General features: G+C 42.0%; 1 protein-coding gene across 1 annotated transcript; it reads left to right on the top strand.

Moving 5' to 3' along the window:
• The first annotated feature begins 11,534 nt into the window (after positions 1-11,534).
• Positions 11,535-62,402, top strand: LOC139410217 (BMP/retinoic acid-inducible neural-specific protein 3-like). Its single transcript, XM_071155684.1, has 9 exons — positions 11,535-11,772; positions 28,076-28,604; positions 34,452-34,642; positions 36,141-36,337; positions 40,362-40,467; positions 42,857-43,093; positions 52,408-52,630; positions 60,424-60,766; positions 60,911-62,402. The coding sequence occupies exons 2-9, from the start codon at positions 28,393-28,395 to the stop codon at positions 61,697-61,699; spliced, it is 2,298 nt and encodes a 765-aa protein (XP_071011785.1). The 5' UTR covers positions 11,535-11,772; positions 28,076-28,392; the 3' UTR covers positions 61,700-62,402.
• The last annotated feature ends 9,687 nt before the right edge of the window (positions 62,403-72,089 follow it).

Raw genomic sequence — 72,089 nt, 5'->3', positions numbered from 1 at the left:
AGAGAGAGAGAGAGAGAGAGCGAGAGAGCGAGAGAGAGAGAGAGAGAGAGAGAGAGCGGGAGAGAGAGCGAGAGAGAGAGAGAGAGAGAGAGAGAGAGAGAGCAGGAGAGAGAGAGAGAAAGAGAGAGAGAGAGAGAGAGAGAGCGGGAGAGAGAGAGAGAGCGCGGGAGAGAGCGAGAGAGAGAGAGAGAGAGAGAGAGCGGGGGAGAGAGAGAGAGAGAGAGAGAGAGAGCGAGAGAGAGAGAGAGAGAGCGGGAGAGAGAGAGAGAGAGAGAGAGAGAGAGAGCGAGAGAGAGAGAGAGAGAGAGAGAGAGAGAGACAGAGAGAGAGAGAGAGAACAAGAGAGAGAGAGAGAGAGAGAGAGAGAGCAGGAGAGAAAGAGAAACAGACAGAGAGGGACAGACAAATATGTCATAACAATAAAACATTTTTAATTTAATTGAAATTGAGAGTGGGGGGGAAGAGAGAGAGAGAAAAGACCACAGATGTCTGTCCCTTCCTCTGTTTCTCCTCCTCTCCTACCACTGCCCGTAGGCTGAACAATGGCTCTCAATAAGATATGTGATGCTAGAGCTACCACAGTAATTGATAGTGCCCCTGAGGAATCAATAGCAATGCATACCTCAGAGAAGAGAATGCCTTCATATCTCAGTGTCATTAACTGTCCACAGTCACTGACGTCCAACGAGACATTTTGGGTGATGCTTCTCAATCTGCACTGCCTCTTCAGATCAATAGAGTCATATGAAAAACTAAGCAGTCATTACTCAAAGGGCTTGAAATACAGTATTTGGACGAATGTAAAGTATTGGAGAATCATGGAAAGGTGGTACAGGTTGTCTGCTACACAGAATCCATCTGAGAGATAGGAGATCAGGGAGCCACTCCATGTCACTCTGTTTTAATAGAGGTTGAATGAGATTTGTTAACACTGGCTGGATGCAAGATCTTCACTATCGTTTGAATTATTCACATACTGTTAGTGTTTACAGGTCTGGTTGAATGATGGATGACCTTGGCTGCCCACCATAGTCCCTGCCTGCGTGCATCTCTTTCTACTCTGTAATTGGTGAGATATGGTATGCAAAGCAAAGTTAATTAAATGATTGGGTGACAGGGTGGGTTATCAGCCAGCCAGCGACTTCACAACCAGCCCACTACCTTGGTTACTCATTTGACCTTTAATTATCAGGTAAAAAAAAACATGGCGCTATCTTTCCTTTCAATATCCAAATAATTTGATGAAGGAAAGAGAAAGCATCAGTTTCTCTGGAGAAAGAAATGGTTGGCAACTCACTGTTTGGTTCAAGGATATGTGTTGGATTAAAGGGATTCTGTTGACAAAAGGCAGCACGATGCAGGTTCTCATCATGCTAACTGAGGATGACTAATGCCTTCTGGATTAAATCATTTGTCTGATCTTACTCTTCCAGCTCCCTGCCATCTGCCATTGTGTTTATTTTACCTATTTATAACCCTGGGACTGAATATCACAGTGGTTCTGTAGTCTGTGAATTTCCATGTGATGAGAAAGGAAGGGTACAACGACTGTTAGTATAGCCCTCAAGGGGGAAACTTGTAATATCCTGAGAGAGCTAGCCCAAGGTTACTTTAATGATAGTAGTCCTTTCAATGGTAGCTGTCCTTTCACCATTCCATAGCACAGTCCATTGTATAATTTTGTCCAAGAGCTGATAACATTTGATGTGTTTGGGACCAATCCATTTGAGTGTCTCCAAAGTTAAATGTAGCTGGTATTCAATGTCTCACAGAATGTTTAGAAAAATAGAGAAGCACCTCATAAAATATGAAATAAAGTAACTCATTCAACATGTGGTTGGAGAGTTTATGAGCAAAATTACAGCTTTTCTTATATGTAAAGCTAACTAATTGGATTTCGCCAGACAAAGGAATTTTTTGCTCATTATGCTTCTAAAAATCATGCACCTGCTAACCGCCACAGCCTTTCATAAAGAGCCAACTGCAAACAGTGGCGGCGTCAAAAGCCATGATGCCCAAATTAATCACACCATTTTTGGAGAGAGAAGGCTGCGTAAACAGAATTAACCAAGCAGCTGAGAAGGGCTAGCAAAGGCCTGTCCCACTGACACCGAGGCATTAGTGTCAAAATGAACAGATATAGAGCACAATATTCCCTCTCTGGCACTCTGAGCTGAGCATCTGGGTCTGTGTTAATTAACTTGGCATTAGCAGCGTTTGGGTTTTGTTCAGCGCGGAGCTCACGGGGTGTTTTAGAACCGTTAAATCAGGGCTGAGGAACATGGGAACGCCCGTGCCGGATTCAGGAAGAATTAGAGCCTGTGGAACCTCAGGAGAACTAGCTCTCCTGGAACCTTTCTGTAATTTAGCATGGCTGCCAATCAGAGTTTCTAAAGGGCTCCTGAATCCCTCACCTCGCCTCGCATCTAACAGAGAGAGAAAAACAATGCCGGGGGTTAAGAGTACCTCTGGTGCAGAGTGTTTTTGCTTGCTCTTTAAATCTTTAAGAAAACTGGTTTTAAACTCATACCAGCTCCAAATTCTGATAATTTGGTGATAAAACTGGGAAAAGTGGAGAGAATGTTATTCAAATATTAACATTTCAGGCTACCAGTAAATGCTAATTTCATATATTCACAAAATAACCATTCCTTCCTTTGACTAAGACCGCTCAGCCAAATTGCAAGCTGTTGGTTAAATTTAACCCAAGAGACAATAGCGGATGAAAATACCAAGAAGCATGATTGCAATTACGGTCTAATTATTTTTTGTCCTCTTCACACATTATCCACTTAAGATAACTGTGTTTTATTCAAATATCTCAATAGGGCATGTCTGTTATTCATAGATTGAAAGCACAGTGGTTAAAGAACAAAGAATAAATTGTTGGCCACGAATAACTGAGGACAAATAAATTGCAGTAATCATACAGAAGTGTACATTAAGTGCAGCAGGTAACCTAGCGGTTAAAGCGTTGGCATTGCACTTAAAGGAAAACTTAACACCCCAAGATAGCTAGTCACTTTGTCAACCGAGGCAGACTCTAGCCTTGCCTACACTTCTTCAGTTTCGTTCTTTGTCCTTAGACAAATTAGCTGTGGAAGACCCAGCGCCAAACCCATCATTGCTGAGACAGCTTAAGTAGTGGTAGGTCTAATAAATGGCTCAACATTGCAGAGGAGCTGTGTCAGTTTGTTACGTCCTCTACATGGCCAATCACTGAGGCCTACAGTCACAGCTTACCGAGCTAAAGATGTGTCTGAAGCCAGCAGTAAATTTAATTTTAATGGGGCAATACCTTTTGCTGAGTCATAATGTTTTATCTCCAGTCTGCTCCTCCCAACCCAGTCACAAAGCTGTCCTTTTCTCCTGTCTGAATTATCCCTGTCAGCTGGGGGCACATAGAACTACCATGAAATACACACAGGGATAATGTGAGTTGGTCACTTCACATTCCTTCATATTACCTTCTCTTCCCACTGGGCAGAGACATAATTCCAATGTCTAGTTTGTCAACTAATGTGAATTCAACGTGAAATCAATAAAACAATGTCACCATGTCATTGGATTTAAGTTAAATGTTGGGTGAGAAAAAAAGGAATTCCTTTACATTGATGACTTTTTGTAAATTCAATCAATTTTCCACATTGATTTAACGTCATCAAATTGAATCATTTTGTTGAAATTAAGTGGAAACAATGTTGATTCAACCAGTTTCTTCCCAGTTGGTTACTTTTTCAAGCCAGAGCTAACTGTTGGTGGAGGATGTGTCCTTCAAAGACATGGTCCATCCATGACTCATAGCTTGTCTGCTTCTTCAAACCAATATGCAGTGGAAGTGGTTCAGTGTAATACCCTAACATGGCGTAACCTTGCTGAAACATGAAGACTCATGCTAACTTCCAGCCTAACCTTTACCTCCCAGCTAGCCTTGACCTAACACAGTGTTGAGGTGTGTAGACTACCCCGGATTGAACCCAGATCAGTCACACATGCTTTCTGTTTGTATGGAAGATATTCTTCAGATACAAAGACTGTCCATTACTCAAAGCTAGCTTATTGAGGCGTGAAGTCCTTTACTGCCTTTCACAATGCCATTAGTCTCCCTTGTGGGAAAATACTACAATTACATATGTTTGTTAGGTTGTTGGGAACTCCCAGAGTTCCAACAATTGATTGTGTGTACAGTGCCTTGCGAAAGTATTCGGCCCCCTTGAACTTTGCAACCTTTTGCCACATTTCAGGCTTCAAACATAAAGATATAAAACTGTATTTTTTTGTGAAGAATCAACAACAAGTGGGACACAATCATGAAGTGGAACGACATTTATTGGATATTTCAAACTTTTTTAACAAATCAAAAACTGAAAAATTGGGCGTGCAAAATTATTCAGCCCCTTTACTTTCAGTGCAGCAAACTATCTCCAGAAGTTCAGTGAGGATCTCTGAGTGATCCAATGTTGACCTAAATGACTAATGATGATAAATACAATCCACCTGTGTGTAATCAAGTCTCCGTATAAATGCACCTGCACTGTGATAGTCTCAGAGGTCCGTCAAAAGCGCAGAGAGCATCATGAAGAACAAGGAACACACCAGGCAGGTCCGAGATACTGTTGTGAAGAAGTTTAAAGCCGGATTTGGATACAAAAAGATTTCCCAAGCTTTAAACATCCCAAGGAGCACTGTGCAAGCGACAATATTGAAATGGAAGGAGTATCAGACCACTGCAAATCTACCAAGACCTGGCCGTCCCTCTAAACTTTCAGCTCATACAAGGAGAAGACTAATCAGAGATGCAGCCAAGAGGCCCATGATCACTCTGGATGAACTGCAGAGATCTACAGCTGAGGTGGGAGACTCTGTCCATAGGACAACAATCAGTCGTATATTGCACAAATCTGGCCTTTATGGAAGAGTGGCAAGAAGAAAGCCATTTCTTAAAGATATCCATAAAAAGTGTTGTTTAAAGTTTGCCACAAGCCACCTGGGAGACACACCAAACATGTGGAAGAAGGTGCTCTGGTCAGATGAAACCAAAATTGAACTTTTTGGCAACAATGCAAAACGTTATGTTTGGCGTAAAAGCAACACAGCTGAACACACCATCCCCACTGTCAAACATGGTGGTGGCAGCATCATGGTTTGGGCCTGCTTTTCTTCAGCAGGGACAGGGAAGATGGTTAAAATTGATGGGAAGATGTATGGAGCCAAATACAGAACCATTCTGGAAGAAAACCTGATGGAGTCTGCAAAAGACCTGAGACTGGGACGGAGATTTGTCTTCCAACAAGACAATGATTCAAAACATAAAGCAAAATCTACAATGGAATGGTTCAAAAATAAACATATCCAGGTGTTAGAATGGCCAAGTCAAAGTCCAGACCTGAATCCAATCAAGAATCTGTGGAAAGAACTGAAAACTGCTGTTCACAAATGCTCTCCATCCAACCTCACTGAGCTCGAGCTGTTTTGCAAGGAGGAATGGGAAAAAAATTCAGTCTCTCGATGTGCAAAACTGATAGAGACATACCCCAAGCGACTTACAGCTGTAATCGCAGCAAAAGGTGGCGCTACAAAGTATTAACTTAAGGGGGCTGAATAATTTTGCACGCCCAATTTTTCAGTTTTTGATTTATTAAAAAAGTTTGAAATATCCAATAAATGTCGTTCCACTTCATGATTGTGTCCCACTTGTTGTTGATTCTTCACAAAAAAATACAGTTTTATATCTTTATGTTTGAAGCCTGAAATGTGGCAAAAGGTCGCAAAGTTCAAGGGGGCCGAATACTTTTGCAAGGCACTGTATGTGTGAGCTTGTAAAGAGAGAAGCTGTATCTGTACTGTATGAGTGGGTTGTGTTATTGAGCTGGACACAAGTGTGGTCCGTCATCCAGCCTTCCAGCCTCCTAGTGCTGTAGCAGCTTGTGGCTGTCTTCAACTGTATCCCCCCATCATCATTGATGATGGATTTGTTATGGAGGAGCTGGGCCTCTCTCGCTCACAGCACTATATCACTGCTGACAAATATCCTGCCTATCTGCTTCTCCCGTATCAATGATGGCCCACCTCCCGAGCGGCAACAAAAGGTACAAAACCATACAAGGCTCTGTTCCCACCTGGCTCTGTCCTTCAGCAGTGTGCTACACAGTGTTGACAGAGGGGCAGAGCCTGATACTATCTGGGAGTTACATCCATTCATCTTCTAGGCTTTTGGCACAAATCCTCTGCACAAAACATAATAAAACATGAAATATTAGAGAGCAAATGCATTGTATATCCTTACAAATGTGCCTGAAAAGATAACCAAAGAATTGTTCTTATTTGTTTGTGTTTCTTAAAGTAATTTAATTCTCAATACATAAAAACTTCAATAAGCTTTGATAAGCCTCACAGAGGCGTGCTTAAGAAATGCTAAAATAAAATGGAGGACAATGGTGTTGAAAAGAAAAGGAGATTATCGCTGAGATTCTGAATGTGATCTGTGCCTACTCAGAAAAAAGGAGCTATCTAGAACCTAAAAGTGTTCCTTGGCTGTCCCCATAGGATAACCCTTTGAAGAACCCTTTTTGGTTCCAGGTAGAACCCTTTTGGGTTCCATATAGGACCCTTTCTACAGATGGTTCTACAGGGAATCCAAAAGGGTTCTACGTGGAACCATATGGGTTTTCCTGGAACCAAAAAGTGTTCTCCTATGGCGACAGCCGAAGAACCCTTTAGGAACCCTTTTTTCTAAAAGTGTAGACAAAGCAGCATACCTTTTCTAATCCTCTCCAGTGGCTTATCATTCCTACAATCCCCCTGGAATAGCAGACATTCTGCTAAGCACTGAGTCTCCTGTACCATGAATATTCCCTCAAGCGAAGACCTTGATTAGTATCACCACCGTTGTTGTTTCAAATCAAACAGACAGTTATTACGCCAGCGAGAAACCGTTTCTGGATATAAAGTTGATTTCTCTTCCCTTGTGTGTCCGTGATCAGGTTTGATAGATGTCATAATAGGGAACCAGTTAGATTGTTATGGTCTAATGCCAGTTTTGATGGGGACATTGGGGAACACAACTGCAATTTTACGATGGAAAATTGTGATCAAATTGAAGAAAGGTTGAAAAGTATTTTAACACTATCCTCTATGTTCAAAATAGCAGAATGTCTTTGGTCTTGTTAAGCAACTACACCTCCAAAATAAATTAGAATATTGCACGATACCACAAATCCATAATGGTGTACTTATTAAGCATAATATGATTTGATGATTAATCAATATGCCTTAATCTATATAGCAAAATCAGTTTCCGTGTTCATACAGAAACAACCTTCAGTATTCCTTAAAATAAACTGCCCATTGAAAAAAAATCTTTGCTTTTTGAATGAATTCAAAATAGAAAATGTAAAGGAGCTGCATTTATCCCAGTATCTCAATAGTTCAGAGGTTTCAAAATAGTTCTGAACTTTTTCCTTTTCCCAACAGTATGCATGAATTGATAAGCACCATAATCCAAAAATTATATGTACCGCCTCTGACTGCTTACATTTTGAATGCATAATCTGTACCCCACTACTAGATAGGAAGAGAACATGGTTGGCGACAGAGATAATTAATCTGTATGAGGTATGGTGTGTTCCTCCTCCGCACCAAGGGAAGGAATGAATATAATCCCACCTGTTTTAAATATAGCAGAGATAACCGCCGGCCTGATACCATTCTGCAAAGTGATAACCAGAGAAACGGAGCTCAAAAGAATGAGCTCTTAGTGGAAGCGCCCTGGATTCATTTTCCACCAGGCCCCATGGAATGGAGTTATCTGAATCAACTGTCCTCTGCTGTTCATGGAGGGATATAGAAGGAGGCTGCGGTCAAATTACATGGGGATTCAGGTGGCATTAGTCTTCAGATTGGGAGAGAGTTTCCAGACTCTGGAGAGATGATCCTCAGGGCCTTTGGTGCTTAGAAAGAGGTTGCAGAGAATGACGGCTACAGCGATCTGATGAGGCGGTGGGAAGAATGAGAAAAAATATATAACAAATCATATGATACATTATAGTTTGCTGCAGTCAAAAAAGAGCAATAAATATAACTTTTTCCCTGTCCCTTAAACATCACTCTGCTTAAAGTTTTCTACAGCAAACATTAAGACAGAACAGGGACAGGAACAGCTGTTCATGCACCTATGACAACAGTAAACCAATAGGACAGCGAAGCTAGGTTAGCACGACTCCCGAATCTCTTCTGTTCTGACTATTCTGGTCTGTGATTGAGACTGTGGTTAAGGTGTGAATTAGTCACCCACCCCCAGCCTGTCTTACGACTCCAGACCCACACTATGCAACAGGACACCCACTGAGCTGCTCCTACTTCCTGCCTCAGCCACTGCCACTATGGTCCCTCAGAGGAGATCCATTTCAGGAACACCACTCATTAATATGCTAATGAGGCTAATTTCAGCTTGATGCTGAAATTAAAGGAATTAAAGTATTTAATGGGTCAGGACTGAAGGAGGAGATGGTGTCAGATTTCAAATGGAGAGCACTTTACTTGAATTTTTGGTTATTGTGATAAGTTATTTTTACTGAAATATATGACTAAGTGATTTTTATCTCTATAATAACAACACTGTGCAAAGGTAGACTCTTTTTAATTTTCTTTAAATGTATTTTGGTCTTCCAGATCTATAATATGACAGGTAATACAGTCAGTAACAACATTACACTGGGCTACTCAATCATTAGTGACCCGATACAAATCAATAACTAAGATAATAACTAAGATAATAACCAATAACTAAGAAACACCCATGGGCCACAGTGCATTTCTGAGTGGCGTGTCAGCGTGGATCTACATTGTGAAAATGTAAATGATAGTATACCATATTAATATTCTAAACATTATAATCATCATCTCTGTGTTAGAGACTCTATGTGGTTACTTCTACAATACCCATGCTTATGTGTGTATTATTGTTTTCTGTGTTTTCTGTGGGCTCAGGAAGAGAAGCTGTTGCCAAAGTAACACATAATGGAGCAAACAGATGAGTGCCAATTATCCAAGAACAGAGTGTGTCAGAGTAGTCTTGATATGCACTTATACCCCCGATGAAGACTCTACCACACATATCCCTAGGGAAATGATGCCATGCTGAAGGGTTATTCACTGAGGTTTTTAGCTAAAGTTTTCAGCACCAAGGACAGCTCAAATGCTCCCACACTTGGGAAACTACAGAAAGATATCATCATGGAAATGATGGCAAGTTGAAAGGTTATTCATTGAGGTTGATATGTGTTCAGCACTGTGGACAGCTCACATAAAGTACCATACCACAGTCTTGGAGCCTCTGGAAGCCACCGATGGAGTCTGCAAGCCACTGAAGTTAGTGGAGTTATTCGTTGAGGCTTATTTACAGGAAGTTCAGCCCCATGGACAGCTCCCATACCATATCACTGACAAAACTCTGGCCATGTACGAATAGCCGTACTTGCGCTCTAAATAGGCATTTTGGGTATGCGAAAATGTACCGTTTTATGGTATGTGGAATTGCTTTAATTGAATTTGCTGTAAATGGCAGGATGTCATAGTCATTTGGCTTTTCATCTAGTGGAATTCACTACTTGCTTTAGATGCATTTCCAGGCTGCCTCATGAACGTCTGACTTCAGATGCAGATCATGCAAGTTAGCAAACAAGTATGCTATTCAGATGGTTATCTTCTACAACATCCCAGATGTTATCGGATGATTGATTATCAGTCAGGCAAGGTAGAATATCACAAATAGAGCTAGATAAAGCCAGAATAATAATATACTTGTTGAGCATAGCTACAGCCATTAGTCTTTTTGTGTGTTTTTATGATCATCACTCACTCACTCACTGCTAAGTTGTTCAAGGTCCGGACAGTGTATAGCTAGCGATCTGCTACAGGTTTTTTTTTTTGCGAGCATGCACGCGCATCAGTCGAACGTGACACTTCATTGTAAACAAAAAAAATGCATATATTGAGAAAGTATTGTCTTTTCTGACCCATGTGTGTTTGACAACAGCTGATAATCAGATCAGGTGAAGGGCTGTAGAAAAATGAACGAATGGCAGGAAACAACGCAGTTGCGAATTAGATTAAGCATTATTAAAGTGAGTCTAGCGAGTTGATGTGTTGCTTACTTCATTTTTACGGAACGGTACTTTCTAAATAGTATGTCGTATTAGTGCACAGTATGTCGTTTTAGTAGTAGGCAAAACGAACTTTGAACATGGCCACTCACTTTGGCTTCTTTCTTTCTTTCTCACACCACAACCACAGAGCTGACCATATTGGATTGATGGGAGCAGTAAGATGGAATCCTCTGCATCACTTTTCCAGTCACGCATAGATCCGTGAATAGGCCTACTTCAGGGAAGCAGGAAGGGTTATTCACTGAGGCTTTGGAGTTTTGGTCCCTTAGCTTAGGTTAGAAACTAAACACATGATCACTGATATCATAAATTATGATTATTGTGTCTCAATGTACGCCTTCATATTCACTGTTAGATGCCAGCATTAATTCATTTTATGGAGTCTCAGCTGGTGACTCTGTTACCTGCCTTTGCAGTGCTGTGACACATTCTTATGCACATATATATGGGGGCTGAAGACAGGGGAGAAGAGATTCAGGCACTGAACCATCCTACACACTCCCCTCCCGTCCCCTACTCAGACAGACAGAGCTAAGTATGACAGTCAGACAGGTATGAAGACTAAACTAATGGCGCAGAGACTGCATTAGCCTACAGGTATTTATTTTGGCGAGATATATTAGCCTCCTCAAATGTATTAATCTGCCCTCCAGAGAGACATCAAATTAATTATAGATCCAAAAAGTCACGAACAAATAAAACATCAAATATCTCCAGACATAAATCCAGGAATCCATAATCTGTAAGCAATTTCCCATATCCTGGCCATTGCAAATCAGTGGTGCCTGCGTCAAAGCTGTCTCCAAAGCACTTGTTATCATTCCTGACACGTCAGCGGTCTTAAGTATAGGCTATCCTCCTTTTGCAGCTATTACAGAGGGCTTCTTGTGTTTTAAACATGTGACTGAGTGGGAGAGGGGGCAAATGGATAGAGAGCTAAAGAAGCCCGTGTCTGGTGCTTGCCAGCGCCCACCTATTGAAATGTGTGTCCCCCACTCTGTCGCCGCTGCGGAGTAGGCGGGTCAAGCAGAGCGCGGTGATGGCGCGGACTTTATAAAGGAATATTTAACCACCGGCCAGAGGCACTTAAACATCCCGTGAAGCATTACCGAACTGCATTCCGCCGCATCTACCCTCCTGTCAGTCGCCCGCTGGTGTTTCTGTAACGGGAGGCTCGCACGCGTTCCCACATCAAGAAGCACATTTGCGAGTTCTCTCTCTCTACTCCTCTTTCTTTACCCCGCACTCTCGGTCGATGCTTTCATTTTTTAAAAGTAATTATCCCTTGAAAGGCCAAAGCCTTTGCTTAACATTGTCCCTTTGCACCATAATGAAAAGCGTTTTGCTTCGAACTTCCTCAGTGGGCTGGAGCGATAGGAAGGATTGCTGAGGCGCAGAGCAGCCCCGACTCTCGCCGAATCGTTTCCCCTCTATCTTTCTTTGGATGTTGTGGAGTTTGTTGGTCTTGTCCAAGTGTGAACTAATTCACTCCGATCAACGTGAAATTAGGTTTTCAACAATGTTGGCAGTTCTAGGGACATATTCGCTGATTCAGCAACATATTTGAAGATGCTGAATTGAACTTTGTCCAATGTTCTGATTTGCGGTGAGTCGAGATATCTATCTTTTATAATACCTTTTGTTTGTAAGCCTCAATGGAGCATGTTTTTTGTTGTGTAGTGGTTTGTATTCTCCTGAAGTTGCATGGACACTGTCACACAATGCAGGGACATATTGGGTATAACTGAATGCCAGAGGTAGCCTATATAAAACAGCTGTGTAAACCCAGGTGAAACCTACATATGACATACTCTCATACCTGTCTCTCACTTTCTGAAACTCTCTCTCTCACGCACGCACACACACACACACACACACACACACACACACACACACACACACACACACACACACACACACACACACACACACACACACACACACACACACACACACACACACACACACACACACACACACAAACAATATAAACATATATCTTTCTCTCCCCATTTCCCCCTTCCTCCCTCCCCTTTTTTCCCATTGTCACCGTGACACCCAGTCTGTATTCCTGAGGGTGGTATGGGCTTGCCAACAGAGCAGAGCAGAGCTGGGGTTCAGATCTGTAATGCTGATGTGCTGTGAGCAGATCTGCCAAGCCAAGTGCCAGCCAGTCAGTCAAGTAGAACCAGCAGCTTCCAGCCATCCACAAACAATTTTCCCTCTGATTTCATAATTATACATTTCACCCTCGAGCCTCTTAAAGGCTTGGGAAATGGGAATCAAGGCAGGTTTTGAAAGCAGGAAAGGATGTCATGAAAAGCCTGTATGCCCAAACCAGACTGTACAAAGTTGCTCCTAAGTCAAAATGGAATATCTTGGGTTTGTTAAATTGAATGAACTCAGTAACCCACAATGACATAACGTCAGCCGTTTGTACTACATTTGAATAGAGGCTACATTTGAATAGAGGCTTTTGTGTTTTTTATGGAGTTAGAGTATTTTAATTTAATGAAATGGTTTATAGAGTCCTTTTGATCCCTTACAGAAAATTATACTAAATCTAAATACTGTATACTTCATGCTGTTGCATATCTAGCATCTCCTACTCCTGACTTGATGTAACATAAATCCATGTTCGGTAAACATACCAAAATAATAGACAGTCACTCTATCTAGCAATGGTCTGCAAGTGTTGTTTCAATGGACTTTGAATTATTTAGTTTATCTATGCCTTTGGAGAGGCTAGGACAAAATCTGGACTTGGTGGACTTTGATGAGTCATCTCTTGAGATATTGTAGAGATATATCTATAATAGAGATGTATGGATGTATCTGGTTAAGGCACCATTGGGTAAGCTTATGAAGGCTGTGGTTTACCACTATAATAGGAGTGAGTGAGTACTGCCATAGTCTGTGAGTCTCTCACGTAAGCCGTTAGCTCAGGAAGCCCGAGAGCCAAAACCCTGGAGGAGTGTGTGTGTGCGTGCTTGAAAGAGTGTACGTGTGAGTATAAGTGTTCATATAACGTCTCCAAAAGACGCATGCCCAGCTCCCTAAAATGAAATGAGCAAAGGTTTCAATCTCTTGATCCTTTGTGTAGGCCTTGGAGAAATGTATCTCCAGAGACTGCATGCATAGTGAGTCCATTGCCACGGGCAGACTGAAGAGCTGAATGCTGCATTCATGTCCTGTGGTATATTGTGAGAGTGTTTGGTGGCCCAGCTGTACCCCATCAACATGAAATACTGGCTCTGTCTGACTATGTCCTCACTGCTGTATAGAGGTATTGGCTGCAGCAGAATAGAAACAACACAGACTGGAGACTGAGAGCATACCAAAGCACACACCAATACATACACACATTCACAAACACCTTATCACACAAAGACAATGATAAGTGCAGACATGCATGCACAGTCACATGCTGGCTCACATGCACACACACACACAATGATACATGCACACACATATGCTCGCTCACGTGCACACACATGCACACATTCACTTTCACACAAAGCAACGTGCACTTACACAAGGACACATGCACACACACTCATTCAATCACCCAAACACTCACTCACACACACACACACACACACACACACACACACACACACACACACACACACACTATCTGTCTTCTGGTCTTCTTTGCTCACACACAGACATGTACACAATTGGTGTGCACCTTTATGTACTGTACACTGACAGCAACCAATAGCTCTCACTCCCTATCGCTCTCTCTCTCTCTACCCTTCTCCCTATATCCCCTCTCTCTCCCTATATCTCCCTCTCCATTCTTAACCTGTCTCCCACACACGCACACGCAGGCACACACACACGCATACACACGCATACACACGTATACACACACACACACACACACACACACACACACACACACACACACACACACACACACACACACAACACAAACACAAACACAAACCATCAATAACTGCTGCGGCTTTCTCAATGGCCTATTTATCTGCTCCTACTGTGAGATGTGGACATAGATCAGATGAGACAGGAGTCAGTGAGATGCCCTCGTGTTCAAACGACTGTGACGCTTCAATGGGGCCTCTTCCTTAAAGGATCAACATAGTCTTTAAGATAGAGGAAGGGCCTGCTGCTATCAAGCACCCACATTAATGAATGAGTCACACATGGAACACTGCTGCAGCAATTTTATCCCATCAAATATTAATAGGGGAGACAGAAGAAAAGAGAGAAATATTGACAAGAAAAAAGAGAGAGAATTGAAGAGACTTAAAGAAAGAGATATAAGGGAAGAGAGAGAGAGAGTGGACAAACAGGCAGCAGTCAGGCACGTCTTGGGGCTTTGTGGTGAATACCCACCGCCCATTATTTTATGATAATGAGCAAACTGGTGAATCGCTGGTGCAGCGACCCTGATTCGGAACTGAGTCTGACGGATAGAAAGAGAGGAGAGAGAATGAAAGAAAGGAGAACATATAAGAAAAGATGAGGAAGAGAAAGAAAGAGAGGAAAAGAAAAAGAAGGACAATAAAGAAGACGTGAAGGAAGGAGACAAAGGGAGGGAAGAGGAAAAGGGGAGAGAAGAGAGTTAAAGAGAGCTGAGCAGGTCACAGAGAGATAGGCTGACTGATTAGGGCATTAAAAAAATATACTTCCAGGAACGCTTGATAATTGAAAAAATGTGTAGCAAGGCAGTGGTGGAACATATCCTGTGGACTCATACACAGTCACAAACCTCCCCTCAATAACACAAACACAATCATATTAGAAGTGAGTGAGAAAGACAAGCTGCATGTGTTCTTGAAAACGATGTCATTATTGGTATATAAAAAAATGTCATGACGTCTCTCTGTCTATCTCTTGCCCTTCTTCTTCCTCTCCTCTCCTCTCCTCTCCTCTCCTCTCCTCTCCTCTCCTCTCCTCTCCTCTCCTCTCCTCTCCTCTCCTCTCCTCTCTTATTGATACCATAACAGATAATGCAGCGGTGAAGATATTTATGTCTTAAAGAGATAGAGATACTATAAAGGAGTGTACAGTCGTAGATAGACAATGTTATTACTCTCTCCTCACACACACACACACTAGCTCAGGTACCATAAAGGGAATACCTGTTAGCCAGTTTTCTCTTTACTATTTACAGCTATTAACTCAGCAGAAATAATGCTCTTTATTCAGGAGGCACCTTTTGGGCATGCTTGTACCTGGACACTCGTTTTCAGAAGAGGCCTATGTGTGCTTTACTCAGATTTATAACAGCTTTTGCTCACTCCGCCTCCCAGTGATATGTAGCCAAATAAAAATGTACAAGTGAGAACTTTACGAGCTGGATAGCCATAATTAAGACTCGTTTTTTACCATTGCTTTCCCAGAACTGACTAGCGAAGTGGGCTTTTTATGTAGTTTTTTTATTCAACAAGGAAAGAAAAGTACTCTACTTCACTGAACCCACCACACACACACACACACACACACACACACACACACACACACACACACACACCGCTAATTGATTAGATACAATTCAAATCTTTAATCCCCCACACTAGGTTTGTGGCGATCACAAAATTTTGTCAACCGGTGATTGTCAAGCAAATCATTGTCTGTCTCACGGTAATTGACCGTTAATTAGCATAAACACATTTAGCATCTCCTGGCTTCCACACCTACAAGCTGTTGGATTTTGGATTAAACTTGGAACATTGCTATCCTAGAGACATGATACATCAGAAGTAACACTATAGTATCTGAGGGGTGATAGAGAATGATTTTAACATCAGAAGTTAATGGTTATATGTAGGAGCCAGATGGCTTTGGAATGTGCTGGGTGGACGGGAAGAACTCACAGGATTGCTATAGGGGATACGGATGGACATCTGTGGATTAGGCAAATGAGGGGTTGAGGTCAGGTCAGATCCCCTTAAGTGTGAAATTATGGTTTATTACCCTATTACTTAATCTTCCTGTCTAACCATCAAATATGTAAGGATTGGAGAGAAGGAGGAGTGCCTAAATTGGAGTATATATACTTGTGGTGGTGGAAACATGTTTTGTCTGAATGCAGCTGTATTGACCCTCTAGGCAGAATAAACTTGGTTAAGCTTTCATCATGTCTGTTGAGCTTTTTACAATGAGAATTAGAACCTAACAAGCCATTGTAAAAAGTATAATAAATCCATATAATATAGCCTACATCTTCACAATAAATCCATTATTTATTTTAGACAGGTCTAAAGAAGCATGATATGAAGAAAATGTAGTCTATTTCAGAAGAAAATAATAGCATACTCTGAGTTGTCTTTATGTTAGGTCCTGATGTGGTTATGCCAAATGGCTGTGGCTACACAAGTTCATTTATCAGACAAGATTTGCTTATAATTCCGTGGCATTATTTTATATTATTTTATATTATGAAGAATACAATTGAACCAAGCTGAATAAAATATCAATACTTTCTCCAAACGATTTGAGGGAGTGAGCACATGCAGCTATTCTATGTTGAGCTGTTAACAAATAAATAGTTACTCCAATATGCTTAATATATAGCTATTAATGTAACTTTAATTGTTCTAAAATGTTGGGTTATATGTTTTGATTTCTAATACATTGATGATGAGACTGATGATTTAAAAAAGTTGTTTGAAAGGCATGAGATCTGCTTTGTACACTGCTCAAAAAAATAAAGGGAACACTAAAATAACACATCCTAGATCTGAATGAATGAAATATTCTTATTAAATACTTTTTTCATTACATAGTTGAATGTGCTGACAACAAAATCACACAAAAATGATCAATGGAAATCAAATTTATCAACCCATAGAGGTCTGGATTTGGAGTGACACTCAAAATTAAAGTGGAAAACCACACTACAGGCTGATCCAACTTTGATGTAAAGTCCTTAAAACAAGTCAAAATGAGGCGCAGTAGTGTGTGTGGCCTCCACGTGCCTGTATGACCTCCCTACAACGCCTGGGCATGTACCTGATGAGGTGGCGGATGGTCTCCTGAGGTATCTCCTCCCAGACCTGGACTAAAGCATCCGCCAACTCCTGGACAGTCTGTGGTGTAACGTGGCGTTGGTGGATGGAGCGAGACATGATGTCCCAGATGTGCTCAATTGGATTCAGGTCTGGGGAATGGGCGGGCCAGTCCATAGCATCAATGCCTTCCTCTTGCAGGAACTGCTGACACACTCCAGCCACATGAGGTCTAGCATTGTCTTGCATTAGGAGGAACCGAGGGCCAACCGCACCAGCATATAGTCTCACAAGGGGTCTGAGGATCTCATCTCGGTACCTAATGGCAGTCAGGCTACCTCTGGCGAGCACATGGAGGGCTGTGCGGCCCCCCAAAGAAATGCCACCCCAGACCATGACTGACCCATCGCCAAACCGGTCATGCTGGAGGATGTTGCAGGCAGCAGAACGTTCTCCACGGCGTCTCCAGACTGTCACGTCTGTCATATGTGCTCAGTGTGAACCTGCTTTCATCTGTGAAGAGCACAGGGCGCCAGTGGCGAATTTGCCAATGTTGGTGTTCTCTGGCAAATGCCAAACGTCCTGCACGGTGTTGGGCTGTAAGCACAAACTCCACCTGTGGACGTCGGGCCCTCATACCACCCTCATGGAGTCTGTTTCTGACCGTTTGAGCAGACACATGCACATTTGTGGCCGGCTGGAGGTCATTTTGCAGGGCTCTAGCAGTGCTCCTCCTTGTCCTCCTTGCTCAAAGGCGGAGGTAGCGGTCCTGCTGCTGGGTTGTTGCACTCCTACGGCCTCCTCCACGTCTCCTGATGTACTGGCCTGTCTCCTGGTAGCGCCTCCATGCTCTGGACACTACGCTGACAGACACAGCAAACCTTCTTGCCACAGCTCGCATTGATGTGCCATCCTGGATGAGCTGCACTACCTGAGCCACTTGTGTGGGTTGTAGACTCCGTCTCATGCTACCACTAGAGTGAAAGCACCGCCAGCATTCAAAAGTGATCAAAACATCAGCCAGGAAGCATAGGAACTGAGAAGTGGTCTGCGGTTATCACCTGCAGAACCACTCCTTTATCGGGGGGGAGGGTCTTGCTAATTGCCTATAATTGCCACCTGTTGTCTATTCCATTTGCACAACAGCATGTGACATTTATTGTCAATCAGTGTTGCTTCCTAAGTGGACAGTTTGATTTCACAGAAGTGTGATTGACTTGGAGTTACATTGTGTTGTTTAAGTGTTCCCTTTATTTTTTTTAACAGTGTATTTTGCGCAGGTTGTACACACTCCAATAGTCTCTCATTCACAATTTGATAAGCACTTGATAATGCCTCGAATTTTATGACGTCATACCCTTTGTGACCGTAAGACACCCTAAAATAATCCATGCCTTTTGCAGCCCGGAGTACTGCATTTTGCCCTTCTCCTAAGTGTGCTGTGCTGTGTCTCTCACTCACGGCTCTGCGTCACGTGATCAGGTCTTTCTCACAGGCTACTTTTCGTCAGCCAACAAGATCAGTAGACCTAACGAACAGAAAAAGCACTAGCCTATGTCAATCTACTATCCCCCGTAGTACAATAGTCGACCTATTATATTCTGTGCGAGAAATAAATATGCCAAACATAGTCTGGGACAGTTGTGGGATGCGGTAGATCCCAAGTGAATACAACCTCTAGCATCAAACATTTTTGTATGCAATGTGACTGACGAAACAGATTAAAACGTTTATCTTAAAATGTTGATAAACTATTAGGCTATTTCTTCACATTATAAGCTCATCAATGCACACATGGCAGTAGGCTATAAGTGTGAATGTTCCATTAGTGGAAAACACCATTATCAAAAGTGACTGGAAATGTAATTTTGAATGTAACACTTTAATTATAAAGGTGCATTTTTATGGTGAAAATGATCTTCCGCTACTGGAAACTCACACGCTGTTACACAGTTAGGCTCTACACCCCTTGTAAAGCGGATTCATGTTTAACTTTAAGAAGTTATTTGGCCACTTTAATTGTGATACAAACCTTATTAAAACATATAGGCCTATGGGTTAGGGCCTAGGCCATAGGCCTATATGTTCTAATAAAGTTTGTATGGCTACATGAGGTGTGCGACTATGATTCGAATAAGTCACAAAAAAAGGCTTTGTTTCTTATGCTGGGCATCATTCACAAGTAAGAATATATAATTCACAAGTGATAGGCTAATATTGTTACCCGTCAGACTATTCTTAATTTAATCTTGTCTTTACATATACTAAGTAATATATGTGTGACATTTGTTTGGATATAGAATGGACCATTATCATGCACCTGTATCGAAACAGGGGCAGCGTAAAAAAAAACACATGTAATCTATGCACATAAATCGAGAATGGAGGACGTTTTTCCTTGTGGTTTATTTTCATGCTAGCCAGGTATGCTATGCTCCTGATGTAAATATAAGCAATGTGCTTAATATTAGGAACGTTGAGAAATAAATATAGTAGGCCAAGTCTATAGAAAGCTGATAGAGGCCATCACTCTGTTTTCCCCCGCAATTGCATAGCCTATAGAAATGTTGCGCAACATGAGCTCATGGGCTCTCATGAAGTGTTTGATTAGATTTTTGAATACATTTGCATTGATGTCAGAGTGATTAGAGGGACAATGAAGTGCAGTTGAGTCAATGCTCATTTCAAATTGATTGGGGGCTGGAAGAACAGGGAAACTGTACATTTTCACTACACTGAAATTGTTTGTTTTCCATTGGCAGTGAACTGTTTCAAACAGAAAGATGATTCAGCCTGTGATGCGTAACACAAATTAGAGTACCGACCATCATAAAGTAGCTTCACATGTTTGTTCAGTTCATTTATTATTCCTTCCAAGCAGTCAATAACTTGCTGTAGTCCATGCTAGTTTACATAGCATCCACTAGCTAACATGCTGCTCTGATTACATACTGTATTACACCGCTGCCAGGAAGTCATCTATCGTCCCCTAAAGCATCAATCTGTACTCAAACAGTCCATTACTCAAAGTGACAGCCAGATTAGAAATTATATTTAATTCTGTCTACCACCACCTGACACTGTCTGCCACTGTTTCAAACACCCCAACCGAATCTCTCTAACTTCTCATATTGGTTTTGAAATGTTTTCAATGGGATATCTTCTCTATGATGCTTTCCCCACCCCCTACTAGTCATTTGCATAACATAGAAGCTCTTCTTTGTGTGTTTAGGTGTAAGACAGTCGACTACAGGCGAGGAGCTGTGGACATGCAGACATAATATCATTTCACAAAGGCTTTGCTTTCCCCCCTGGCACCTGTATGAAAGTTATTGTTGACAGTTGTACCGTGGGAGGGGAGATACTGTATGTGGGTTAATTAGGGCCAAAAACCTTGTTAGTCAGCACTGAGGGGAAGATGTAAAGTTTATCACTTCCTGTTTCCACACTTTGAAGATGCTTTTGGGGATGGCTTGCAGACTAGTTTCAAAGTGCACCAGTTACAAATTGGATCCTGTTGATGAACTTCTAATGAAACTCTTTTAATCAACACCTACCACCCTGATCTCCCCCTTCCTCGTCTTCACCCTCCCCCTTCCTTCCATCTCTCCTTCCCTCCCTCCCTCTGCCTTCAAATGTATTCAAGGCTGGGAGATAGCAAAAAGTGAAAGCCATTCCGCACATTAGCATAGTTGCAGTGCCAGCGAAGGTAAGGTGCATCATCTGTATGGCTCCGGTGTCCTAATGGGTATAGTGGCTGAACAGATGTTCTGAGACACACTGCTCTCTCTCTTCTCCCTCACTCACCCAACACCTACCCACCCACTCTCTCCCCTATCTCTCTCTCCCCCTATCTCTCTCTCCCCTATCTCTCTCTCCCCCCCTCTCTCTCTCTCTCTCTCTCTCTCTCTCTCTCACTCCTCTGTCCCCTCTGAATGCGGCTGGTGGAATGCTTTAGACAGATTAGGTTGGGGAGTTCCCAAATCTCATCAAGCGTACAACAGTACAGTATATCCTCTAAGCCGTGGAGGGAGAGAATATCTAACCATTGCGGTAGGGCTGACACTGTGAAGTAAACATGGCAGAGTCTTTGGATGTAAGTTAAGTGTCTGTCAACAAGACAGGTACATTAGATACAGACTTTAGACCTTTAGTAGTAATAGTAGTAATAGTAGTAGTAGTAGTAGTTGTAAACACTCTGACTGAATTGACCAGCAATCATGCACAGCAGTAAAAAAAACATTTTTATTAACAAAATATACAATTCTATATTTGTTTTTTGATGGTTTGAGTTTGCTCAGCATTTATTCTGACAGTTTTAGACAGAACAGGACAACAGGATTTAAAAAAAATAATAATACTAGTACAATAATAGTAGAATAATAACAGTAACTACATTACCCTACTAATGTCTTCACTTTCTTCGTGCATGCAGCATAGTTTGCTAGTACATAGTGCTGTAAGCCTTGAAATGGGGCCAGGATGGTTGATTCTATAGCTCTTTGACCAATTTAGATGTTACATTGAGATGATTGTCCTAAATCTTTGCTAAATAATCAATATTGATTATTAATAATGCCATTCATTGACATAATCTCAGAACATTTCTCAAAGAGGTCACATTTGATCTCTTTCCTTTATGTACGCTCTAGTGCCCTCAAACTCAACTCTGGACGTCGAAGCCAGTTACACTGCATTTTTTCATTGTTCCACTTTAATCAGGGTCTGATTTAGACCTGGGACACCAGGTGTGTGTAATTATCAGGTATAACAGAAAACCAGCAGGCTCCGGACCTCATAGTGTAAGAGTTGAGCACCCCTGCTCTCGTGTCAATACAGTCACCTGTTGAGGAATGAGGCACTGGTAATTCCAGGACTGCATTCATGTCTTGTGAGATATTGTCAGGTTTTCTGAATAGGTGACTATAAAGAATTCCACAATCTTCCACAATGACCTCTGACCTCTTTGGTAACCTACTGAAGATAAGTTGGGTTTTTGCTATGGATCTATGACAGATCACTCTCTTCATCTAGAATGGCTAATATTAGGTGTTGCTTAATGAATATAGCCAGCCATTATGCCAGATGGCGGCCATAAAAACAGTACAGAGTTTAAAGCAGATGGGCTTTTATTAATCTGAATTGCCATTTGGTATAAACTACTTCTGGATCATAATGCCTAAAATATCTGCAGTTCCAAAATGATATGGTCCATTTGTGAAATAAACAGAACCTTGTCATATAGATGCAATATAAATGACAGATTACAATCTGTGTATTTTTATTCACTTATGGAAACCTTGTAGGTTGGGTTCCATCACAAATGTTGTTGAATAGAAAGTTTGAATAATGAATGGTGTGTCGGGTGACAAGGCTGAGGTGATTCTGCATCGGGTCGGTCACAGACTGTAGATTGCCCTACAGAATGTGTGTATGTGGAGCACAACCTAAAGTCGGCCACATTAGGGATTTGTGTGTAAGGAAGGTTGTTTATGGTTGAAAGCTAATGCATGTTTTTATTTTGTCAAGGATCAAGTGATGTTTATAACCATGCTGTAGACCTTTCCTACAGTCAATGACCAACAACACCCTCTTTGGCCTAATTGGTAGAATGTTTTTTTTTCTTCATAATTTCGTAATTAATTAAGATAATTTTTTTAAACACGACAAAAATCCAGTGTTTCTATGTCATACAGTTTTGTTATATTTCAGTCTTCTGTGATGTACAGTACCAGTCAAAAGTTTGGACATACCTATTGATTCAAGGATTTTTCTTTAGTTTTACTGTTTTCTACATTGTAGAATAATAGTGAAGACATCAAAACTATAAAATAACACATAAGGAATCATGTAGTAACCAAAAAAAAAAAGTGTTAAACAAATCCAAATATATTTATTATTTGAGATTCTTTGAAGTAGCCACCCTTTCCCTTGATGACAGCTTTGTACACTCTTGGCATTCTCTGAAACCAGCTTCACCTGGAATGCTTTTCCAATAGTCTTGAAGGAGTTCCCACATATGCTGAGCACTTGTTGGCTGCTTTTCCTTCACTCTGCGGTCCAACTCATTCCAAACCATCTCAATTGGGTTGAGGTTGGGTGATTGTGGAGGCCAGGTCATCTGATGCAGCACTCCATCACTTTCCTTCTTGATCAAATAGCCCTTACACAGCCTGGAGGTGTGTTGGGTCATTGTCCTGTTGAAAAACAAATGATACACCATCCCATCTGGTTTGTGCTATCTTGGCAGAATGCTGTGGTAGCCATGGCGGTTAAATATTCCTTGAATTCTAAATAAATCACTGACAGTGTCACCAGCAAAGCACCCCCACACCATCACACCTCCTCCTCTATGCTTCATGGTGGGAATCACACATGAAGAGATCATCCGTTCACCTACTCTGCTTCTCACAAAGACACAAATCTCAAATTTGGACTCATAAGACCAAAGGACAGATCCACCAGTCTAATATCCATTGCTTGTGTTTCTTGGCCCAAGCAAGTCTCTTCTTCTCATTGGTGTCCTTTAGTGGTGTTTTCTTTGCAGCAATTTGACTATGAAGATGTTGGAGGAAATTATGGTTGAAATGATTAATTATGTATACATTTAAATTAGAACCATCTATTTTAATACTATTATGTTATGATATGAAATGTATGGGCTCTTGGTTAAGCTGTTACTGAAAATGTAAGGAAAACAAATTAATTGTCTGTACTTTGCGGGAAGTTTAAGGGAGAGGGATGACGTATCTTTTCCGACAGATAAGAATGGTCCTTGATGTACCATTTGTGGAGGAGAAGATATCTTTTAGACAGATTGGAATGTCTGGTTTATGAGAGGAGTAGAAAACATCTCCGGACCTGAAAACACTGGGCTATTGTGGGAATCGGAGAGAGTGTGGGAAACTGATGATGTCATTTTCAGTTTATAACCTGTGGAAATATGTGTATGTGGTTAGTACTCTCTTGCAATAAACGCTGTTACCTGACTTTTAAGACTGGTCTCGATCTATTTCATGCATAATTAATGAATTTACAACTCATTAATGAAATAGAGAGAGTGCGAATTTGATTTTGGCTATAAAACATATAGGAATTTAGAAATTCCACTAACAGAAGACCAGATTCACGCAGTCTCCTCTGAACAGTTGATGAGATGTGATTGCTACTTGAACTCTGTGAAGCATTTATTTGGGATGCAATTTCTGAGGCTGGTAACTCTAATGAACTTATCCTTTACGCGGTCCTCATGAGAGCCAGTTTCATCATGACTTGATGGTTTTTGCGACTGCACTTGAAGAAACGTTCTTGAAATCTTCCGGATTGACTGACCTTCATGTCTTCAAGTAATGTTTCTCTTTGCTTATTTGAGCTGTTCTTGTCATAATATGGACTAGATCTTTTACCAAATAGGGCTATGTTCTGTATACCACCCCTACCTTGTCACAACACTACTGATTGGCTCAAATGTGTTAAGAAGGAAATAAATTCCACAAATGAACTTTTAACAAGGCACACCTGTTAATTGAAATGCATTCCAGGTGACGACCTCATGAAGCTGGTTGAGAGAATGTCAAGATTGTGCAAACCTGTCATCAAGGCAAAAGGTGGCTACTTTGAAGAATTTGTTTAACACTTTTTTGGTTACTTCATGATTCCATATGTATTATTTCATAGTTTTGCTGTCTTCACTATTATTCTACAATGTAGAAAAGAGTACAAACAAAGAAAGACCCTGGAATGATTAGGTTTGTCCAAACTTTTGACTGGTACTGTATAGAAAAGTGTGACGTTGGAATGCAAACTCAAAATGTAATACATTTCAACTTTATATCTGACATGGTACAGGTGTCTTCTTTTTTTAAACCCCTAACCATGTGTGTGAGGTGTATACTTTTACTTCAAAGTATATTTGTGTAAGATTACCAAGAATCTCTCTGTGCGACCCTGATTTAGAACATTGCAGTATTCAGTATGAATATGTAAAAGAAAATTGATGCCCAATGAAAAAACACTAATCATATGGAATTTAGTTTTGCTGTGAGTGATTGGAGAGCAGCAATTGTCTACATATATACCTTTCGTCATTTAGTAATTACTGACTAACTATAATACAGTGTAAAATTATTACTCTCATTATCTGTATGTTTTCTTTCCTGACACTTAGCAATGCCATCTACTATTGGATAGGTATTCTACATTCCTTTCTATACTCTGAAAGACCTACACGGCTCATTATGTATTTTATAGCCTTTCTTCTGTACCTTTTCTTCCATCAATTGCACTCTTTTCACCCAGAGGACCCGTCCCCCCGTCTCTTGCCTAACATACACACACCCTCATCACTGGCCTTTGTGTGGTGGCTTCACACCGGCCTGGGTTAAAGATGGTCCACAATGTGCTGTTGAGGAGGAGGACCAAGGTGCAGCGTTGTGAGAGTACATATTCTTTATTTAAGATGACGCCGACAAAAACAATAAACACTACAAACAAACCGTGAAGCTAAAGACAATGTGCCCTAAACAAAGTCAACATCCCACAAAGAAAGGAGGGAAAACGGGCTACCTAAGTATGGTTCCCAATCAGAGACAACAATAGACAGCTGTCCCTGATTGAGAACCATACCCGGCCAAAACATAGAAATACTAAAATCATAGATAACAAAACATAGAATGCTCACCCCAAATCACACCCTGACCAAACCAAATAGAGACATAAAAAGGCTCTAAGGTCAGGGCGTGACACAATGTGTACAATCATATTTGAGTTCAGTCACAAGAGCCCTTGTTCTCTCTCCTACTGCTGGTAATAATGAGCGTGCCTTTCACTTTAAAACCACAGCCTAGGCCACGGCAATCTATATGTTATATTCACGCACGGCTTTGCTCGTATCTCAAAGAAAGGCGATTTAATAACGACTTTTGATGAAAATGTAAAGTTTGTGTTTTCACGTATGCACAAATGTGATCCAGTAATGCCCTTCTCAAGTGGGAATGGTGTGCACCTGATATAATTCAGGCAGATAATAACAACAATCTGGTTAGTCGTGTTGTGTCTGATAATGTGATTATAGAGCTGGTGATGTCTGAATCTGTAGACACATATATATTTTTATATACTGGACTTTTACATTAAGCAGGTAGAAGGAGAAGAGGGTAAACTGAGAGAGAGGGAGAGAGAAGAAAAAGAATGAGAGAGAGGGAGAGAGAGAGTTTTCCTTCCTGCATTAGCGTTTGTTTGGCCCCATGCCTGTGGGGTGATAGGATTAAAGTTTTCTTTAAACATGACCCCTGTCCTCTATTCTGATATTAACAGGATAGACAGTCCCCTCGCTGCAAGCCAAGGTCACTTTTAAACCATGTTTACAGAAACCCATGCAAACCCTAGGCCTATGTGCTGCCTAGAGGTCCAGTAGATAGTGTAGTTGTTGCCTGAAAATGGTGTTGATACAACACCACAAAATGAAAATTGTTGTAGCTGGAAAACGATCTCACTGTTTAACATTAACAACAGCAACAAAAACAAAGTTAAAAGGGAATTACTGAGGATTGCCATGGTTGGATAGCTTCGTAGCCCCCCTACCTCCCTCACCATCTCTATCACACTATGTGGAACACCACTGTGCTGAAATGAACTGCGCTCCATTGTTTGCTCCCTGCTGTGTACTCAGATCCAACCCCCCCCGCCCCCAACACACACACACACACACACACACACACACACACACACACACACACACAGACTTGCATACATAGACACACATGCACGCACTCATGCACACAAGCCCACAAACACACACCTCATCAATATGCATGGCCATGCACGGATGTCTGCACTGAGGAATTAAATGTCATGCAGCAAAACCAGAGCATTTGAATCTGGTGTAATCACAGGAAAAAGCATTGTGAACCAGATAAAGCCTGTGTTTGCACCAGTGAGGGATATCCACTTATCTGTGAATTAACACCCAGTCTGCAGTTCATTATGGCCACACACACACACACACACACACACACACACACACACACACACACACACACACACACACACACACACACACACACACACACACACACACACACACACACACACACACACACAGAGGGTCAGAAAGAGCAAGGCTTTTGAGTGGCATACAGAATGAATGACAGTGACTCATCTAATAAAACCACCAGCACATTTATTCATGGAAGTCCATATTCTCTCTCTGTGGGGTCAAACATCAGTCATTAACCTCTGTCTCTCTCTCTTTTCCTTTAACTCTCAAACTACCTCACCCTTTCCCTTTCTTTATCACTGTCTCTCTCTATCTGCCTCTTTCCCACACTCTCTATGCATCTGTTTCTCTCTTTCTTCCTTTCTCTCTCAGACTACCTCACCCTCTCCCTTTCTCTCTCTCCATCTCTCTTTCTTTCTCCCACACTATCTCTCTCTCTCTCTCTATCTTTCTCTCTCCATCTCTCTCTTTCTCCCACTCTCTCACACATCTCCTAGCACCTGCCCCCACGTCTACCCCCCGGCGTCTTGCGGTATTGTTTTGAATAATGATTTCTGAAACCCTCCCACACACATGGTCACATGGCTGAGTTCACTTGACAGATTGTCATCAGAATAAAGTAATGGGATTTTTTTTAAACCAAGCATCTGGTTTGGTCCCAGCTGCAGGGGAGAGATTGACAACCCTTAGAAGGGAGATGTTGAGTAATGGGAGGCTCGGACTAGAGGTGGAATAGAAGTGTAATGTCAAAACAGATGACTAGTGACTTACTCCATAATAGCTAAAGAGATCAGAGTTCTGATTGTTTGATGTGTAAAATACAAAAGCATTTTTTACTTGTCAGTATAGGATCTCTTAAAAGATGAAGGTGCCTGATGATTATAAGAACAGTACATTCTCAAGTGGCAATTATTTACGTCTTTCTCTCCCAGGTGCTCCAGTGGATGTGAGGGAATGCAGATTCCCCGGTCATCCCAGAGGAGGAGTGAGCTCGCGTGTAGGAACCCCTTCCACTACTGATCCCATTCCTCCACCACTCCCCCTTCCCTCCACCCACCCCTCTCGCCCTCAATCCCTCCCTCAATCCCTCCCTCCACCCCTCCCTCCCTCCACTTCCCCTCCCTCCACTTCCCCCTCCCTTCTTTCCTCCCTCCACCCCTACCTCCTTCCACCCCTCCCTTCCTTCCTCCCTCCACCCCTACCTCCCTCCCTCACTCCCTCCCTCCTTCCCTTGCTCCCTCAATCTCTGATGGCTCTATGGGGCTTCCTCAGTGTCAGCCTGCACTGCTGGGTCTGGCTCTGGGCCGGGGCCCCTATCTCGACCAGCTTGCCCCACGACCGCCCCGGAGGGCCCCTGGACTGGCTGCTGTCCGACAAGGGCCCCTTCCACCACTCCCAGGAGTACACAGACTTCGTTGAGAGGAACCGGCAGGGCTTCTCCACCCGCTACAAGATATACCGGTGAGTTGCATAGCAGGGCTTGTACATGGGGCAGTGTTTCCCAAACTCAGTCCTCAGGCCCTAACACTACACAGCTTGTTCAAATGATCCAATCCAATTGATGATTAGTTGATTATTTGAATCAGCTGTGTAGTGCTAGGGCAAAAACCAAGGAGTCCCGAGGACTAAATGTAGGAAACCCTGACGTAGGGGCGGTTTACAGGTAAACAGGTGAGTCTCATAGCAGTGTTCTCTTTAGAGATATACAGGAGAGTCAGACCACAGGTAGTCTAGATTAGGTATAGGGAGAAACAATAGTTAGATGGACAGATTAGACTACCTACCAACGTGTTAGTACACCAAAGCAGGCTGAATGTTATATCCACTGTCAAATTGCTAAAGCACGTTCAGTGTCATGTGGGGTTTAAAGTCGTGAAGTAAATACCACTGGAAGGAAAGCCTTGAAAAGAGATGTGAAAAGTTCTCACCTCACCCCATCTAGGATAGTCTAGTAGTGGAAACTTTATTGAATTATTGGAACTGCAAGTAAGTCAACTAAGGTTAAGTAAATAAATGGCCTTCGAGGAGAAGAGAAGGGAAAAACTTACATTTTTGTGGTTATATCTTAATCCATGCATCTACTATTGTAGCTGTTTTGTATCTACAGTATTCACCTAGGCACCTACATAATATAGCTATTGTTGGTAAATAGTACATTTAAATTATTTGAGTGTATCAAGGTAATTACAAGCAAATGGCCATATGCATATTCTGATATCTGTTCAGGAAAAATATGTTGATTACTGTAGTGTAGGGGGAAAAACGAATGATTTGTCATAACGTTGAACACATTTTCACATATTGGCTCGTGATATAAAATGAGTGGAAAGTGTGTCATATATCCTGTCCGTCGTGAGTTGGAAAGGTATTGAACACGGACCAGGAAACCGCAGACGGGACTCTGACATCTATGGATTTGTGCTGGGTGTTTTATGGGCTAAGGTGATCTGCTTCCCGCGTTAAAGCGTTTTAATATTTCTCCTCCGGCTAGTGCAGGCCCATCACAGCTCTCGGGACTGAGCTTCATTGGCGGTAAGATTAATAGTCTTATCATGTGGCCAAGTGATTAGTGGGCTCTTAATAGTTATTACTCTGCATTATCACACCATCCCCTGAGAGTCTACTGTCAGCTGCAAGGTTGTGTCTGAGGCGCGCTAGATTACAACCAACCCTTGATTAACAGTAATATTATTAAAGCCCTTTCGTTGGCTGGTAGAAATGCTGAGCACTGTGTTTTATGTCGACTGTGTTTTTTTTCTTTCATAATCCAGGTTCCCATCCAACCTTTTAATGTGAGTAAAGTATATGTCACTACAGGCCTGATGGAAACAGTCGGTAAACCTTCTAAATGTCTACAAAACAAAATACGCTTGACAAGGTGGGATCTTTTTGTGGTTGTAAAATTAATGATGCGCAAATATTTATATAATAACCATCATATCGAAGTAAATTTGGAGTCACGCAATGATATGGTGTTATGTTTTGTGGTCCTACCACTACGACTCCGGAAAGAATGCATTGTATTCGTCTATAGTCAAAATACGTTATGATGAACTTCACAGGGTGGTGAAAGTGCACGGTGACGGGCTTGATGCAACTTTCCAATAAATATCGAGGGTCTTATTCTGTTGACTTGATGTTCGATGCTTAATAATCTTGATTTTGTCCGTAATAGGGATCTCGCAGACAGAATCTGCGCACTGTCTGCGAGCTGTTGGCAAGAGCGCACATGCAAATACCAGAGTGGGGACATTCTTTATAACGCAACATGTTTAGTGATAAGACAATCAGTCTACTTTTTTATCGGTACATAAAAACGCAAAAGTAATTGATGTCATCATGCACAACTTTTTATCGGCAACAAGTCATTTTGATGGAAACATATTATCTCTGGTGGGAAAATGTGCATATTCTTTTATGCAGGTTTTAGAATATCACAAATTGGATGTAAACATAGCAAATTACTAATTGGTATTAATCGACCAGACAAAATTTGTGCTGAGATGACAACTGCTAATTGGGACATCATAGACAGATAATCACTTGATTATATTTCTATGGGGGAATATAGGGATAATTCAAGGTAATTGTATCTGTTACAGACTTTGGTCTCTTAACAGTATCTTACATAAGGACTGCATCAAGTTATACAATGTTCCCTTAAAATCAACAGCTTTAATGGTACAAGGTGACTGACTACTGGGAACAGATGTCAACTCAATGTCTATTCCACATTGGTTCAACCTAATTCCATTGAAATGAAAAGAAAACAACATTGATTCAACCAGTGTGTGCCCAGGAGGAAACTATACTGCAAGTTTTTACAGTAGGAGGAAAGGTGGTAAATTAATCCAGCGTGCCTTTCGTTGTCAAACAGATTGTTAGTGATATATGTTCTCATCCCTCAAACTTCCCCAGGTGATCTCAACACATCAACAATGGTTCCCAGTGGCAAAAGTACTATCTATAAAAAGCTATCACATAGAATATAATCCTGTAGAATTGCTTTGTCAGACAACTTTGGTTTTACTGTGGCATTGTGTGGTGGCCATTTTGTATTAAAGTGCATGCAGGTGGTACTAATTGTCTCTGTCTCTGTTAATATCAGAAGTTATTGTGGCATACTCACATGCATATATCTAATATGTCCACTCTGTTGCCAATTCCCAGTGACAGCGGCATAGCCAAACATTCCACCACACAGTTTGTTTGTTTAAAATGACCTCTCATATCTGACAATCTATTCCCTATTCCATAACACATAATTTCACAGCAAAACAGACATGCGGAGATGGAAAGTGACATTATTTGGTCCTGCAGAGTTTTGGATTTCTGCTAAATTCTCATAATCTTCACTGACAGAGAGAAGATGAATTACCGCAAGTGGGTGCTTCTAGTTAGTGGCTGTGTGTTACTATGCCATCATTGCAGTAATGAAATTGCACCATCTCATCCCTCTTTCAATTTTCCACCTCTCTTCTTGATTGCATTTGAAAGAATTTTAATGGGTCCTCCAACAGGAAATGGAGGCTGTTTTCCTGTTTGTGGAATCACTCATTGTTTTGGCGAATGCAACAGCTTTTCCCTCAGTCAACATGCGTAGAGACGGGGTTCCGCTGCACCACCAGTCCTAGGCAACCATTGCCAAGTGACAGTTGCCGTAGACAGCAGGGTGTAGGAAATTGTAGGCTACACTTGTGTAGCTCTTGTATTTTTTGACATTTTGCATTTCAGAAACGTAAGTGAGTGTTGGCACCAAATCGCATAGAGAAGTTCACAGTATGAACACCGTATTTCTGTACGGCTGCAATGCATCAAATCTGAGAATGTCTTTTGGAAACCTTAAAAAGACCTTGATCTGTGTTACAGTGGCCTTCTTATTTAATACCCAGAGAAAAGTAATGTATCCCAATTCTCTGAAATCTCTACTAGGAGAAATAGTCCAAAAGAGAGATGTGTGAAAACGAATGAATGATATCTCAAATGAAACCAAGGTAGCTACGTACAGCAGTGGAGGCTGCTGAGGGGAGGATGGCTCATAATAATTCTGTGGAGCAAATTGAATGGCATCAGACACATGGAAACCATGTGTCTGATGTATTTGATAACGTTCCACTTATTCTGCTCTGGCCATTACCACGAGCCTGCCCTCCCCAATTAAGCTGCCACCACCTCCCGTGACGTACAGTACAGTGATGAGAGACAGATACGAATAATAACTGCATGGTGTAGTCTAAGGAAAGACTGCAGAACCCCAAAAACTGCTCCATGGTAAAAATCCATTTAATTTCATCCCACTCCTTGTTGGATGTACCATTAGCCCTATGGGGGGTTTAAGATAAGACAAGTCCAGCTTATCACAGTCAACGATAACTGGAGAAACCAATGACAGAATGATTTTGAGGCTACACTTTCCTTACCTGTTCCCTTACTCTCTCCTCTCTCCCTCCTCTCTTGCTACTCTCTCTCCTCTCTCTCCTATTTCCTCTCTCCCTCCTCTCTTGCTCCTCTCTCCCTCCTCTCTTGCTCCTCTCTCGCGCTTCTCTCTTTCTCACTCCTCTCACTCTCCTCTCTCGCTCTCCTCTCTCCTATTTCCTCTCTCCTATTTCCTCTCTCTTTCCTCTCTTGCTCCTTTTCTCACTTCTTACATGCAATGCCTTTGAACTGCCAAATCTCAGCTCTCACATAGCAAAGCAAGATATAACTGGCGAGGAATGCTATGGTGGCCCAGTTGAAGAGGTAATTTATATGTATGGAGTGAAAAGAGGTCAGGATTAATGGTTATGCTTGGTGTAACTGACCGACAAATTACTCAAGGGACATGTCTAAAAGTAGAAGTATGTGGGTGTGCATACATTCATTAAGCTGCATGTTTCATGTATTGATTTGAGAAAGCTTTCCCATAAGTGGATTAGGCATGCTAACATCACACAAATTAAACTAATTGCTATATTTTCCCTACCTGTATGAGAGTAGACATAAAAGTATTTTACAATTTTCCACATTGCCCCATATGATCCTCAAGAAGAGGCTTTTCATCATTACTCCTGCTTTAATGTGATATATCTCCTATCAAAAGGCCCCGCCCCCTCCATCCATCACCTACAGCACAGGTTGGCGAACCTATTCTGATTACAGCAGACAAGCATCCAATTCACAGCGCAGTGCATCATTTAGTGATAACTTGCACCTGTGAGGTTAGTTAGGGAGTGTGTGTGTGTGTTTGTATGTGTGTGTTGGAAAGGAGAGAAATAAATATAGTGATAGGAGACAGAAAGAGAAACAGAGAGAGAGACAGACAGACAGACATAGAGAGGCAGGCAGACAGGCAGGCAGGCAGGCAGGCAGGAAGGCAGGCAGGCAGGCAGGCAGGCAGGCAGACCAGACAGACAGACAGACAGACAGACAGACAGACAGACAGACAGACAGACAGGCAGGCAGGCAGACAGACAGACAGACAGACAGACAGAGGGATGGGCAGAAAGGAGAAAAAAACAGGCAAGAAGAAAGGCTTTCTATATCCAGAATCAGGATGTAAAATATTGCACATCATTTCTTCTACACTACATTGCTTCTACTGTAGCCTCCAGCTAACTGACACAGACAGAGCATGTTCATTTCGACCTCCCTCACAGAAATATTATCTGAACCTGTCAGAGCCAATTAAAATTGAACCAGTGTTTAGATACTGTAATTATTTAAACACAGGGGATTAACGCAAACAAAGTCTTTCAAGGCGTAACAATGCTCCCGTCTTTAAGGCTGCATACAGAATAACTTAGTAATGTTTGTAAATGTAAACAGAAGATGTCAAAGCTACAGACGCTGATGAGAAATCCGAACTTTACAGCTGCCTCTAGCATTTCCTTTCCTTTTGGTCGCTTTACTTTCTTTCCTCATTATGAGTTGTATTGAGTGTCAGAGATCCGCCGATGTCTATGGGTTTCTCTGTCACTGCACATTTTGATTATGATGTGTTTATTAAGGAGAGCACCTGTCAGCTGCAGGCTTTGGGAGCATTCTCCTCCCCAGCTATATTAATCTTCCAAATGGTACCTGCTTTGGATCTCTCTCTCTCTCTCTCTCTCTCGCTTTTGCTCTCTCACTCTCCCATCTCTCCATCAGAACTTAAAGCTAAGGATGCAGTGAGGCATTGCGGTTGATAGCTGCCCCGTAGACTCACCTCTCCCCTACTCTTCTGCAGACAGACAGGACAGACAGACAGAAAACCATTAATACCATCACATGATTAGTGAGCCTTATTTACCAAACAGTTTCAAAGACATTTTAAAGTCTTCTTCTTTCCAGAGAGTTTGGGAGATGGAAGGTGAACAACCTGGCTGTGGAGAGGAGAGACTTCCTGGAGTCGCCGTTGCCCCTGACACCAGAGTTCATCCGTAACATCCGTCTCCTGGGTCGGAGACCCACCACCCAACTCATCACTGACAACCTGATCAGGAAGTATGGGACACACTTCCTGCTGTCGGCCACGCTGGGAGGTAAACACACCACTATGTCTGAAATGGCACACTATTCCCTATATAGTGTTTGATCGGGGGATTCTGTGGGGATGATGAATTAGGTCAGGAGTAGGCAACCCTGGTGCTGGAGTGCCGCAGGAGGACGAAGTTTGTGGAATTTAGTCAATCACTGAACTGATCAATTAGCTAGGTTGGTCAGGTGTGCTGCCTACCTGGAATAAAATCCTACAATACCCTGCAGCACTCGAGGAACAGGGTTGCTTACCCCTGGAGTAGGTAGTAGTAGTTGACCCCTATTCACCGATACAGGGTCATATTTTTGAATCCCCCTAATGGTTGGAAAAGAGGGGTACGGTATTCTAATCATCGGTCAGTTTTCTGTGTTTGTAAAGTCCCAATAACACCAAAAAGCTAATGAGGGCAGGACATGTACATGCATTCTATGCCAATATTGGCATAGCAGCCTATATGAATTCAGTGGAAGACTTTTCTTTAATAGATTTTTGTCTACATAATGAAAACCCATGTAAAAACCTCACTACACGTACATGTACTGCATAACCCTCAGCTACACAGTCATTCCCCAGTGCTTTTGATAGTCATGTGGACAACACCGTGAGGGTGGTTGGTCTTTACAGGAGAGACGCTTATTTCGGCTACAAAGCCCTGTGCATGTCGAGGAAACCAAGGGAATGGGTTTCCTGTTGGAAAGCAACACTTGTCGATTACCTCAGCCGGGCTCCTGGAAAGGTCGTAGTTGTGAGTGGCCACACACACGAACACACACACACGCACACACACACACACACACACACACACACACACACACACACACACACACACACACACACACACACACACACACACACACACACACACACACACACACACACACACACACACACACACACACACACACACACACACACACACACACACAGCTGCACTGGCTGATGCGATGCAACCTCCATGCCCTGGCACACAACCAGAGTAGTTCTGTATGAGGAGAGGAAGATGAGGAGCTGTTGCTTGGCCATGAGCCAGAGATGTGCTGCTGGCTGCTGAATGGGGTTATAAATGGATTGCCTGTCCGTGTTCTGGAACACATGGACTTCATGAAATAAATGAATAAATTACATAGGGATTTAAGGGCACCTTTCTGCAGCAGAGGAAGAAGAACACAAAACACAGACTACCATAGATAATATGATATGATGCCCTCCTTTATGGTTGAATCTGGATGTATGTTTGTTCATATTCTACCAAATAGCACATGGTTAATAGTAATAATACCTGGCAGTGAATAATACACTATATTATTCCTATTGATTGCCATACTACTAAAACTGGGTAGCTGTTGACTATGTAGTTCAGAGACCATCTGACTAATGTCAACTGACATTTGTATAGACTGTTAAAACCATGTTAGCCAGTGAACGTTCTCCCAACAGTTGAAAAGAAAGCCTGTTTAAACAGCGTCGGCAAACATTGTCGTAACGCCATCTTGTGTTTGCAGGGGAAGAGGCCTTAACGATATTTGTGGACAAGAGAAAGCTGAGTAAGAAGGCGGATGTGAGCGAATACTCTGGCTCTGGCAACTCGTCCAGCGTAACTCTGGAGGCTCTGCACCAGCTGGCTGCCTCCTACTTCATAGACAGAGAGAGCACCCTGCGCAAGCTGCACCACATCCAGATAGCATCCACAGCCATTAAGGTACACACAAACACACACACACACAAGCACACACCGGACACACACGCACACAAACACACACACGCACAACCAACACCCAAACGCACACCCACACATACCCACACACATACACGCACACGTACACACACTGACCTTCCATCAAACTTGAAACTTCATTCAATCATACTTGTTCAAGTGGAGCAGCACAGTTGGTTAGCTGATTAGAGATCCTGGAATGCCCCTTGTAAGAAGTGTCAGCTTGTCAGGTTGTGAAGAGCCAGGAGTGTTGATCAGTAGGTGGTGTATTTCCAGGGCCAGGCGTTGACATACCTCATCTGAACTGAGTACTGTAGCTGTTGGGATGAATGTTGTGACATACAGGACATACCAGTAGGTTACTGCAATGTTGTGTGAATAAGGAAAGTGATATAAATACATCCAATCTGTTAGTGCAACATTTCAACAGGATGGATTTTGTCAGGCTGAGCTAAAGTGTGCAAATATTTATGTTTCTTTATTATGCCATTTTTTTTAACCCTGCACCTGTAAAGTTGTTGGATGTGCACACACCCCTTTTGAAAATAGCAAACGTGAACCTTTCAGATCCTTCATGTTGCTATATAGGGACAGTCACATCTGTGTGTGGCATCCGGCCTCTCTGAATTTGTCGGATCAAACTATGAATAACAGCTATCAAAGCTCTGTACTCCCTGAACCACAAGGATGTGTGGGAGGTCGGACATTTCTATCACAGCAGAGGTATCTAGTCTTGCTTTGTCTGTTCTGTTGGGAGTCACTTTTGAAGTGTGTGTGTGTGTATGTGTGTAAGTGTGGGTATGTGTGTGAGCGCCAACTTTAATGGTTCAAAGGCAGAGATGTGTTGAGAGTGACAGGTGAGAGCAGAGAAGCAGAGAGGTTGAGAAGCTCATCAGTGAAGCAGAGTGAATCACTGAGAGGGAGGGAGGCGGCGGAGGGATTCTTCAGCAAACGCATCATTTCCACAGGGCGTCAACCCCCGTGACGCCGGGACAGACACAACCAACCGCTCCACCATGTGAATGTGAATTGGACAGGGGATGGTAGGAGGATAGCAGATCAGGCTGCCGGTGCTTCCGCTGCCCCCCCCCCCCCCCCCCCCTCCCCTTGTAGCCGTATGGAGGGAAAATTTGGGAGCTCATTTCAGAGGAAAAGCCTGTTAGTGCTCTGGTGTGCTGGGGGTTTGCTGTGGAAATCTTCTCCCTCTTAAAGAGGTCACGGTGCAGCCTGCTACCTCTCTACCTCTGTTCAGAAAAGGTTGTTGCTATAATGAGTAATGACTCAAGCTGTTACCAGAGCGGCAGGGATCATTTTTGTTATGATTTGGCAATTTCCCCAACTAAATCGATGTTGATATCCCCACCTGACCGATGCGATGGTTGGCAGTGTGTCTGCAGAATGATGAACAATGAGAGAAAGTTTTTCAGCCGTGGGGCTCTCACAACACCGTGTGGATTCATATTTATTTCCACTCAGACAGTCCCAGTATTGCATTATGTTCCCATTATGGCAGCATTGCATTTTTTACGTTTCCACCTCGCTACTCAATCGGTTGTTGTCTGTGTTGTCACAGGGGCACTGTATAATCTTTCATTTCCAGTCTAAAGTCCTGCCCCTTCACTTGCCAGTGAGTCTTGGGCAAATGTAACTGCCACTGAGTTACCACATAATTTAAATAACTGCCTTTTAGCTAATCTCTTCCTCCTCTTTTCTTCATCTAGCTATCATAGACATATTACATATGCACAGTACTATCTTAATTTGACCAGTTTCTCAGCTGGAAATTAATCCTGCAGCAACCGGAAATGTGAATTATCATGTGCATTATAATTCATGGCCATTTTCGGGAAGGGTTGATGGGGTTAGGATAAATCATGTCTGACATTTAAAAGTGGAAATGACAATTAGCATTTCTCTGCAACAACAGTGATCAAATTAAGATAGTACACCTGTATATCAATCCTTTCACCCTAGTGGTCAAGAAGAAAATCAGAAGCAAAGAAGAAGGAAAATAAGCTTAACTGAGACTATTAGAACACAGTCTCTCTCTGTGCTCCATGTGAAATCCCTCCAGCAGCAGCATCTGAGAGATACAGGTGGCCAATAATGTGCCATTAAGCATTTAGTAATATACCAGAATATATCTGCAATGAAAAGCAGCTGCTGTCCATAGAGGAAATTGAATGCCGTGCTCATCAGTCAACGTTGTGCCATATGGGCTATCATATGGCATATCAAATAATGCTCTGTATAGATTCAATATTCAAGTGTCTCAAAACTCTGCATTGTTCCTCATTTCCTCACAGTCTTATCAGCAGTATAATCCCATATCAAGGAAATTTGTGATTTACAATGTGCTGTTAATAATAATGGCAAAATCATTGCACACAGATGGTCTCCCCTCTCTCTGATTTACACATTCTATTCATTTTCCCAGACACACATATTTTGCTGGTTCATGGTTTGATTGATAAGCTCCAGAAGTTTCACCCTACACAGCATTAGCTTCAGGTCTCTTAGTCTTTCCCTCTGTCAGCACTTTGGGACTGTGTTTGATTGTGTAACTGATGGACTGACCCTTGTTTCCTAGCCGTCTCTCCCCCACCAACTGTCCTGTGACAGGCTAGACCTGGGCACATCTCTGGGCTGACGACACTGTCCCTCTCCTACAAAGAGAGAAAAATAGCAATCAATTAGGAGCTTTCTATCAACAGAAGAGGACTGGAAAGAGATTTCATGTTGCAAGCGAGGGAGAATGGAAAGAATGATGAGGTCTGGCAGAGACGGTTTGCCAGGGAAAGGTCAGGAGAGATGTCTCAGTCAATACGACAGAAAAGACTTGCCATGGCTGAGTTGTTAGAAGCTCTCCTTCAACACCACTCTGATGTTTCTCTTTTTTTTTGAGTGCGAGGGAATAAGAACAACACCGCTGCCATTTTCACTGCGGGTGCATAAGAATACCTGTAACAAAGGAATGTATGTAATCAATTAAAGACCCAGTGCAGTAAAAAACATGAATTGCCTGTGTTTTATCTATATTTCCACACTATGAGGTAGGAATAATACTGTGAAATCGTGGAAAATGATGATAGTGCCCTTTTAGAGTATGAGCTGTTTGAAAAGCGCTTGCAATTTCAGCCTATTTTGGTGAGATGGAGGTTTGGCAGCCTTGGAAACATCACCAAGCGGTAAATGTGTTAATAGACCAATAAGAAAGAAAGTTACAAACCTCTCTGCCAATAACAGCTAGTTTTCTGTTTTTCCTTCCCCACTCAGACCACTTCCAGACAGCCCTAGCAAAATTCTTGCTTGAGAAATTGCTCTTTGCTAAGAAGATATTTTTGTTTATTTTTTACCATTTTAATTGAAAACAATCAAACTAACTTAATTATTACCCAGAAATTATTTGATATTGAGATAAAATGACTGCATTGGACCTTTAAGTGTTGTATGTGGGTGGAAGGAAGGAGAGAGAGAGCAGAGGAGAGGGCGTACTGTACATATGCTCTACCACTGCAATGTTCTGCATCTCTCTGCTAGCCGTGCTTCATTATCTACTCAGAGCTGTGGGTGATGGTCATTAAAGGGCCTGCGTAATGTATATAATAGGGCTTCAGCTCTGACTCATAGAGCACAGGAAGCAGGAACCAATGGTTGAACACTCATCTCACCAGGGAACACACATGCCCGCCACTTCATTGCTTTTCCCCAGCAGAGAGCAGCCACTCTTAGAAGTGTTTCTTTTGGCATTATGTGTCTCATACAGAAGTACTGTAGAAGTAGTAGTATTTTTTTTTCTTCAATTTGGAACAGATTATGTACGTATACTAATGTCAATCATCGTATGGCAAAGCATGCACATGAATCCAGGGCAAGAGTGGGTGTAAGATTGCCAGGATGTCAATTCAAAGGAAATGCATGATGCATAAATATATTTTTGTCATTCTTACGTTGCTCTGAAGTTAGAAGGAATGTGTATTCAAAGCATTGTGTGTTTGTTGTTACCCAGGTAACAGAGACCCGGACAGGCCCTCTCGGATGCAGTAACTATGACAACCTTGATTCTGTCAGCTCTGTTCTGGTTCAGAGTCCGGAAAACAAAGTCCACTTGCAAGGTCTGTTTCTTTTTGATTCATACCACATATATTGCATTTTAATGTCAGACCTTTGATTACGTATTCCTGTTATGCAAATCCTGCACACCATTATCACATAATGTTACTAAGAAATAAGAACATGTGAAATATTTTTAAGGTTTTTAGCACACCCTATCATACATTCCCATACAATAGCATCTTCAAAGAGATCCACACATCCAATGACAACGCTTGTAGAGAATAAAATACAGTTTGGACTATCATTGTTCTGCTCTTACATTGAGAGTCTAGTCAAGGATCATATCACCCTAGAACCACTTCAATTTGCTTACCGCCCCAATAGTTCCACAGACGATGTAATCGCCATCACACTGCAAACTTCCCTATCCATCTGGATAAGAGGAAAACCTATGTAAGAATGCTGTTCATTGACTACAGATCAGCATTCAATACCATAGTACCCTCCAAACTCATCATTAAGCTTGAGACCCCGTCCTGTGCAACTGGGTCCTGGACTTCCTGGACTTCCCCAGGTCGTGAAAGTAGGAAACAACATCTCTACCCCTCTGATCTTCAACACTGGGGCCCCACAATGGTGCATTCTCAGTCCCCCCCTGTACTCCCTGTTCACCCACGACTGTGTGGCCATGCACGCCCCCAACTCAATCATCAAGTTTGCAGACGACACCACAGTGGTATGCTTGATTACCAACGACGACGAGACAGCCTACAGGGAGGAGTTGAGGGCCCTTGGAGTCTGGTGTCAGGAAAATGACCTCTCACTCAATGTCAGCAAAAGTAAAAAAGATGATCGTGGACTTCAGGAAACAGCAAAGGGAGCATCCCCCTATCCACATGAAAGGGACAGCAGTGGAGGAGGTGGAAAGTTTTAAGTTCCTCGGTGTACATATCACCAACAAACTGAAATGGTCCAAGCACACAGACAGTGTGGTGAAAAATACACAACAGCGCCTCTTCAACCTCAGGAGGCTGAAAAAATGTGGCTTGTCACCGAAAACCCTCACTAACTTTTACAGGTGCACAATTGAGAGCGTCCAGTCGGTAACTGCACCGCCCACAACCGCAAGGCTCTCCAGAGGGTGGTGTGGTCTGCACAACGCATCACCGGGTGCAAACTACCTGCCCTCCAGGACACCTACAAAACCTGATGTCACAGGAAGGCAAAAAAGATCATCAAGGACAATAACCACTCGAGCCGCTACCTGTTCACCCCGCTTCCATCCAGAAGGCGAGGTCAGAACAGGTGCATCAAAGCTGGGACAGAGAGATTGAAAAACATCTTCTTTCTCAAGGCCATCAGATTGTTAAACAGCCACCACCAGCACAGAGAGGCTGCTGCCTACGTACAGACTTGATATCATTGGCCACTTTAATAAATGGAACACTAGTCACTTTAATAATGCCGCTTTAAGAATGTTTACATATCTCACATGACTCATCTCATGTATATATACTGTATACTGTATCCTTCACTATCTATTCTTTACTATCTATTGCATCTCAGCCACTCTGTCACTGCTCATCCATATATTTTATACTTATATATTCTCATCCCATCCCTTTACTAGATTGTGTGTATTAGGTTTTGCTGTGGAATATGTTAGATATCAGGTTTTGTTGTGAAATTGTTAGATATTACCTGTTAGATACTGCTGCACTGTCTGATCTAGAAGCATAAGCATTTCGCTACACTCACAATGACATCAACTAACCATCTGTATGTGACCAATAAAATTTGATTTGATTTGACATAGTTAGTGTACCAAGGCTAACAACTGTGACTGGAACGAATTGCAAAAATTGCTGAAGTTGGAGACTTTTATCTCCCTCACCAACTTCAAACATCTGCTATCTGAGCAGCTAACCGATCGCTGCAGCTGTACATAGTCTATTGGTAAATAGCCCACCCATTTTCACCTACCTCATCCCCATACTGTTTTTATTTATTTATTTTTCTGCTCTTTTGCACACCAATATCTCTACCTGTACATGACCATCTGATCATTTATCACTCCAGTGTTAATCTGCAAAATTGTAATTATTTGCCTACCTTCTCATGCCTTTTGCACACAATGTATATATAGACTCCCCTTTTTTCTACTGTGTTATTGACTTGTTAATTGTTTACTCCATGTGTAACTCTGTGTTGTCTGTTCACACTGCTATGCCTTATCTTGGCCAGGTCGCAGTTGCAAATGAGAACTTGTTCTCAACTAGCCTACCTGGTTAAATAAAGGTGAAATAAAAAAAATAAAAAAAAAACTACACTCGAACTGCCTTGTGATTCACCCACTATAAATCACGTATTGCTATCCTCTCATACAGTACCATAACTGTACACTTTGATGGTGGTACTAAATCTTGGTTGTGTTGTGTTGTTTTACAGGCCTGCAGGTTATCCTGCCAGACTACCTGAGGGACAGTTTTGTCCAGGCTGCTCTAAGCTACATTGCCTGTAATGGGGAGGGGGGCTTCGTCTGTAAGGACAATGACTGCTGGTGCAAGTGTGACACCAAGTTCCCAGAATGCAACTGTCCCTACATGGACATCCAAGCCATGGAGGACAGTCTACAGAGGATCACTGAGACCTGGGGGACACTCTACAAGGAGTTTGAAGATTCAGGTGAGGACAAATTGGCTCTAGAACTTTTTTTATTTATTTTTATATCTCTAGTAGACAAACATGCCTTAGAGATAAAGATAGAACAAATCCTTGGTTTTGTATTGAACTTTCAGATCTCATTATAATGAGAAATCAGGCTTGGGCCAAGGCTAGAAAACCGACTTGGTAGCAGATTGGCAGTGTTTCAGGCAATTGAGAAATATATGTACTTCCTCAATAAAGAAAGCTAAATCAAGCTACTTTTTTAAGTTCTATCTCAGACTCTGCTGGTGATCCGTCAAAATGTTGGAAAACAGTTCATGCACTGATTCACATGATTCACATAAAAATGTATCTGATGCTTTATGCATGGTGGTGCCCTCCTGTCCTCGCTTATAAATATCTGGGTTTCAGGATTGATAAAAAGCTATCTTTCAAAAAGCTTAATGAATTACATTGAACAAAAAACAAACTCAACATGCAACAATTTCAAAGATTTTACTGAGTTACAGTTCATATAAAGGAATCAGTCAATTGAAATGAATAAATTAGGCCTAATCTATTGATTTCACATGACTGTGACACATCTCGTGACACACACAGTCTCCTTTGCATAGAGTTGATCAGGCTGTTGATTGTGGCCTATGGAATGTTGTCCCACTCCTCTTCAATGGCTGGTGAAGTTGCTGGATATTGGCGGGAACTGGAACACGCTGTCGTACACGTCGATCCAGAGCATCCGAAACATGCTCAATGGGTGACATGTCTGGTCATGCAGGTCATGGAAGAACTGGGACATTTTCAGCTTCTAGGAATTGTATACAGATACTTGCAACATGGGGCCATGCATTATCATGCTGAAACATGAGGTGATGGAGGCGGATGAATGGCACGACAATGGGCCTCAGGATCACATCACGGTATCTCTGTGCATTCAAATTACCATTGATAAAATGAAATTGTGTTCGTTGTCCATAGCTTATGCCTGGCCATACTATAACCCTATCGCCACCATGGGGTTCTCTGTTGAAAACAGCAAACTGCTCACCCACACGACACGCCATACTAGAGGTCGACCGATTAATCGGAATGGCCGATTAATTAGGGCCGATTTCAAGTTTTCATAACAATCAGTTCTCTGTATTTTTGGACACCGATTTTGGCCGATTACATTGCACTCCACGAGGAGACTGCGTGGCAGGCTGACTACCTGTTATGCGAGTGCAGCAAGGAGCCAAGGCAAGGTGCTAGCTAGCATTTAACTTTTCCTAGAAAAAACAATCAATCTTAACATAATCACTAGTTAACTACACATGGTTGATGATATTACTAGTTTATCTACCTTGTCCTGCGTTGCATATAATCAATGCGGTGCCTGTTAATTTATCATTGAATCACAGCCTACTTTGCCAGACCGGTGATTTAACAAGCGCATTCGCGAACAAAGTGCTGTCGTTGCACCAATGTGTTCCATAACCATAAACATCAATGCCTTTCTTAAAATCAATACACAAGTATATATTTTTAAACCTGCATATTTACTTAATATTGCCTGCTAACATGAATTTCTTTTAACTATGGGAATTGTGTCACTTCTCTTGCGTTCTGTGCAAGCAGAGTCAGGGTATATGCAGCAGTTTGGGCCGCCTGCCTCATTGCGAACTGTGTGAAGACCATTTCTTCCTAACAAAGACCGTAATTAATTTGCCAGAATTGTACATAATTATGACATAACATGGATGGTTGTGAAATGTAACAGCAATATTTAGACTTAGGGATGCCATCAGTTAGATAAAATACGGAACGGTTCCGTATTTCACTGAAAGAATAAACGTTTTTTTCCCAAAATGATAGTTTACGGATTTGACCATATTAATGACCTAAGGCTCGTATTTCTGTGTGTTATTATATTATAATTAAGTCTATGATTTGATAGAGCAGTCTGACTGAGCGGTGGTAGGCAGCAGCAGGCTCGTAAGCATTCATTCAAACAGCACTTTCCTGCATTTTCCAGCAGCTCTTCGCTGTGCTTCAAGCATTGCGCTGTTTATGACTTCAAACCTATCAACTCCCGAGATTAGGCTGGCAAAACTAAAGTACCTATTAGAACATCCAATAGTCAAAGGTATATGAAATACAAATGGTATAGAGAGAAATAGTCCTATAATAACTACAACCTAAAACTTCTTACCTGGAAATATTGAAGACTCATGTTAAAAGGAACAACCAGCTTTCATATGTTCTGAGCAAGGAACTTAGCAAGTTAGCTTTTTTACATGGCACATATTGCACGTTTACTTTGTTCTCCAACACTTTGTTTTTGCATTATTTAAACCAAATTGAACATGTTTCATTATTTATTTGAGACTAAATTGATTTTATTGATGTATTATATTAAGTTAAAATAAGTGTTAATTCAGTATTGTTGTAATTGTAACTATTACAAATATATATATAAAAATCTGTTAATTAATCGGTATCGGCTTTTTTGGTCCTCCAATAATTGGTATCGGCGTTGAAAAATCATAATCGTTCGACCTCTACGCCATACACCAGGATTTCCCAAACTCGGTCCTCGGGACACCAAGGGGTGCATGTTTTGGTTTTTGCCCTAGCTGATTCAAATAATCAACTAATCATCAGTCTTTGATAATATGAATCAGCTGTGTAGTGTTAGGGTAAAAACAAAAACGTGCACTATTTGAGGTCCCAAGGACCGAGTTTGGGAGTTCCTGCCATACACACTGTCTGTCATCTGTTCGGTACAGTTTAAACTGGGACTAATTCGTTAAGAGCACACTTATACAGCGTGCCAGTGGCCATCATACGTGAGCATTTGCACACTGCAGTCAGGTCAAGACCCTGGTGAGGACAAAGATCACTCTGAGACGGTTTCTGTCAGTTTGTGCAGAAATTCTTCATTATGCAAACCCACAGTTTCATCAGTTGTCCAGGTGGCTGGTCTCAGATGATCCCGCGGGTAAAGAAGTGGAGGTCCTGGGCTGGCGTGGTCCTGGGCTGGCGTGGTCCTGGGCTGGCGTGGTTACATGTGGTCTGATGTTGTGAGGCCAGTTGGACATATAGCCAAATTCTCTAAAATGACATTGGAGGCTGTGTAGGTAGAGTAATGAACATTCAATTATCTGGCAACAGTTCTGAGATATTTTATTTCAGCTCGTAAAACATGGGACAAACACTTTACATTTTGTCTTTATATTTCAGAATAGTTAAGAAATTAACATTTCATTTCTAGGAATGCCTTTCATTAAATAGCAGAAAATAAATAATTCAGACGCCATTCATACAAGTTATAGACTATGGCAATATTGTCCATATGAATGCAGCTGCCACTGTATTGAAGGCATTGGACACAGTTTATCAAGGCGCACTCCAGTACACACTGCATTCTGTATCAGAAAGTAGGCTGGCCTTCTTTGAAGTCTCGTAGATCGATGCATTGCGCTCTTGTTTATAAAGCATTCCTGCATAAACTTCTGCCGTACCTTACTACATTGTTAACTTACAGACATACAAGATACCAAATCAAATCAAATCAAATTGTATTTGTCACATACACATGGTTAACAGATGTTAATGCGAGTGTAGGGAAATGCTTAAGCTTCTAGTTCCGACAATGCAGTAATAACCAACGAGTAATCTAGCCTAACAATTTCACAACAGCAACCTTGTACACACAAGTGTAAAGGGATGAGGAATATGTACATAAAGATATATGAATGAGTGATTGTATAGAATGGCATAGGCAAGATGCAGTAGATGGTATCGAGTACAGTATATACATATGAGATGAGTAATGTAGGGTATGTAAACATTATATTAAGTGGCATTGTTAAAGTGGCTAGTGATACATGTATTACATAAAGATGGCAGATGCAGTAGGTGGTATAGAGTACAGTATATACATATGAGATGAGTAATGTAGGGTATGTAAACATCATATTAATTGGCATTGTTTAAAGTGGCTAGTGATACATTTTTTATATGTATGGCAGCAGCCACTCAATGTTAATGGTGGCTGTTTAACAGTCTGATGGCCTTGAGAAAGAAGTTGTTTTTCAGTCTCTCGGTCCCAGCTTTGATGCACCTGTACTGACCTCGCATTCTGGATGATAGCGGGGTGAACAGGCAGTGGCTCGGGGGGTTGTTGTCCTTGGTCTTTATGGCCTTCCTGTGACATCGGGTGGTGTAGGTGTCCTGGAGGGCAGGTAGATTGCACCCGGTGATGTGTTGTGCAGACCTCACTACCCTCTGGAGAGCCCTATGATTGTGGGCGGAGCAGCTGCCGTACCAGGCGGTGATACAGCTCGACAGGATGCTCTCGATTGTGCATCTGTAAAAGTTTGTGAGTGCTTTTGGTGACAAGCCGAATTTTGAAGAGGCACTGCTGCGCCTTCTTCACAACGCTGTCTATGTGATAGGACCAATTCAGTTTGTCCGCGATGTGTACGCCGAGGAACTTAGAACTTTCTACCCTCTCCACTACTGTCCCCTCGATGTGGATAGGGGGGTGCTCCCTCTGCTGTTTCCTAAAGTCCACGATCATCTCCTTTGTTTTGTTGACGTTGAGTGTGAGGTTATTTTCCTGACACCACACTCCAAGGGCCCTCACCTCCTCCTTGTAGGCCGTCTCGTCGTTGTTGGTAATCAAGCCTACCACTGAAGTGTTGTCTGCAAACTTGATGATTGAGTTGGGGGCGTGCATGGCCACGCAGTCCTGGGTAAACTGGGGCCCCAGTGTTGAGGATCAGCGGGGTGGAGATGCTGTTACCTACCCTCACCACCAGGGGGCGTCCCGTCAAGAAATCCAGTACCCAGTTGCACAGGGCGGGGTCGAGACCCAGGGTCTCGAGCTTGATGACGAGTTTGGAGGGTACTATTGTGTTAAATGCTGAGCTGTAGTCGATGAACAGCATTCTCACATAGGTATTCCTCTTGTCCAGATGGGTTAGGGCCGTGTGCAGTGTGGTTGCGATTGCGTGGTCTGTGGACCTATTTGGGCGGTAACTAAATTGGAGTGGGTCTAGGGTGTCAGGTAGGGTGAAGGTGATATGGTCATTGACTAGTCTCTCAAAGCACTTCATGATGATGGATGTGAGTGCTACGGGGCGGTAGTCATTTAGCTCAGTTACCTTAGCTTTCTTGGGAACAGGAACAATGGTTGCCCTCTTGAAGCATGTGGGAACAGCAGACTGGGATAACGATTGATTGAATATGTCCATAAACACACCAGCCAGCTGGTCTGCGCATGCTCTGAGGACGCGGCTGGGGATGCCGTCTGGGCCTGCAGCCTTGCGAGGGTTAACACATTTAAATGTTTTACTCACGTCGGCTGCAGTGAAGGAGAGTCCGCAGGTTTTGATAGCGGGCTGTGTCAGTGGCATTGTATTGTCCTCAAAGCGAGCAAAGAAGTTGTTTAGTCTGTCTGGGAGCAAAACATCCTGGTCTGCGACGGGGTTGGTTTTCTTTTTGTAATCCGTGATTGACTGTAGACCCTGCCACATACCTCTTGTGTCTGAGCCATTGAATTGCGACTCTACTTTGTCTCTATAATGACGCTTAGCTTGTTTGATTGCCTTGCGGAGGGAATAGCTACACTGTTTGTATTCGGTCATGTTTCCGGTCACTTTGCCCTGGTTAAAAGCAGTGGTTCACGCTTTCAGTCCCGTGCGAATGCTACCATCAATCCACGGTTTCTGGAAAATGTTATTTGTCACATGTGCAATAATACAACAGGTGTAGACCTTTCCTTGAAATGCTAACTTACAAGCCCTTAACCAACAATGCAGTTTTATGAAAATAGAGTTAAGAAAATATTTACTGAATAAACAAGAGTAAAAAATAAATACAAATAAAAGACAACACTGAGTCAATGTAAGTGGTTATAGGTTAGTCAAGGTAATTTGTACATGTAGGTAGGGGTAAAGTGACTATGTTGTGCGGTAGCAGAGAGAACAGTCTATGACTTCGGTGACTGGAGTCTTCAACCATTTTTTGGACCTTCCTCTGACACCGCTTAGAAACTCTAGAGATCCCTTTGGTCTGTTTTTTTTTTTTTTTTTTTTGGCACCTTACTTGTGGAAGACTCTCTCAAATAAGTCGTTTTGCTTTTTGTGTATTGTTGTGAAAATGTATGTGTATAGTGTATATTGATGTGTATTAATATGTACAGTACCAATCAAAAATTTGAACACACCTACTCATTCAAGGGTTTTTCTTAATTTGTACTATTTTCTACATTGTAGAATAATCGTGAAGACACCAATAATAAGAAGAGACTTGCTTGGGCCAAGAAACATGAGCAATGGACATTAGACCAGTGGAAATCTGTCCTTTGGTCTGATGAGTACAAATTTAAGTTTTTTGGTTCCAACTGCCGTGACTTTGCCAGATGCAGAGTAGGTGAATGGATTATCTCTGCATGTGTGGTTCCCACCGTGAAGCATGGAAGAGGGGGTGTGATGGTGTGGGGTTGCTTTGTTAGGGACACTCTCTGTGATTTATTTAGAATTCAAGGCACTCTTATCCAGTATTGCTACCACAGCATTCTGCAGTGATACGTCATCCCATCTGGTTTGCGCTTAGTGGGAATGTCATTTGTTTTTCAACAGGACAATGACCCAACACACCTCCAGGCTGTGTAAGGGCTGTTTGACCAATAATTAGAGTGATGGAGTGCTGCATCAGTTGACCTGGCCTCCGCAATCACCCGACCTCAACCGAATTGAGATGGTTTGGGATGAGTTGGACAGCAGAGTGAAGGAAAAGCAGCCAACAAGTGCTCAGCGTATGTGGGAACGACTTCAAAACTATTGGAAAAGCATTCCATGTGAAGCTGGTTGAGAGAATGCCAAGAGTGTGCAAAGCTCTCATCAAGGCAAAGGGTGGCTACTTTGAGGATGGCTCAACACAGTACATGTCAGCTACTACAGTGACTAAAATGACTGCAACCCTTATCAAAGAGTTTCAGTTAGTTTCAGAGTGGGTGGAAAGGAATAAGTTAGTCCTAAATATTTCTAAAACTAAAAGCACTGTATCTGTAACTGTCATCGTCAAAACATATTGATACAACAGTAGCTAAGATGGGGAGAAGTATGTCCATGATAAGGCGCTGCTCTACCTTCTTGACAGCAATGTCAACAAGGCAGGTCCTACAGGCCCTAGTTTTGTCGCACCTCGACTACTGTTCAGTTGTGTGGTCAGGTGCCACAAAAAAGGACTTTGCAATTGGTTCAGAACAGGGCAACACGGCTGGCCCTTGGATATACACAGCGAGATAATATTAATAATATGCATGTCAATCTCTCCTGGCTCAAAGTGGAGGAGAGATTGATTTCATCACTGCTTGTATTTATGAGAGGTATTGACATGTTGAATGCACCGAGCTGTCTGTTTGAACCACTGGTGCACAGCTCAGACACCCATGCATACCCCACAAGACATGCCACAAGTGGCCTCCTCACAGTCCCCAAGTCCAGAACAGACTATGGAAGGTGAACAGTACCAAACCACGCCATGACTACATGGAACTCTATTTCACATCAAGTAACTCATGCAAGCAGTAAAATTAGATTAAAACAACAGATTAAAAAAACACCTTATGGAACAGCGGGGACTGTGAAGCAACACAAACATAGGCACAGACACATGCATACACACACACACACAATAGCATATGCACTATACACACACGTACACATGGATTTTGTACTGTATATACAGTATGTGGTAGTCGGGGCCTGAGGGCACACAGTCTGTGACTGTATTGTAATGTTTTTTTTTTAATTGTATAAACTGCCTTAATTTTGCTGGACCCCAGAAAGAGTAGCTGCTGCCTTTGCACTGCTGATGAGGATCCATAATAATCACAAATCCAAATACTTTGAAGAACCTCAAATATAAACTATATATTTTGATTTGTTTAACCCTTTTTTGGTTACTACATGATTCCATGTGTTATTTCATAGTTGTAATGTCTTCACAACTATTCTACAATGTAGAATATAGTAAAAGAAACTTCAAAAAAACTGGAATGAGTAGGTGTGTTCAAACTTTTGACTGATACTGTATATAGGGCTGATCTGTGAAAGAGACTGCTCGTCTCAGCCTCACTCCCTGTCAAAGAAAAGTTTAAATAAAAAATGAATACAAAATTGTTTTTAGATCCTATTATATATTAAGATGCTCAAACTGTTACACGTTTACTTTGATATATGAAGTGTCCAGTGCCACTCAGTTGACATGCAATATCTACAGGTGTCTTCAGCTAGCTTAGCTGTAAACTTACTCGTTGTGCATGCAGTTGATAATTTATAAATTAATGTGGACAATCTTTGAAAAGTTTCTGTAGGGGACTATGTGAGCCGAATAAAAGTGTTTTATCATGTCACACCCTTAAAGGTGGAGGACCGTTCCTGTGTACCCAAGACATATTTATATATACAGTTGAAACAGTGTAAACCATAATGACTCACAGTGAAACCTGGGGGACTTGGCACACGATCTGTGTACAGCAAATCACAACCTGACAGGATTGGATTACAAAATCAACATCTCCTTGCACAGGTAGTTTACAATATGTCTCGAGCAGATTAATCATACATAAAAAACATTTATTACAAGTCCAGTGTTTCACATTGGCATAGTAACATCTTATGAATGAGGGCACTTAGTATAATCTGGGGGTATTATTGCCTCTCTATGTCACTCTGCAGTGGCCATGGTTGCTGAGGTGAAATCAGAATGGATGGGCATTTTTTTCTCTTCTATTTTTTGGTGTGTGAAATATCTGTGCAATTACTTTCAAAGTTTATGTTTTAATAGCAGGGAGGAAAGGAGAGTGCAGGTCAGTGCCAGGAATAAAGAGTTTTTCAGGTGTGGTCGTAAACGTGTCCTTCGGTAAAGGATATCAAAGACGTGTCAACGTTCTGCTCTATCAGCGGAATCGGATGCCAGCAGGAAGTAACCACGGAAACGTAGAACATGGCAGTTCTGGAACCAATTACATTGTTCTCCTTTAGCCTTGAGGAATGTGGCGACATGCCTGAAATGATCGTATGCACTTTCTTTTCCAGCATAGGACCAAACAGATTGTGCAGGGAAAATCCCAGTTATACCTTTTGTAAGCAGATTTGTTTCATTGTTTTACTTTAAATCATTGTGTCCTGTTCATTTCTTTACTTTAAATAATTTCCAGGGGTTAAGAAAGTTCTACCTCCACAGATGTCCCCTGGCCATATTCATGGCATGTTCATTTAAAAACAATCACCTTTAGAAAAAGTGGCCTCTTCTTTTCATTTTCACTCTCTTTCTGACAGATGAGTTCAAGACCTTCCTTATGAGGCTCCCGCAGAACTTCTTCCTGAATGTGTCGACTATCCAGCACCTTTGGTCGTTGGATGGCGTGTTCCAGTGGCGCTATGAACAGCTGGAGAACAGCATGAGTGTGCTCTTCAGACGAGCCCAGAGAGTGGTGTTCAAGCTCTTCAGCCTCAGCAAGAGGTGCCAGAGGCAGCCTCACATCCGCCTACCCAGAGAATGGTAAGAGTCCCGTTCTGCTCCTACAATACAGCTCTTTCCACTGAGCCCCAATTACACTTTAATCACCCATCCAGGAAGCTGATAGCGATCCTCTCTACCTCTCCCTGTGTGAGTGGGAGAAACAGGGAGCCAGCCAAGCAATGTTTATCTACTTTATTACTGCTGCTCTGAAGAAAACTGGAAGTACTATACTTTTATTTTGTGAAGAGAAATCTCCGTAGACTGTGGAGAGATGGAGAGAGAAAGTGGAATGTTTGTCTGTTTGCATGGGTGTGAAGCGGAACACTTGAAAGGCTAACACTTGAAAGGCTCCCCTACGTCCCGTTCGTTCGCAGCACTTCACACAGACGATGTATGATTGATTTCACTTCCTGGGGCCAGTTCCACTGCTAACAATGAAATCAAATCAAATCCTTGAATTAAATATAATTCGTCAAATGATTCATAAACAACAAGTACAGACTAAGAGTGAAATGCTTACTTTTCCAACAATGCAGAGTTAAAGATAAACAATAAAAAAATATAAAATAGAAATAGCAACAAGAGGAATAAATACACAGTGAATAACAAGTAACAATGACGAGTAAAAATAACATATAGATATATATAGGTTGTACAAAATAAAATGGCTATACACAGGGAGTACAAAAATATCATGGCTATATACAGAGAGTAGAAACTAACATGGATATACAGTGCATTCGGGAAGTATTTAGACCCCTTCACTCTTTCCACATTTTGTTATGTTACAGCCTTATTCTAAAATAGATTTTTTGGTTTAAACTCATCAATCTACACGCAATACCCCATAATGAGAAAGCGAAGACAGGTTTTTAGACATTTTTGCTAATTTATTACAAAAAACAAACAGAAAAACCTTATTTACATAAGTATTCAGACCCTTTGCTCTGAGACTCGAAAATGAGCACAGGTGCAACCTGTTTCATTGATCATCCTTGAGATGTTTGTACAACTTGATTGTAATCCACCTGTAGTAAATTAAATTGATCGGACATGATTTGGAAAGGCACACACCTCTCTATATAAGATTGCACAGCTGACAGTGCATGTTAGAATAAAAACCAAGCCATGTGGTCAAAGGAATTGTCTGTAGAGCTCCGAGATAGGATTGTGTCAAGGCAAAGATATGGGGAAGGGTACCAAGACATTTCTGCAGTATTGAAGGTCCCCAAGAACACAGTGACCTCCATCATTCTTCAATGGTGCAGAACCCCCAACACTCTTCCTAGAGCTGAAGAAGACCAAACTTAGCAATTGGAGGAGAAGAGCACCGGTCAAGGAGGTGACCAAGAACCCGATGGTCATTCTAACAGAGCTCCAGAGTTCCTCTGTGGAGATTAAAGAACCTTCCAACCTTCCATCTCTGTAGCACTCCAGCAATCAGGCCTTTATGGTAGAGTGGCCAGACAGAAACCACTCCTCAGTCAAAGGCACATGACAGCCCGCTTGGAGTTTGCCAGATGGCACCTAAAGGACTCTCAAACCATGAGAAACAAGATTCTCTGGTCTGAAGAAACCAAGACTGAACCTTTTGGCTTGAATGCCAAGCGTGAAGTTTGGAGGAAACCCTGCCCCATCCCTACAGCAGCATCATGCTTTGGGGATGTTTTTCGACAGTAGGGACTGGGAAACTAGTCAGGATCGAGGGAAATATGAACAAAGTACAGATGGTTCCTTGATGAAAACCTGCTCCAGAGCGCTCATACTGTGGCGACGGTTCACCTTCCAACAGGACAACGACCCTAAGCCCACAGCCAAGATAACGCAGGAGTAGCTTTGGGACAAGTCTTTGAATGTCCTTGAGTGGCCCAGCCAGAGCCTGGACTTGAACCCGGTCTAACATCTGTGGAGAGTTTTGAAAATAGCCGGGCAGCGACACTCCCCATCCATCCTGACAGAGCGTGAGAGGATCTGCAGAGAAGAATGGGAGAAACACCCCAAATACAGGTGTGCTAAGCTTGTAGCGTCTTACCCAAGAAGACTCAAGGCTGTAATTGCTGCCAAAGGTGCTTCAACAAAGTACTGAGTAAAGGCTCTGAATACTTATATAAATGTCATATTTCAGTTTCTCTTTTTATGAATTTGCAAACATTTCTAAAAACCTGCTTTGTCATTATGGGGTATTATGTGTAAATTGATGAGGAGGGAAAAAAATGAATCCAAAAGATCAAGGGGTCTGTTCATTCAGAATGCACTGGATACAGGGACTATCAGTGTCGAGTCAATATGCAGGGGTACGAGGTAATTGAGGTAGCTTATTGTATAGACAGTTGAAGTCGGAATTTTACATACACCTTAGCCAAATACATTTAAACTCAGGTATTCACAATTCCTGACATTTAATCCAAGTAAAATTCCATGTCTTAGGTCAGTTAGGATCACAACTTTATTTTAAGAATGTGAAATGTCAGAATAATAGTTGAGAGAATGATTTATTTCAGCTTTTATTTCTTTCATCACATTCCCAGTGGGTCAGAAATTTACATACACTCAATTAGTATTTGGTAGCATTGCATTTAAATTGTTTAACTTGGGTCAAACTTTTCAGGTAGCCTTCCACAAGCTTCCCACAATAAGTTGGGTGAATTTTGTCCCATTCCTCCTGACAGAGCTGGTGTAACTGATTCAGGTTTGACGGCCTCCTTGCTCGCACACGCTTTTTCAGTTCTGCCCACAAATGTTCTATGGGATTGAGGTTAGGGCTTTGTGATGGCCACTCCAACACCTTAACTTTGTTGTCCTTGAGCCTTTTTGCCACAATTTTGGAAGTATGCTTGGGGTCATTGTCCATTTGGAAGACCCATTTGCGACCAAGCTTTAACTTCCCGACTGATGTCTTGAGATGTTGCTTCAATATATCCAGTTATTTTTCCTTCCTCATGATGCCATATATTTTGTGAAGTGCACCAGTCCCTCCTGTAGCAAAGCACCCCCACAACATGATGCTACCACCCCCATGCTTCGTGGTTGGGATGGTGTTCTTCGGCTTGCAAGCCTCCGCCTTTTCCCTCCAAACATGACGATGGTCATTATAGCCAAACAGTTTTATTTCTCCAACAAGTACGATCTTTGTCCCTATGTATAGTTGAAACCGTAGTCTGGCTTTTTTATGGCGGTTTTGGAGCAGTGGCTTCTTACTTACTGAGCGGCCTTTCAGGTTGTATCGGTATAGCACTCGTTTTACTGTGGATATAGATACTTTTGTACCTGTTTCCTCCAGCATCTTCAGAAGCTTCTTTGCTGTTGTTCTGGGATTGATTTGCACTTTTCGCACTAAAGTACATTCATCTCTAGGAGACATTTCTATTGATTTCCCATAATGTTAAGCAAGGAGGCACTGAGTTTGAAGGTAGGCCTTGAAAAGACATCCACGGGTACACCTCCAATTGACTCAAATGATGTCAATTAGCCTATCAGAACATCAGGACATCATCAGGACATAATTTTCTGAAAAGTTTCATGCTGTTTAAAGGCACAGTCAACTTAGTGTATGTAGACTTCTGACCCAATGGAAATGTGATACAGTGAATGATCAGTGAAATAATCTGTCTGTAAACAATTGTTGGAAAAATTACTTGTGTAATGCACAAAGTAGATGTTCTAACCGACTTGCCAAAACTATAGTTTGTTAACAAGAAAGTTGTGGAGTGGTTGAAAAACAAGTTTTAATAACTCCAACCTAAGTGTATGTAAACTTCCGACTTCAGCTGTAGGTAGGGATAAAGTGACTAGGCAACAGGATAGATAACATGCTGAGCTGTAGCAGCAGGGTGAAAGTGTGTGTGTGTGTGTGTGTGTGTGAATGTTTGTATTGTGTTGGGGTGTAAATGTAAGTATGTGTGAGTGTATGAGTAGAGTCCAGTGTGTGTGCAGAGAGTCCGTGCAAGATAATTTGTAAAAATTACCCGGGTAGCCATTTGATTAGCTATTTAGCAGCCTTGTTTAGCAGTCTTATGGCTTGGGGGTAGAAGCTGTTCATGGTCCTGTTGGTTCCAGACTTGATGCACTGCACTTGGTGCACTTGCCATCCAGTAGCCGAGAGTACAGTCTTTGACTATTTTTTAGGCCTTCCTCTGACACTCTCTGGATAGAGGTCCTGAATGGCAGAGATTATGACCACAGTGATGTACTGGGCCGTATCCATCACCCTCTGTTGCGCCTTGCTGTCGAGAGCCTTGTAGTTGTCATACCAAGCTGTAATGCAGCCGTTCAAGATGCTCTCAATGGTGCAGCTGTAGAACTTTTTGAGGATCTGAGGTTCCATGCCAAATCTTTTCAGCCTCCTGAGTGGGAAGAGATGCTGTCGTTCCCTCTTCACAACTGAGTGTCTGTGTGTGGACCATGTTAATTACTTAGTGATGTGGACACAGAGGAACTTGAAACTCTTGACCCGCTTCACTGCTCCCCCCTACGTTTTATGTAGGCCACAATCAGCTCCTTTGTTTTTCTGACGTTGAGTAAAAGGTTGTTGTCCTGACACCACACTGCCAGGTCTCTGACCTCATCTCTATAGGCTGCCTCATCGTCGTTGTGTCAGTTCCTACCACCGTTGCGTCATCAGCAAAGTTGATGAAGGTGTTGGAGTCATGCGCGGCCTCGCAGACGTTGGTGAACTTGGAATACAGGAGAGGACTAAGCACACACCGTGTTGATGGTCAGCGTGGCTGATGTGTTGTTGCCTACCCTCACCGCCTCGGGCGGCCCGTCAGGTAGTTCAGGATCCAGTTGCAGAGGGAAGTGTTCAGTCCCATGGTCCTGAGCTTGTTGATGAGCTTGGAGGGGACTATTGTGTTAAATGCCAAGCTGTTGTCAATAAACAGCATTCTTACATATTGATTCCCTTTGTACAGGTTTGTAAGGGCAGTGTGGAGTACAATAGAGATTTCATCATCTGTGGATGTGTTGGGGCGGTATGCGAATTGGAGTGGAGCAAGAGTGTCTGGGATGATGGTGTTGATGTGAGCCATAACCAGCCTTTCAAAGCATTTCATGGCTAAATGATAGTCATTTAGGCAGGTTACCTTGACGTTCTTGGGCATGATGACTATGGTGGTCTGCTTGAAACAAGTTGGTTTTACGGACTGGTTCAGGGATTGGTTGAACATTTCAGTAAAGAAACTTGCCAGCTGGTCAGCACATGCTCGGCGTGTGCGTCTTGGTAATCCGTCTGGCCCTGTTAACCTGTTTAAAGGTCTTGCATCAGCTACGGAGTGCGTGATCACACAGTCATCCGGAACAGCTGGTGCTGTCATGCACGTTTCAATGTTGCTTGCATCGATGCGAGCATAGAAGGCATTTATCTTGTCTGGTAGACTCGCGCAGCTGGTCAGCTCACGGCTTGTTTTCCCTTTGTTAACTGTGATAGTTTACATGTCCTGACATGCTGTTGAGTGTCAGAGCCGGCGTAGTAAGATTCGATCTTAGGAAGTGTTCGAAATGTACACAATTGTTTCCCGGAAGATAATGGGGTGCTGTCATTCAGGTGAGGGTTTAGTATTTTTTTTATTTGGTCCAGGGGATGGTCATGTAATTTGTAATCGGTTAACAAACCTAACGCAATGGTAAATCTAAGTGCTGGCGGTAGTGCTGTAGGTTCGTCGGGGTGTCAGAAATATTTGAGCTATTTTCAAAACCAAAAAGTATCAGAGCGGTGCTGGCAGTGGCACAAACTGACTTTTGATGAATAAACCAGTTGTGGGTGTGTCAAGGCTTTGCCCCTCACTGGCCAATCAGAATGTCCTCCATGGCTAAATATGTGGTTTCTTCAAGATGTGTATTTATGGTATTTTATGTAATAGAGTTTGTTACACAAATTATAGAAACGAAATAACAAAATGTAGACTAATCCCATCTTTGCTCAAATGTTAACTTGAACCTGTTTGCAGTCGATATTGTTCTAAGTAATTGCATGGCTTCAATGGGTAAATATATACATAGCATGTGCTCTTATATGTATACGCGGACAAGGCCTACTGAGGAGTACCGGAGGTAAGCTTGCTACTGATATAATTGATTTAAAAAATATATACATATATATGAAGGAAATGGCTGACACAATCTATGGATAGTAGGCAATAATTGTGTCTGTCAAACAGCTAGGCCTACCTCTTATTCCTTGCATTACGGACTAAAGCGTTGTTATAGATCTTAACAAAAGCCACAATACCAACACATACCCTCACCCACCCCCCCAATTCGAGCCCGGGTTTAAACTTACCACATTAAGCCCTTCCCTCACTGACACTGAGATATTTAACGGGTTCATGGTGAGAGAAGGAAATGGCTGACACAATCTATGGATAGTAGGCAATAATTGTGTCTGTCAAACAGGTAGGCCTACCTCTTATTCCTTGAATAGGAAGAAATAGGCTCCAACAGAAAGACCTCTTGTTGTTAGTAGCCTAAAGTCAAATTAAAATGAAGACTGTTTAAATTAATTAGGACTGCTCAAATGAACCATTTATCCATAGATTGTGTCAACCATTTCCTTCAGTCACCATGAACCCGTTAAATATCTCAGTGTCAGTGAGGGAAGGGCTTAATGTGGTAAGTTTAAACCCGGGCTCGAATTGGGGGGGTGGGTGAGGGTATGTGATGGTATTGTGGCTTTTGTTAAGATCTATAACAACGCTTTAGTCCGTAATGCTAGACACAAGCTGTAAAATGCACGGGAAAGATGAGACTCTGATGCATATGGGATATCTTTGGTTTGTCTGTATGCCATTCAGAGGCTGCGCTACAAACTTCTGTAGCCGAGGAGACAAAAAAGTACTTTGATTGGGAAGTAATGTGTGATTCTGTCACAATCAATTGAAGTTCAACATTTCAACAGGCTATTAAACAACATACTAACTCTAAATCAATCCAGGAATAATTATTTAGGCTATATTAATATTTCAAGGCTGTTCGTCCGGAGCTTCATGAAATGGGTTTCCATGGACGAGCAGCCACACACAAGCCTATCACCATGCGCAATGCAAAGTGTCGGCTTGTGTGGTGTAAAGCTCGTCACCATTGGACTCTAGAGCAGTGGAAATTCGAGTGATGAATCACGCTTCACCATGTGGCATTCAGACTGTTTTTGGCGGAAGCCAGTAGAACGCTACCTAGCCCAATGCATAGTGCCAACTGTAAAGTTGGTTGGAGGAGGAATAATGGTCTGAAGCTGTTTTTCCATAGTTTGTGCTAGGCCCCTTAGTTCCAGTGAATGGAAATCGTAACTCTACTGCACACAATGACATTCTAGACGATTCTGTCTTTCAACTTTGTGGCAATTTGGGGAAGGCCCTTTCCTGTTTCAACATGACAATGCCCCCGTGCACAAAGCGAGGTCCATGCAGAAATGGTTTGTCGAGATTGGTGTGGAAGAACTTGACTGGCCTGCACAGAGCCCTGACTTCAACTCCATTGAACACCTTTGGGATGAATTGGAAAGCCCGCTGCGAGCCAGGCATAATCACCCAACATCAGTGCCCGACATCACTAATGCTCTTGTGGCTGAACGGAAGCAAGTCCCCACAGCTGTGTTCCAACATCTAGTAGAAACTGTTCCCAGAAGAGTGGAGGCTGTTATAGCAGCAAATGGGGGACCAACTTCATATTAATGCCCATGATTTTGGAATGAGATGTTTGACGAACTGGTGTTCACATACTTTTGGTCATGTAGTGTATAATTGTGCAAAAAAGTTTCTAAATAAACCAATTAAATTCACATCCATTTTAATTCCCAAATGTTTTGTTTTATGTTGTCTGTCTCTCTGTCTACATCCCAGGCCCCAATCCTACTGGCTGATACACTTCCAGTCTCTCCTCTACTGTTCTGAGAACAACCAGCTGGGTTCCTTCTCTGAGGAGCTCCACAGCTGTACCTGCAGCTACGAGCACAGCCCTTGCCAGCTGCCCCCACCATGTGCCATCGGAGAGGGTCCCGCCTGCGCAGCCTGTGCCCCAGACAACCACACACGATGTGGGAGCTGCAACCCTGGCTACGCCCTAACCCAGGGGGCCTGCAGACCCATGGTGGCTGACTCAACAGAGAACTACCTGGGCTTTGAGACAGACCTACAGGACCTGGAGCTGAGATACCTCCTGCAGAGGGCCGACCGTAGGCTGGAGGTAAATACATGGCTATTTGATTTTGTGAACGATTTTGTGGATAAGTTGTAGAGATATTTTAAATGTAATAAAGTTGAGTAGGATCTTGAAAAAGTAGATGGACTATTGTCTTAACAACTTAAACAACTGTATGTGTCCTTCCAGGTCCACGCCATCTTCATCAGCAATGACATGCGTCTGAACAGCTGGTTTGACCCATCCTGGAGGAAGAGGATGCTGCTGACGCTGAAAAGCAACAAGTACAAGTCCAACCTGGTCCACATGCTGCTGGGCGTGTCTCTCCAGATCTGCCTGACCAAGAACAGCACACTGGAGCCCGTCCTCACCCTCTACATCAACCCCTTCGGAGGCAGCCACTCTGAGAGCTGGTACATTCCAGTCAGTGAGAACAGCTTCCCAGACTGGACGGCCACCAAACTGGATCTACCCCTGGAGTGCTTCAACTGGACCCTGACACTGGGCAACAAGTGGAAGACCTTCTTTGAGACTATCCACATCTACCTGCGGAGCCGGATAAAGATGCAGGGCGCTGGAGGTCCGGCGGGGGCTATGAACGACAGCCTCTACTATGAGCCATTAGAAATGGTTGACCCTTCACGGAACCTGGGCTACATGAAGATCAACAGCATCCAAGTATTTGGCTACAGCATGCACTTTGACCCGGAAGCAATCCATGACCTGATCCTGCAGCTGGACTACCCATACACCCAGGGGTCCCAGGACACGGCTCTGCTGCAGCTGCTGGAGATCAGGGACCGGGTCAACAGACTGTCCCCCCCAGGTCAGCAGAGACTAGACCTGTTCGCATGTCTGCTAAGACACCGGCTCAAACTGACAGCCAGTGAGGTGGTCCGCATACACGCCTCCCTGCAGGCCTTCAGCAACCGCCTGCCAAACTCTCTGGATTACGAGACCACCAAGCTGTGTAGTTAACAGCTACTATGGAATGACTGGGAGACGTTAAAGCTCAATGGCTACAAGGGGAACTATTGGACGGCTAAATGGTATACTGCTACAGTAGTTTGACTTTCAATGGTTTGTTGATTCTCTGGATTACAAGACCTTAAATGTATGTACTTAACTGTTACAGAGACACAATAAGGACATGTAAATTGTGTCTTTTGGCTTTCAGTTGGGTTGTGACTCAATGACTTGTAAATGGTTGAGAGATGCTGGAAGCTGGTGCTTTTTTGTCCACAGAAGACACACAAAAACTCTGACACCATAAACAAAAACAGATCTAGAAAATCAGATATGTAACTCTCTCCACATCCACTTCACCATCTTGTTTAAATACAACCCTGCTCATTTATACAGTGTATACTGAAGCCAACTGGAGGGACCTTTTAAGATACATGGTATAGTCTGTTTGTTTGTAACTCTTTTATATGTTATTTTGCTTCAGTGACAGTGCACTTCCCATAACGACCAGAATACAGTGGTATCAGTCAGATTTGTAGATAACTTGTTATTAAAACATGGATTAACAACTGTGGAGAATATTTGTCAAACTTACTTATAGCCGAGTAACAGCTGTTGTTACATCTCATTGTCGGACACATTTTTCGAAGCAATTAAAACCACTTAGGAACTGAGTGACTGAAATTAAACATGATAGCAGAGTTTGATCAAATAATCATGAACCTCTATTTCATTAATTTATGCGGTTAGTTTATGGATGGTGACCAAGCTTCTCCATCCTAATTAAGTAGACTTTGTAACAGGAACAATTGAATCAATGTATTGTTGTACAGGGAATGTGCACACACACGGACACACACACCAAAAATGAAGATATGAGTGAACAAAGTTGAGATTATTGTAAAACTGGTTCCTTTAGGGTTGTGGCTTAACAACCCACACAGTACTTTATTTTCCATTATCTGCAACAGGTTGAATTGGAGCAGACCAGTAGACACCCCAGCTGCCCTCTATGACCAGGAGTGATGGCCATCCAGTGCACTGGGTCACAGATCCATAACTGCAGTATTCATGTCAGGTCTATAAGGTGCCAGATCTCATTTACTAACATGGCCTGTATCTCATGGTATGGCTGTCCAGCGGAGCAGATGAAGGAGAGGTCACACACCTATGAAGGTCAACGGCTGTCACCTCCATTTTCCTCTTATCAAATCCTGCTCATATTAGAAGCTAAACTCGAAAGAGAGTAATGTGGATGAAACAGGCTTGATGCTGAGGTGTTTGTCTAATGCATAACTAAATGTTAGTGTCCTTTGGATGCAGGGGTGTCTGATATTGGAGAATAATTGTTTTCAAAACAGCTAGAAAATGGCTGCTGTGAAGAGATGAAAGATTAAGGTTCTGGTTGTCTCTTTGGTCATTTGACTCCATCCAGAATTATATAATTATTTCTCCAAAAATCATCAGTCCACCCTGCCCACCTACTCCTGGTGAGCTCGCCCCATTAGAGAGGTGAGACAGAGAACAGACAATATCTTTACATCCTCTCACCTCAAATCAACCCTGCAATCAATTAAACATTTCCCCTTACTAAGTAATTGAGCTAAAACACCGGTGGAATTTTCTGAGTAAAAGGAAATATATGGAAAATAAATTCTGTCTGCCCATTTATTCTTCATGAGGTAAAAATGAAAAGATCCCCAGGTATGTGCCTATAATTATGTTTAATAGCCCTCTGCTCGTTCTGCAATTACCGGGCTCAGTTCTAAAGCTCGTTCTGGTGCTGCAGAGGCGGCTGGCTGGCTATAATACATTATTGTGAGTTTGTAAATAGTTGTTATTCATTCTGCAGAGGCCTGGCATCTCTCTTATGAGACACTGAGTGGGCAGAGGAGAGGACAGACTTTGATGAAGGAAGGTCTGACCTTTACTGAGCTGTCAATCAAAAGTGTTAGATATATAAATTTGTCTTTTGTACATGTATGGCTGTCTTATTGCAACTCGGTTGCGTGTTATGCTTTCACTGTTCATAATGCAGTTACTGAACATGACAATAAGACATGCCTGCTCGTAGGAGAGGCATACAGTATAGGGTGTGTTGGTAAATTCAATCTTGAGTGCCAGAGTGCGCTCATATTGCAATCTGAGCATTCTGACCTCACAAATGTCAGTCAAGCACCCAAGCTAACTGGCTAACGTTGCTAGCTTGCTAGCTACTTCCAGACACAAATGAGAGAACACTTCACTCTGACCAATTCACTTGCCCTAGCAGAGCTGGTTAGGCTGTTTTCATGTTATCCAGATTGTTGGCGACTGTAACTTTGCTGCTGGCATCAATTTAATTACACTTTTTTGCAGGTGTTCACTGACAACGGCCATATTCAATGGGTGTTGAGGGTTCGTAAATTCATCCGTTATTACGCGCTCTGGCACACTCAGACAAGAGGGCTCTGAGATCGGAGTAGATTGACAGAGTGAATTTATGAACACACCCTTAATTATTCTCAAACAGATAATTATGATATTATTATAAATGTAAAAGAAAGACATGTTACAATGTCACAGACACAATCATATCAAATCAAAGTCTATTGGTCACGTACACAGTTTAGCAGATGTTATAGTGAGTGCAGCGAAATGCGTATATTACTAGCTCCTAACAATGCAGTAAAATGTCAAACAAGTACACAAATAAAATGTTTTAAACACATCAAGAAATCAACAAATGTCGTAACGAATCTAATGTCGTTAAGAATCAATGCAAATTGCACTGTAACAGTAATCCAAATGCAATGTACACTACCGTTCAAAAGTTTGGGTCACTTAGAAACGTCCGTGTTTTTGAAAGAAAAGCTATTTTTTTTGTACATTTAAAATAACATCAAATTAATCAGAAATACAGTGTAGACATTGTTAATGTTGTAAATGACTGTCGTAGCTGGAAACGGCAGATTTTTTAATGGAATATCTACATAGGTCTACAGAGGTCCAATATCGACAACCATCACTCCTGTGTTCCAATGGCACATTGTGTTAGAGAATGATACGTTTATTATTTTAAAAGGCCAATTGATCATTAGAAAACCCTTTTGCAATTATGTTAGCAAAGCTGAAAACTGTTGTCCTCATTAAAGAAGCAATAAAACTGACCTTCTTTAGACAAGTTGAGTGTCTGGAGCATCAGCATTTGTGGGTTCGATTACAGGCTAAAAATGGCCAGAAACAAAGACCTCTCTTCTGAAACTCGTTAGTCTGTTCTTGTTCTGAGAAATAAGGGCTATTCCATGTGAAAAATGTACAAGAAATTGAAGATCTTGTATAATGCTAAGTAGTATTGCCTTCACAGAACAGTGCACACTGTCTCCAGACAGAATAGAAAGAGGAGTGGGAGGCCCCGGTGCACAATTGAGCAAGAGGACAAGTATATTAGAGTGTCTAGTTTGAGAAACAGATGCCTCACAAGTCCTCAACCGGCATCTTCATTAAATAGTAGAAGGCTATTTAAGAAGGCCAGTTTTATTGCTTCTTTAATCAGAAAAACAGTTTAATGAAGGCCAGTTTTATTGTTCCTTTAATCAGAACAACAGTTTTTAGCTGTACTAACAAAATTGCAAAAGGGTTTTCTAATGATCAATTATCCTTTTAAAATTATAAACATGTGCCAATGGAACACAGGAGTGATGGTTGCTGATAATGGATCTCTGTCCACCTACGGTATGTAGATATTACATAAAAAATCTGCAGTTTCCAGCTACAATAGTAATTTACAACATTAACATTGTCTACACTGTGTTTCTGATCAATTTGATGTTATTTTCATGTACAAGACATGTGCGTTTCTTTCAAAAACAAGGACATTTCTAAGTGACCCCAAACTTTTGAAAGGTAGTGTATGTGTATATACCGTGCATTCGTAAAGTATTCAGACCACTTTACTTCTTCCACATTTTGTTATGTTACTTATTCTAAAATTGATAAATAATATATAATCCTCATCAATCTACACACAATACCCCATAATGACAAAGCAAAAATCCGTTTTATTGAACTTTTTGCAAATGTATTGAAAATAAAAAACGGAATAATCATATTTACATAAGTATTCAGAACCCTTTACTCAGTACTTTGTTTAAGCACCTTTGGTAGGGATTAGAGTCTTGAGTCTTCTTGGGGATGATGCTGCAAGCTTTGGCACACCTGAATTTGGGGAGTATCTCCAATTCTTCTCTGCAGATCCTCTCAAGCTCTGTCAGGTTGGATGGGGAGCATCGCTGCACAGCTATTTTCAGGTCTCTCAAGAGATGTTCGATTGGGTTCAAGTCCGGCCTCTAGCTGGGCCACTCAAGGACATTCAGAGATTTGTACAGAAGCCACTCCTGCATTGTCTTGGCTGTGTGCTTAGGGTTGTCGTCCTGTTTGAAAGTGAACCTTCACCCCCAATCTGAGGTCCTTAGCGCTCTGGAGCAGTTTTTCAACAAGGATCTCTCAGTACTTTGCTAAGTTCATCTTTCCCTCGACCCTGACTAGTCTCCTGAAAAATATCCCCACAGCGTGATGCTGCCACAACCATACTTCACCGTAGGGATGGAGCCAGGTTTCCTCAAGATGTGACACTTGGCATTCAGGCCAAAGAGTTCAATCTTGGTTTCATCAGACCAGAGAATCTAATTTCTCATGCTCTGAGGTGCCTTTTGGCAAACTCCAAGTGGGCTGTCATGGGCCTTTAATGGAGGAATGGCTTCAATCTGGTCACTCTACCATAATGGCCTGATTGGTGGAGTGCTGCAAAGATGGTTGTCCTTCTGGAAGGTTCCCCCAACTCTGGAGCTCTGTCAGAGTGACCATCGGGTTCTTGGTCACCTCCTTGACCAGGGCTCTTCTCCTCCGATTGCTAGGTTTGGCCGGGCAGGCTAGCTCGATGAAGAGTCTTGGTGGTCCAAACTTCTTCCGTTTAAGAATGATGGAGGCCACTGTGTTCTTGGGGACATTCAATGCTGCAGAAATGTTTTGGTTCCCTTCCATAGATCTGTGCCTTGACACAATCCTGTCTCGGGGCTCTACGGATAATTCCATTGAAATCATGGTTAGGTTTTTGAACTGATTTCCACTGTCCACTGTGGGACCTTATGTGCCTTCCCAAATCATATCCAATCAATTGAATTTACCACAGGTGAACGCCAATCAAGTTGTAGAAACATCTCAAGGATGATCAATGGAAACAGGATGCACCTGAGCTCAATTTATAGTCTATTAGCAAAGGGTCTGAATACTTATGTAAATAATGTATTTTTGTTTATATAAATTTGCCAAAATGTCTAAAAACCTGTTTTCACTTTGCTATTATTGGGTATTGTTTGTAGAGTGATGAGTCGAACATTTAATTTAATAATTTTTAGTGTAAGGCTGCAACGTAACAAAATGTGGAAAAAGTCAAGGGGTCTGAATACTTTCCGAATGCACTGTACACTGGATGAATATACACAAGATATACTAAGAATGATATTTACAGCAGTAGTTATATTAGAGTGAACTATGTCAGGAATCTAGTATATAAATAAATATGCTGTGTGTATGAACAGTACAACTAAAATGCTATGAACAGTAGTAGAAATATTAGAATGAGCTATGTTGCGAATACAGTATTTAAATACACAGTACAAAACCCCATGGCAAAATGGACAGAATTGCAGGAAACCAGAGTACGGAATATAAATAAACACTGAGTATATAAACATTAGGAACATCTTCCTTCGTCGAGCCATGGACTCTACAATATGTCGAAAGCGTTCAACCAGGATGCTGGCCCATGTTGACTCCAATGTTCCCTACAGTTGTGTCAAGTTTGCTGGATGTCCTTTGGGTGGTGGACTATTATTGATACAAACAGGAAAATGTTTAGTGTGAAAAACCCAGCAGCATTGCAGTTCTTCACACAAACTGGTGCGCCTAGCCTGGCACCTATAACGATAACCTTCCAACGGCACTTAAATATGTTGTCCATTCACCCTCTGAATGGCACACAAACCATGTCTCAATTTTCTCAAGGCTTAGAAGTGTTTTATTTAAGCTGTCTCTTCCCCATCCTCTACACTGCTTAATGTAGATTTAACAAGTATCAATAAGGGATCATAGCTTTCCTCTGGATTCACCTGGTCAGTCTATGTCATGGAAAGAACAGGTGTTTGTAATATTTTGGATACTCAGTGGATATGTAGAGTTGGTGAATAGAAAGGTGTGTATAGCAGTAGTAATATAGGAAGAACTATGACTAGAATACAGTACCAGTCAAAAGATTGTAAACCCTTGAATGAGTAGGTGTGACCATTGTAGAATAATAGTGAAGACATCAAAACGATGAAATAATACATATGGAATCACGTAGTAACCAGAAAAGTATTAAACAAATCAAATATATTCTAGATTTTAGATAATTCAAGCAGCCAACCTTTGCCTTGATGACAGCCTTGCACAATCTTGGCATTCTCTCAACCAGCTTCACCTGGAATGTTTTTCCAACAGTCTTGAAGGAGTTCCCACATATGCTGAGCACTTGTTGGCTGCGTTTCATTCACTCTGCTATCCAGCTCATCCCAAACTATATCATTTCGATTGAGGTCAGGTAATTGTGGAGGCCAGGTCATCTGACGCAGCACTCCATCACTGTCCTTCTTGGTCAAATAGTCCTTACACAGTCTGGAGGTGTGTTGGGTCATTGTCCTGTTGAAAAAGAAAAAATTGTCCCTGTAAGCACAATGGCGAATCGCTGCAAAAGGCTGTGGTAGCCATGCTAAATAAGTGTGCCTTGAATTCACTGTCACCAGCAAAGCACCCCCACACCATCACACCTCCTCCTCCATGCTTCACGGTGGGAACCACACATGCGGCGATCATCCGTTCAACTACTCTGCGTCTCGCAAAAACAGGGCGGTTGGAACCAAAAATCTAAAATTTGGACGCATCATACCAGAGGACAGATTTCCACTGGTCTAATGTTCATTTCTCATGTTTCTTGGCCCAAGCAAGTCTCTTATTCTTATTGGTGTCCTTTAGTAGTGGTTTCTTTGTAGCAATTTGACCATGAAGGCCTGATTCACGCAGTCTCCACTGAACAATTGATGTTGAGATGTGTCTGTTATTTGAACTCTGTGAATCATTTATTTATTTGGGCTGCAATCTGAGGTCCAGTTAACTCTAATGAACTTATCCTCTGCAGCAAACTTAACTCTGGGTCTTCCTTTCCAGTAGTGGTCCTCATGAGAGCCAGTTTCATCATAGCGGTTGATGGTTTTTGTGACTGCACTTGAAGAAACTTTCAAAGTTCTTGACATTTTCCGGATTGACTGACCTTCATGTCAAGTAATGATGGACCGTTGTTTCTCTTTGCTTATTTGAGTTGTTCTTTCCATAATACGGACTTGGTCTTTTACCAAACATGTCTATCTTCTGTATACCACCCCTACCTTGTCACAACACAACTGATTGGCTCAAACACATTAAGAAAGAAAGAAATTCCCCAAAATGTACTTTTAACAAGGCACATTTGTTATTTGAAATGCAGTCCAGGTGACTACCACATGAAGCTGATTGAGAGAATGCCAAGAGTGTGCAAAGCTGTCATCAAGGCAAAGGGTGGCTACTTTGAACAATCTTGAAATAAAATATATTTTGATTTGTTTAACACTTTTATGGCTACTACATGATTCCATATGTGTTATTTCAGAATTGTAATGTCTTCACTATTATTCTCCAATGTTGAAAACAGTAAAAAAAAAATATATATCCCTTGAGTAGGTGTGTCCAAACATTCGACTGGTACCGTACATGTAAAGTGGGTAAAACAGTAGGTAAACATTATTAAAGTGACTGGTGTTCAACGGACATAGGGAAGCCGTCTCTATGGTGCAGAGTAGAGTACCTGGTGGTAGCTGGCTAGTGACTGTGTTTAAGGTTTCCCGCATGGTAATGGGGGGAGGCCAGCCAGTGGTGACTGTTTAACTGTCTGATGGCATAGAGATAAGTCAATCCCGGTCAATTGCTTACAATTGCTAGCAATTGTTACACTGACCAACCTTATTGCATTCCTCATTACAGCATGTTGGATACATATTCATTAGATGTGAAGACTGTTATATATATCAAATCAATTATCTTTGTGTATTATTAATTATTCTGTAATTAAATGAATCATAGAATAGTAATTAACTAGGAAGATGTGGCACCAAGTTTATAATTTAAATTTCCCGAATTTAACTCTTCAGGCATTTTATCATCTTATTGTTTACAGTCTTCTAGTAATGTAGACCTCATTAGTCTAATTTCTGAACGTTGCAAACCCTTGGATATCTGCACGAACCCGAGCATCAAATCATTAATCAGCGAAATACAAATTGGCTTAATTATTTATTTACTAACTAGTCAATCACAGAATTACATAAACACACACACAATAGGTCATACATTGGTTACTAACATGATACAAATAAAAAGCCAATATGACGGCTTGGTAGACAAAGGAAAGGGTTGGGGACAGTTTAAGAGCGGGAAACTCAGAGTGGACCCACTGTAATACAGTTCATAACTACAGTCATATAAATGCTAATATTTTGAACATGAACAGCCGCTCATTCGAAAATGAATAGCAATTTACATATTTACGAGTCTATGCCTTTGTTGTCCATCGCCGGTCCATGTGCTGGATAATAGTAAGTCGACCGAAAGCCTCTGGTTTGTCCACCAGAGATCAAAGTATGTCGTAGTTGTAGGTTGTTATAATGGCTACGTCAGAGTACCATTCGGAAATGTTCTTAGATTGGACGCGTTTACCAAACTAAAGTTGTAGTTTGAACCACTTCACACACCAGCATCACCAGGTGTGTTTTGGTCTAATGTAAATGTTGTCGCAAGTGGGTTTTATACTTTTAGTAGAAAAGGGGGCGTTCCATGATGCCAATGTAAATGTCTGTGCTCACGGGGTGTGGTCACTGACTAGTTAAAACTTTATATGAAAACCCATACTCTCATTTAGAAGGCTAACATCACATTTCATATTTTCAAAAGTATTCCTATACTCAATCATTTATTTTGTACAACATTCAGATGCAAACCCATAATTGAGAAGTGTACACAAAAAAAGAAACAGTAATGTGTGTCTCTTGTCCTTCATGAGGTCACCAAATGAAACAAACTCAACATTACTTTTCCTTAAGTGTCCACGGACCACTCCAACTGCTTGCAATACAGAAATGCTGTTCAACGATTAAACCTTTTGACGTTACCCTACTGCAGTATTTTTCTGTGGTAACAAAGCGATTCTCAACTTTCAATTTGGCCGAGTGGGGTAAAGAGTTTTAGGTAGTTTTGACCGTCATAAACCTGTGGTGGGAGAGAGAGAGAGAGAGAGAGAGAGAGAGAGCTATGAATCTCACCCAAACAGGGCATGTCGTAACAACATTATACAACTAAGTCATTTATCAGACTATAAGGGCTTATGGAAGTTCAAAGAGAGTGATAATGAATGGTGCTGCTCGGTCTGCTTTTTTGAAAAAAGTGGAGGGTCACTATCAGAAAATCAAAGCACAGATCTGAGACAACAACTGAGCTTCCTGTGTTCCTAACAAACACAAAGTGTAAAGAAAACATTGCACCCTGGTCGATACTCAACTCAGTTTTAATGGGTAGGCTGCGTGGCAACCATTGTACTGTGACACAGGAAGTAAGATCCCAGGTTTCCGACAAAACTTTCCCCTCCTGGGGACCGGGCAGTATATTGGGAATAGCAAACACAAGAAAAAGGTAACCGCTGTTGGCCGATAAATCAATAGTCTGCTTTATTACCTGGAAGAACAACAGGTTCTGCAGAGATCAATAATTACACTTAGGAGGCTCCTCTGGCATTTTGTCCCCCCTTCCCTTCACCCTGACCAAACGAGACTAGATCAGAACCAATTTATTACTGAGATGTCGATATCCGCCTGTGGATTGTATAAACTCAATTCAATCCTGATTTTTATTTCCAAGGATGATGCATTTTAAAATTACATTAGTTCAGGTGTCGGTTTAGCAAACTCCATTCCTCAGCCACTCAGGCTGTGAACACAAAACCCCCAGCTGTGAGGAGAACAACAAATAACATAGCTTCATATCTTGACGATGCTGTGAGAAACAGCTAAACTCCAACATTAATATAGAGTTTCAGACAAGAGAAGTAATAACAATAACTTCTAAGTGGGAAACTCATAATTTTTCCCTCAGAGTTGTTTCTGCCTGTGGGGAAACAGTGTCTTGGGACCCAGAACAAAGTGCCTTTCAAAATCAAACCACAGTGAGGGGAGAGCAGCATGTTTTCAGTACCAGAAAGAATTATACCACATGCACACCCAAGCCTCTTACAAAAGAGTTCTGC

This window comes from Oncorhynchus clarkii, chromosome 5, assembly GCF_045791955.1.
Source record: "Oncorhynchus clarkii lewisi isolate Uvic-CL-2024 chromosome 5, UVic_Ocla_1.0, whole genome shotgun sequence".
Taxonomy (NCBI): domain Eukaryota; kingdom Metazoa; phylum Chordata; class Actinopteri; order Salmoniformes; family Salmonidae; genus Oncorhynchus; species Oncorhynchus clarkii.
This window is presented reverse-complemented; position numbering and strand designations above follow the sequence as displayed.

Coding starts and splice junctions, on each gene's coding strand:
- LOC139410217 (XM_071155684.1), top strand. CDS start 28,393: ATGGCTCTATGGGGCTTCCTCAGTGTCAGCCTGCACTGCTGGGTCTGG. Junction 40,468..42,856: donor AAACAAAGTCCACTTGCAAG/GTCTGTTTCTTT, acceptor GTTGTTTTACAG/GCCTGCAGGTTATCCTGCCA. Junction 60,767..60,910: donor GGGCCGACCGTAGGCTGGAG/GTAAATACATGG, acceptor GTGTCCTTCCAG/GTCCACGCCATCTTCATCAG.